Genomic DNA, 70480 nt, shown 5'->3' with positions numbered 1-70480 from the left:
GACCACTCTGAATATATAGATAACACAATGATAGAGCACCAGACTAAGACAGAAGAAGGTTACTTGTGTTGTGGCCGAAACGTCGTGAGAATTTTATATTAAAGTTTTATTTTATTATTTCCCTTTTACGTGGATGACTTTACCGAAAGAACCCAGAAGACAGACTAAGACACTTCTAAGGTAAACAAGGTAAACAAAAAAGTCGGTGATTTCCTGCTCAAATGAGCACTGAAGCGGTGCTAAACTCCTGTTTACAGCCCTGAACCAGTGGTGGAAATTCCACATTCTTATAGGACAACCAGTTGACTTGCCCAACAAAGTGGTAATAATTTTATATTAACCCCAGAGGGAAAATGGGCTGAGTCAACCTCCAATCAGGATTTGAATTTCACAACCTTGAGATTGTGAGCTGATCTCTCTACCGCTGAAGCCTACCTGGTTGGTTCTTACTTCGTTTCAAGAGCAACACAGCTGAAGGAAGTCCACTCATTAATTTCATATACGTTTTGTTGAATGTTCACAAATGAACATAGTAAAAATAGCACAAAAATATCAAGCATGCAATACTCCTCTGTCACATACCTGTCCCTGCACATAATATAAAAAAACAAGGCGATGTATTACACATCCGAGCGGCCACACGTCTTTCTCGGAGTGAATAATTTCAGCAGCGTTGATGCAACAACAAAAAAGCAAAGTCTAGTCCGGTTGAAGCTCAATTCTGGTGAGTGAAATACCAATCTTACAGGCAAGGGCCCTCACTTGATATGATCGATTATTTTTTTGTTTTAAAGAGGCAATCTCAAAAAGGATACGAATTTCAGAAACTGATCGCATTTCACTGATACTAAAGTCTTCTGAGTTTTCTGGGGAAAAAAAGAGATATGTTTTCAGTTTCAAGGACAATGCATATATTATCATAGTATGTTTTTTGTTTGCATTTTGACTGCAATTATTGTGGTTAATGCAGTAACGTGAATCCTTGTTAACAAGGTTTCAGTTTTGTTGCCAGAAAAAAGGGGAAAACCCCTATTATTACATAATTATACAATTAAAGAGAAATCTGAAAAGTCCCTTCGGAATATTAGGAAGAAGGTTGCAATGTACAGTTAACACAAACGTATAATGAGCACGATTGTGGAGAATACTATAGGTAACTACATAAATAAGCAGCTATGACCCCTTCCCATATATGCGCCTCCACGTAAAAAAATATAAAAGTATTATTTGCACATCCCATCAGCAGCATTGGTACAACACAGGCAAGCTCTGTATTGGTTTCGGCATTGAGTATCTTCAAGCTTGTTTGTACCAATGCTGGTGAAGCGACTGATGCTTTACACAACGATCAAACGAAACCATTTGAGACTACCCATCACATGTACTCATACACCAAGTCTCATTATCTCACCTCCAACGTTCTCTTTGGCTTCTCTACTTTCTGAGGAATCGCCGCATTTGAGATTTCCTTGAAAGTCATTGGTATACGTACCAGAATACTGGCCAAAGCCATCCATCGACTCCACGCCTTTGTGAACACTGTAACGACAACAACAAACATCACATTATTCTCGCATTATTCTTGCAAAACAAGAATTTCGTTTCTGTGTTAGGGAACTCATACATATAGCAACGCGCATGTTGTAAACTCTTCTTATCCACACCGATATGCGGGGTATTGTTGGTGGATCCAAATATCAATGCTTATCTCCGTCCACTTATCCTCGTGTAGAAGTGTGGACACACACGTACGCGTGTTCCGCGCCGTACGTAGCCAACCGTGCTAATCGGAGGTGCGGGTATTACGGTGTGTTTGATACTGGCAACATTGTATATCGAATGTGGAGATGTGGCTCCACGTGAATATGATGTTTAACATCAAATAGAGCATCGTCTGAAAAGGTCTGGGCCACCTCACCATGCAACACACCAGCGATTCGTTTTCTGCGTATAGATGAGGGCACTACAGTGGATCGTCATCAGCCATGGTCGATCCACTGCTGGATAAAGGCCTCCGCAATAAGCCGCCGCTTTCTCTCACGGCCCTGCAAGCTAGCAGACCATCATTGCTACCACAATACGTATGTTGCAACAAATGTTTGTTGTCATGGCAATGGGAAATACGATAAAAAATGTACTCTAGTCAACCTTCATGAAGTACATTATTGTAGTAGCCATCATTACTACTGCTATGTATTTTGTACATATTCATATTACGCAACTGTGTTTTTCATTAATAATTAAATGTAAAACGTAGATTAATAATATAGAGTAAACATCCCCACCGCGTTGTTTGAGATGAGGTGCTATAAATAAGCCACATTAATCCAAATGCATTGCATAGAGCACCCAACTCCACAACTATGGGACAATGACGTTCAAGGGCTACAATCCATCTTCAAATCAGGTGCTAAAATGTAAAAAACATGTTTTGACCTATCAAAGGGCAAATGTTGTCCTCGAAATGTAGTACACTTAAGGCATGCCATGCAAATATAAAAATGCTAACACTGTACGCAGTCATTTGCACATAGCGACGCGTGATTTCACTTTGTTTTTTTTGTCGTATTTAGATGTTTTTAGACAGTGAAATACATGATACAAACATTAGTTGAAGGCATATGTCGATAGTTGTGAAAGATTATAAATGTATTCATATTGCACACACACTGTAACAAATGATCTGAGCGTCAGCTTCATTTTAGCCTAAGGGACCCCCTCATGACAGCTTGTCCTTGTGCAGCACAAGGTAAACACAACCCTGAGCCAATGGAAATTCCACGTGCCTATGACAGAGGCGAGTTCATCCATAGAACAACCTAAACAGGTATCTGCCGGCAGGGGGCGATGTTGCCTTTGGTTATAGGACCCATATCTGATAGGGTCCTTGCCTGTGTTCTATGGTTATTTCAGTAAAATCTAGATTTGAAGCTTTCGTGACTGCAGGAATCCATACTCTATATAAAATGTATACCTACGTGACTTTACCGAAATAACCAAAGAGTATCTTTTAATTAAGCCACGTAGATCGAAAAAAAAAGTTATTAAAAACATCACGACGTTTCGAACCCGGAGAAAAACCCGCCTTGTATACGACGAGGGGATGATGCTGCAACAACAACAACAAAACTCAACGCCACACAGGTGGATTCAATCCACTTGCACTCTACATCTGCAGAACGTGAAAACTACTGCAAATTTTCTTGCCGTGGTTTCCACACCTGACGATGTTTGCTTCTGTTGCGGTCGAAACGTCGTGAGAATTTTATTGTTTTATATTTTTACTATTTTATTGTTACCCTTCTGCGTGACTGTTCATGATTATTAATGAGGGGGGCTGGTCGACGTGGAGTGACGTCACGAGCGTTACGGGCAGACATGATTATTGTAGGTAGAGGCATCCACTGCTATTTACATCACTCAATTCACCCCCCTCTGATATTCGCACCTGATAGGCTCAGTGACGACATCACCTCTACGCCTCCATTTAAGACCAAAACAGCAGGAGGAATCCTCCGCAATTCTGGCTATCGCCTGACGATGGTGGCTGTTGTTGTTGTAATTACTGGCGAAACGTCACGCTGCTCGAATTGTAAATGTTGCTGTGGGTTTACTCTCGAACACACCCGGTGCGCTGAACTAGCGACGAATTGTCAGGTTCTGTTTACGCGACAAAGCTTGCTGATTGTCCGTGGTCGGGTGGGGGTGGTGACGGGCTTAACGACACGTAATCTAACCCAACAAAAAACAACGTCTTATGGACTTTTGACTCGTATGCGCGGTGCGTGTGCGGTGTCACAGGTGAACTTCGTGTTCCTGCTGATGACTCTGTACAAGATGGTGCAGCATTCGGCGCCACTCAAGCCCGAGAGCATTAAGTGAGTGAGGTGGCCGGGTGTGGGGGGGGGTTGGGGTTAGGGGGGAGAGGGGCGAGGTAGGGGTTCATCACTTAAAGCGACCGCATTTTCCGTGAGGTTCAGCCGGGACACACGGTGGGTGAAGCTGGCTGTTCCCGCGCCAGCCCACTCTTCACATTAGGGCCCTCCCTTGCCTTTTCATTTGACCAACTGGGCCCCAGCCACCCGTGATTGCACCTGGAGTGTTCCGGTGTCGCGAGCGAATGTTGGTGGTTCTCAGCCGCGGTCGCCAATGACCCCTGCGCAAAAATGGAACCGTCGTTTAAAATTCGGGTTTCGCTTTTAACGAGCTCCGTCCAGCTCTCGGGGGACCATCGGTTCGCTTTGACCCACCGTGTAACGATCGCCCTTTGCAAGGGATTTCTAATCACGCGCCTGCTTGCATTAGTTTAAACCTTTCCCGTTCCGGTGACGTACGTAGGTGTAACGTCATCCGGTTTTTCTTCCGATTCCGTTCCCATGACCTAGGTGTGTGTCGTCAAAACGAAACCGGAAGAAAAACTAAAATAAAATAACTTTATCGAGACCGTTGCTCCCACAAGGCCATTCATCCCTTTGTCCTTCCAATCAGTCTGACTCGTCATCCAACCCGTCTCGTGTAGCAAATGAGCTTTCCTGCACAGCGACAGAACTCCACGCAGTGGCGATGTCGGAGTGGGCCCTCGGTGCCCACAGATGATGCCCTCTCAAAAGTGCTCGCGTTCGGTGACACCGACTGACAGCGCTGGCATTCCCGCTGGCGGTGTGACTCACGTGTCCGTGGGGCAGACGGTTTAATCGCTCCGTATGCGTTTCGTCTCTCCAGCCATGCATCTGTCCGTTTGTCTGCTCGTTCATCCAGCGATCCGTCCATTTAACGGTCAGTCTGATCCACCTCCCGAAACGTCAATCTGTCTGTCCATCCATCGTGGTGGCTAGGAGATGTTAACTCCCTCGGCTGGTATACAGGAGGTCATGGGTTCGAACCCGACCCTGACATTGCCTGCTGCTGCTGTATATTTGGAGCTTGAATGTTCTACCTCTGTCTCATCATCATCATCATCACGGTGGCTAGGAGATGTTAACTCTCTCGGCTGGTATACAGGAGGTCATGGGTTCGAACCCGACCCTGACACTGCCTGCTGCTGTATATTTGGAGCTTGAATGTTCTCCCCGTGGTTGCGTGAATTTTTTCTCGGGGTCCTACGTGTCTTTTCCCTTCATGTTAAGAAGCGTGTGCTTAGAGCGTTTGGCCGCTATAAATGTCCACGTTTTGCTCACGTGACAAACCTTACCAATTGGCTTGTCTTACTCATGGGCTTTTAAATTTTGATTCTAATCTCACTTCTTCAGAACTGCATTTTTGTGTTTTTAGTTAGTTAGTTAGTCCTTCCCCCGCACCTCCGATGAGCACTGTTGGCTACGTACGGCGCGAAAGAAGTTCAACGTTCAGAGCGAAACCTTGGATTGCGAGTAACTTGGTCTGCGAGTGTTTTGCAAGACGAGCAACACATTGTTTAAATATAAATATTCACTTGATGAACGTGCGAGGGTCTTAGCAATACGAGCGGCAGCACGTGTAGACGCTTCGTGCTGCCGAGCGTCACGTGATCACAACTGACGTACGAGTGCTTTGGATTACAAACACGTTTCCGGAACGAATTGTGCTCGCAATCCCAAGGTTTTACTGTACGTCGATACGCACGTAACGTGTCGCGTGGGTCGGTAAGTTCACGACGACGACGATAATAACGACGATGACGACAACGCTACGCGATGGCAAATATTCACCACGGCGCTCGCTTTTTTGCCGGCCGTTGTTATCGTTCGTTTTTGTTCTTCCTTGCCCACAGGTCCTGTGCGCTGGGCGGCGTGGCGCTGCTGTGCCTCCTCGGCCTCACCTGGGCGTTCGGGTTCCTCTTCATCGACAAGGCCACTCTGGTCATGGCCTACCTCTTCATCATCTTCAACTCCTTCCAGGGCACGTTCATCTTCATCTTCCACTGCGCTCTGCAGATGAAGGTGCCCAACCCCCTCTTCGACGTGGAAGTGCGCCCAGAAATCTTGACAACTCGTGAGGCCCACTGAGCACTGTGGCTCTTTTTCAGAATCTTAAACAATTTTAAACTGGAGGCGGAAGCCAAAGAGCCATTAAGCTCTTTCTCGCAGATGTACAGTCAGGGCACGGGGTCAGAGCATGACAACGCAAACTGTAAATATGCGGCGGCAGCAGGCGTCGTCAAGGTCGAGATCGAACTCTCGACCTTCTGTAGACCAGGCGAGGTAGTTAACATCTCATAGCCACCGTGATGATGATGAGAGAGACACAAAAAAACTCCAAATATACAGCAGCAGCAGGCATCGTCAGGATCTGGATCAAACCCACGACCTCCTGCGGACCAGGCGAGGTAGTTAACATCTCATAGCCACCGTGATGATGATGAGAGAGAGACGCAGACTCCAAATATACAGCAGCAGCAGCAGAAGCGTCGTCAAGATCTGGATCGAACCCTGACCGTAACCCCCGACTCTAAACGCAAACTTCAACACCGTATAACCATAACTCTAGGCCTGACTTGAACTCTGACCCCCAACCCCTCGCCTCTTACCCGTGCAAGGTGTGCAAGGAGTACAGAAAGTGCTTGGGGCACGCCGAGTGCTGCCGATCCTGGGGCAACCACTTCTCTTACGACTCGTGGCTCTCCAGCAGCAAACGCTGCTCTTCCAACGCGCAGGTACGCATGCACGCTGCACGCACTACACACCATACACACACTACGCACACTGCAGCAACAACAACAACCGCCGTTCGCCACTAGGTGGCGGTGACGTCACCACGGTGCTTGTGCCAGGCTTTGTGCACCTTGAGGCCACGTGAAGTGTCAAACGCCCGCCGGCAGGAGGTCACGGGGTAGACCCAGGTTCCACAGGTCGACTGACTGAGATGAGTGGCTGATGCACCACCAGCTGTACCCCCCTACTGTGCCATCTTGCTGTGCTTTAGCCACCCGGCGCTCCGCTCGTTGTTGTGAGCATCGCTCCTCCCCCCTTCGTTGTTGTTGGAGGGCGACTGCCTCCAACTGCGAATAGCGGTTGTTGTTGTTTTGGCTCTGTTTGTTTTGGTTCATGTGTTGTATGTACAGTGCGTTGAAGTTTTTTCGCACCGTATGTATCCAACCGTGCTAATCGGAGGTGCGGGGGAAGGACAACAAACTAACACAACGTGTCCGTTTGTGTGTCAGTTGGATGTCGGTTCGTGTATCAATCTCCCTAACCCTCAATTCCTCGATCCCTCTATGCACACCGGCCTACGAACCCAGTGACCTGAGTTTGATTCCTGGTCTCGGCCAACATCAGTAGCGAGTGACATCTGGGCCTCCTTTTAGCTCGACTCGGCCTCAGGCGAGTATTTGTCGCGGTGTCGTCTAAACATCGCCGCTGGGGAGACGAAGGCGCCGGGCGTGATGCGGGCCACCCCACCCCCATGCCGGCCTTCAAAGGTGCTCGCTAACATGATAAATAGTTCACAATTCGTGGCAACCCACCGTCGTTGTTGTTGTGAAGCCGATTCACTGCTGGCAACTGCCCGACAGCGCCGGTTGCGCGCAGCTACCCGCGGCACGTCTGCTGCCCGTTTTTATTTGGCGTCTTGCGTGGATCGCTCGCCAACGGCGACGAGATCACCGGCGGTGCTGCCGAGGCAGCGATAAATTGGCGGCGTTTGTTCACCACGAGAGAGAGGTTTTGTTAAATTGGCTGTCGTTCCGAGTGGAGGGAGGGTGCATGGCGCAACGCGTTACACGTGCGGCGATCCGACCCCCTTGAAAAATCAATCACGGCGGCTTTGCGATGATATTCTGCCCACTGTTTTTTGTCGAAACTTGTTATCAACGGTGTGATTGTTGTTGTTATTATTGTGAGCATTACTATGATGATATACCGTGGACTGAGTGGTTCCGGCTTGACGCATCCCACACCGATCCCGTGCGCCTACTCAAGATGGCGCTCGCACACTTTCCCCCTCCCGCCGTTGTTGATATTACGTGAAATTGTGATTCTTGTTTAAACCTGTATTTCCTATAAACAAAAAGATAAAATTAAGCGCGCTGTCGTCGTGAATTCCCACGTGCGGTCAAGGGAGCGACGGAGAAAGATCAAGAGCTTTCCTTTGATATTAACTCCGTAATTGTAGATAACGCGTGTACAACGGAGAGTGAGGCACACATTATAAATGTGGATTACATTCCCAACAGCATATGCGAGCGTATTATACAGTGACGTGGCAGCGATTTTGTTGGTTGTTGCAGATGTCCGGGTATATTGCTAAGTCTAACAAAAGGGTCAGAGACAGGGTCAGAGTTCAAGTCAGGGCTAGAGTTTAGGGTTGTGGTGTTATGGTTGGCGTTTAGGGTTAGGGTTCGAGTTGTAGTTGGTTATGGTTAAAGTAACGGTTCGTGTTGGGGTTAGAGTTAGTATCCGACTGGAGTTAGGTTAGGGTTAATGTTAGAAACTAAACTAAATTATTTTAAATTTTGATTTAAAGCTTTCGTGACTGCAGTGATTCATATTCTTGGTTCTTTCGGTAAAGTCACGTTGAAGGGAAATAACAAAATAATAAAATACAAACAGTCATCATCAGGTGACTGATGATGACTGTTTGTGTTACAGTCGAAACGTCGTGAGAATTTTATTGTTTTATATATATTTTATTATTTTGTTGTTTCCCTTCAACGTGATTTTACTGAAAGAACCAAGAACGTAATTTATTTTATTTTACCAGGTAAGGCCCACTGAGCCGTTTCAGCTCTTTCGCAGAAGAAGCCTGTCCATCACAAACGATGGTTCAACTAAGCTGCTTATCGCCTATCACGTGGACGTTTATAGCGGCAGCTAAATACCCCGTTACTTTTATTTTTTTATCTCCCCCGCAGATCGTCTGGCGACGGGCCCGAGAGACGCCGGCGCCCTGCCGATCGCGCCGCACGACGGCGACAAGCGCCGGCGGCGAGCCGTCGCCCGCAGCAGCGGCGGCGGCCACTTCCACCTGAGCGGCCGCGACTTCGCGGCGCCGGGCAGCGACGCCAAGCCGGGGAGGAGGAGGACGACGAGGAGGAGGCGTCGGAGGAGGAAGGGATGCCGAAGCCGAGGGGGTGAAAGCAAACGAGCCGACGAGGGTCGACGTCGACATCGGCGGCCGTGGCGGCGGCCGTGTTGGCAGCCCGATCCGGATCCCGCTGCGAGGTCGCTCGCCGGCGGAGCGCCCCGGGTTGGGCGCTCCGCCGCCGCCGTGACGGACGGACGGACGCGCTCGCTGGCGCGGGCTTCCCCTCCGCCCCCGCCTCCGCCCTCGGCGATCGTCGCCAGGGAGGACGTCCGCCCTCCTCCTCCTCCACCTCCTACTTCCCCCTGCTCGCACCGCGCCAGGCGGCCGAGCTCTACGCTAGGCGGAGGGCGGCGGCAGGGGACGCGTAAATGTCTCGCGCTGATGATTCACCGGTGACGTTACGAAAACGACGCATTTACTAATGCAGACGTGTGTGCGTCGTTACAGGACACGTTGTACGTGATTGTACGTGAAGAATATTCAGAACGTTGGGAATAATGTCTTCTATTTATATATAATCGTTTATGTATATAATGTGCACTACCTCACTGCATTATGTCGTGTGTCCTGCATTGCGCAGTTAATATTGGTAATTGCGTACAAATGCACATTTTGCATTAACCAAGCAAGGGGTGGTAACTATTGCAAATAATGCGTAATTACGTTTAAAAATTCACGTTTACAAATTCAATAAAGTACCAAATGACAGTTAGCAAATATTTGATTGATATTGATTGACTTTCAAATTCTTGAATAGACACTCATTGCATATGGCCTCATCAATATCAGAAATAAGATTACACTGATTGCATTGTCCAACATATTGCACGCTGATCAGATGATGCACAACTACTACGCCTTGCAATAAATCACGACCGAGGAACGGTCCGTTTGCGGCACTTCGCTACGAACCTCGCGGCCTGAGTTCGAGTCCAGGTCACGGCTAACATCGGTGGCGAGGGATATCTGAACTGGCCCTGGGCTCCCACCTTCACCGACCTGCAACGTCACTCATGGGAAAATATGAATACAGTGTAATTTTAGTCTGGGCAGGCTATCGGCCATTCCGAAACTTTCATCAACCAGCAGTGTGTTTGTTTTTAAGGTCTCGGCTCTTCTGGGGCTGATCAGAAGCGTCACGCTCGCTCAACACGTGCTGCTGGCTTTGTGGTTCGCATTGTCGTGATGCGCTCCCTCAAATAAAATGATGAGGCCCTGTCAGCACAAAACAACCAGACGATGTTTTGTCACGATTTATGACCCAGAGTTCCCCCGCAACAGCACAATAAATGTTTAACCATATCAACCAGAATGGTTGGACGGTGCATGAGGGTAAATTTTATATTTTTACAAAATGTTTTGCTAAAAACGTGAAACAATAATTCACTGTTTAACGAAAAAAGATATTTTTTTGGTTCCTGGGTGATGTGTTATTTTACAATTGCTTACGCCTCAAAAGTATATAAAATGGCTATTATTATTATTCCCCACAAACTTTGCTTTTGTGACCAGGACACAAAAGCAAAGTTAATAATCCACTCCCATTAATAACACTGTTTAACAAATTTATTATGTTCTTGGTCCTGGGTAATAAGTGTTATTTCCTAGTTGCTTATACCTCAAAAGTACAGAAAATTGCTATTATTTCACACAAACTTTGCTTTTGTGAACAGGACATTGATATTTTGAAATGTATCTACTTTCAATGGGAAAACGTGGTGTGCATTTGTGTCATTCCTTCACGTCAAGTCCTGGTCACAAAAGCAATGTTTGTTGGGCAAAGAGGCCAGCAAAGCACTCAAGTTGGTGGCACAGAGGATGCCATTCTTCATACTGACGCACTGCCTCGGCGACTCATTTAACACTGAGTCGACCTAGGAGAGGTCCCAATCAGGTTCAGAAACCGAATACCGCCGGTGCCACGGTGGCTAGGAGATGTTGACTACCTCACCTGGCATACAGGAGGTCGTGAGTTAGACCCTGACGCCTGCTGCTGCTGCTGTATATTTGGAGTGTACATGTCTCTCTCTCATCATCATAATCACGGTGGCTAGGAGATGTTGACTACCTCACCTGGTATACAGGAGGTCGTGGGTTAGACCCTGAAGCCTGCTGATGCTGTATATTTGGAGTGTACATGTCTCTCTCATCATCATCATCATCACGGTGGATAGGAGATGTTGACTACCTCACCTGGTATACAGGAGGTCGTGGGTTAGACCCTGACGCCTGCTGCTGCTGTATATTTAGAGTCGGCGTGTCTCTCTCTCATCATCACGGTGGCTAGGAGATGTTGACTACCTCACCTGGTATACAGGAGGTCGTGAGTTAGACCCTGACGCCTGCTGCTGTATATTTGGAGTGTACATGTCTCTGTCTCGTCATCACGGTGGCTATGAGATGTGAATTACCTCCCCTGGTATACAGGAGGTTGTGGGTTAGACCCTGACGCCTGCTGCTGCTGCTGTATATTTAGAGTGTACATGTCTCTTTTTCATCATCATCATCACGGTGGCTAGGAGATGTTGACTACCTCACCTGGTGTACAGGAGGTCGTGGGTTAGACCCTGACGCCTGCTGCTGCTGCTGCTGTATATTTGGAGTCTGCGTCTCTCTCTTATCATCATCATCATGGTGGCTATGAGATGTGAATTACCTCGCCTGGTATACAGGAGGTTGTGGGTTAGACCCTGACGCCTGCTGCTGCTGCTGTATATTTAGAGTGTACATGTCTCTCTTTCATCATCATCATCACGGTGGCTAGGAGATGTTGACTACCTCACCTGGTATACAGGAGGTCATGAGTTAGACCCTGACGCCTGCTGCTGCTGTATATTTGGAGTGTACATGTCTCCCTCCCCGTAGTCGCAGTGGATTTTTCTCCAGGTCTTCCGTTTTTTCCCTCCACATTGGAAATCAACGTGCGTTTAGGGTACTGTATTTGGCTGTGATACATTACCTCATTAAAATGCAAATCAACGTATACAATTTTTGACGTGCGTTTTTACTGGATTTTCTTGTTGTCATTCTGTCTCTCACCGTTCAAATAAACCTACCATTAAAATTATAGACTGATCATTTCTTTGTCAGTGGGCACACGTACAAAATCAGCAGGGGATCAAATACTTTCGGGTGAAAGAATCAAGGAGTGAAGTTCACGATAACAAGTAACCACGGTAAGTAGCGATAGGAGGGCGATGAGGAGGTTGATCATCGGTAAGCGAGTTCCAGGAGCAACAGTGGAGAATCATGAATCACGATGATTGCTTCACACAAATAAAAACACTCAACACGCGTCACTAACCGCTGTGCGCCCTTCAAAGGAAAATATCCCGCATGAAGTCGAGGATGTCCTTTCTTGACAGCACAGAACGACTGTGACCAGTCACAAGCTAATCACTCAGCTATTTCAATGCTAAATTCTCCTGTTTGATTTGTACTAGGTGCCTCTGTGGATGTGTAGGCTTTTACTTTAACATAGCTATTTCTATGACCAGTCACAAGCTAATCACTCAGCTATTTCAATGCTAAATTCTCCTGTTTGATATGTAAACCCCTTTGTCAAGGTGCCTCACTTCTCTAAACCAGCTTAAAAAGACGCTACGAATCTTAACAGCGTTCATTGAAGCTCTGTCGTCCCGACAGGTTTGTTCCTTTCACCTGAAGAAGGCCACTTGTGTTGTGGCCGAAACGTCGTGAGAATTTTATTGTGTTATTTTATTTTATTAATTTATTATTTTATTCTCATTCTACGTGGTGACTTTACCGAAAGAACCAAAGAAGATGCTTTACAAGTGCCGCGAGGTAGGAACTAGCTGACCCAGCGCCATGGCCGTGGCCACGGAGTCGAGATTTGGGGGGGCACCAAATCTTAAGAGGTCTCCCACCCCCCCAGAAAAAAATCAATCTAAATTTGAAAACTAATTTCTTGCCTTAAATATGAAAAAAATTTCACGAACACATGGGACGGACGTTTTTATTTGTTTATTATAATAATGTCTAATAGTGGTGTTGTGTTATTACATTGCTCTGTTTTTCTTATTTATGACCTTTGCTTGTTTCATCGTATGTAATGGCAGAGATTAGGGATTTAAAAAGTACAACCATAACCACAATCACGTGAACTGAAATCTATGCATTGTTACATGAAGACAAGTCCAGATATTGTGGCCAAGGTTTAGCAAGTTGTAGTTTTTATTGACATTGCATAGCAATTATAATTTTTTTAAAAATATATTGTTTATAGCAATATATTATAATTAGTACGGCCTTGCCCTGCACACATCATCAGTGGGTCACTGCTCACAGTCCAGGCACGTGGTGTCCTACGGGCGCTGTGGGCACTGATTGGCGCCGCAGGTCACGACGTCATCCTCATTAACATAACGAGCGCCGCGTGCGCTTTTGGCGGGAAACTGCAGCGCGAGCGGGGGGGGGCGTCACGTGACGGTCGGTGGCCGTTGGCGGGAGACGCCGTTGCCAGGGCAACGCCCCCAGTCGGTAGTCGTCATGGAGTCATCGGCGCCTCAGTGAGACTCGTTAGAGATTAACTTAGTAAGAGATTAACTTAGTAAGTTATTAACTTAGAGATTAACTTAGTAAGAGATTAACTTAGTAAGAGATTATCTTAGTAAATATTAACTTAGTAAGATATTAACTTAGTAAGATATTAACTTAGTAAGAGATTAACTTAGTAAGATATTAACTTAGTTAGAGATTAACTTAGTTAGATATTAACTTAGTAAGAGATTAACTTAGTTAGAGATTAACTTAGTTAGATATTAACTTAGTAAGACATTAACTTAGTTAGAGATTAACTTAGTAAGAGATTAACTTAGTAAGATATTAACTTAGTAAGAGATTAACTTAGTAAGATATTAACTTAGTTAGATATTAACTTAGTTAGAGAATAACTTAGTAAGATATTAACTTAGTAAGTTATTAACTTAGTTAGAGATTAACTTAGTAAGATATTAACTTAGAGATTAACTTAGTAAGTTATTAACTTAGTTAGAGATTAACTTAGTTAGAGATTAACTTAGTTAGATATTAACTTAGTAAGATATTAACTTAGTTAGATATTAACTTAGTAAGCTATTAACTTAGTAATATATTAACTTAGTTAGATATTAACTTAGTAAGAGATTATCTTAGTAAGATATTAACTTAGTTAGATATTAACTTAGTTAGAGATTAACTTAGTAAGAGATTAACTTAGTAAGAGATTAACTTAGTAAGATATTAACTTAGTTATTAACTTAGTAAGATATTAACTTAGTAAGATATTAACTTAGTTAGAGATTAACTTAGTAAGAGATTAATTTAGCAAGATATTAACTTAGCAAGATATTAACTTAGTAAGATATTAACTTAGTAAGCTATTAACTTAGTAAGATATTAACTTAGTTAGATTTTAACTTAGTAAGATATTAACTTAGTAAGATATTAACTTAGTAAGAGATTAACTTAGTTAGAGATTAACTTAGTTAGAGATTAACTTAGTAAGATATTAACTTAGTAAGATATTAACTTAGTTAGATATTAACTTAGTAAGATATTAACTTAGTTAGATATTAACTTAGTTAGATAATAACTTAGTAAAAGATAAACTTAGTAAGATATTAACTTAGTAAGATATAAACTTAGTAAGATATTAACTTAGTTAGATATTAACTTTGTAAGATATTAACTTAGTAAGATATTAACTTAGTAAGAGATTAACTTAGTAAGAGATTAACTTAGTAAGATATTAACTTAGTTATTAACTTAGTAAGATATTAACTTAGTAAGATATTAACTTAGTTAGAGATTAACTTAGTTAGAGATTAACTTAGTAAGATATTAACTTAGTAAGATATTAACTTAGTTAGATATTAACTTAGTAAGATATTAACTTAGTTAGATATTAACTTAGTTAGATATTAACTTAGTAAGAGATTAACTTAGTAAGATATTAACTTAGTAAGATATAAACTTAGTAAGATATTAACTTAGTTAGATATTAACTTTGTAAGAGATTAACTTAGTAAGATATTAACTTAGTAAGATATTAACTTAGTAAGAGATTAACTTAGTAAGATATTAACTTAGTTAGAGATTAACTTAGTTAGAGATTAACTTAGTTAGAGATTAACTTAGTAAGATATTAACTTAGTAAGATATTAACTTAGTTAGATATTAACTTAGTAAGATATTAACTTAGTTAGATATTAACTTAGTTAGATATTAACTTAGTAAAAGATTAACTTAGTAAGATATTAACTTAGTAAGATATAAACTTAGTAAGATATTAACTTAGTTAGATATTAACTTTGTAAGAGATTAACTTAGTAAGATATTAACTTAGTAAGATATTAACTTAGTAAGAGATTAACTTAGTAAGAGATTAACTTAGTAAGATATTAACTTAGTTATTAACTTAGTAAGATATTAACTTAGTAAGATATTAACTTAGTTAGAGATTAACTTAGTTAGAGATTAACTTAGTAAGATATTAACTTAGTAAGATATTAACTTAGTTAGATATTAACTTAGTAAGATATTAACTTAGTTAGATATTAACTTAGTTAGATATTAACTTAGTAAGAGATTAACTTAGTAAGATATTAACTTAGTAAGATATAAACTTAGTAAGATATTAACTTAGTTAGATATTAACTTTGTAAGAGATTAACTTAGTAAGATATTAACTTAGTAAGATATTAACTTAGTAAGAGATTAACTTAGTAAGATATTAACTTAGTTAGATATTAACTTAGTAAGAGATTAACTTAGTAAGATATTAACTTAGTAAGATATTAACTTAGTTAGATATTAACTTAGTAAGAGATTAACTTAGTAAGAGATTAACTTAGTAAGAGATAAACTTAGTAAGAGATTAACTTAGTAAGAGATTAACTTAGTTATTAACTTAGTAAGATATTAACTTAGTTAGATATTAACTTAGTAAGATATTAACTTAGTAAGATATTAACTTAGTTAGATATTAACTTAGTAAGAGATTAACTTAGTAAGAGATAAACTTAGTAATATATTAACTTAGTAAGAGATTAACTTAGTTATTAACTTAGTAAGATATTAACTTAGTTAGATATTAACTTAGTAAGATATTAACTTAGTAAGATATTAACTTAGTTAGATATTAACTTAGTAAGAGCTTAACTTAGTAAGATATTAACTTAGTAAGATATTAACTTAGTAAGAGATTAACTTAGTAAGATATTAACTTAGTTAGATATTAACTTAGTAAGAGATTAACTTAGTAAGATATTAACTTAGTAAGATATTAACTTAGTTAGATATTAACTTAGTAAGAGATTAACTTAGTAAGAGATTAACTTAGTAAGAGATAAACTTAGTAATATATTAACTTAGTAAGAGATTAACTTAGTTATTAACTTAGTAAGATATTAACTTAGTTAGATATTAACTTAGTAAGATATTAACTTAGTAAGATATTAACTTAGTTAGATATTAACTTAGTAAGATATTAACTTAGTTAGATATTAACTTAGTAAGAGATTAACTTAGTTAGAGATTAACTTAGTAAGATATTAACTTAGTTAGATATTAACTTAGTAAGAGATTAACTTAGTAAGAGATTAACTTAGTAAGATATTAACTTAGTTAGATATTAACTTAGTAAGATATTAACTTAGTAAGATATTAACTTAGTTAGATATTAACTTAGTAAGAGATTAACTTAGTAAGAGATTAACTTAGTTAGAGATTAACTTAGTAAGATATTAACTTAGTTAGAGATTAACTTAGTAAGAGATTAACTTAGTTATTAACTTAGTAAGATATTAACTTAGTTATATAATAACTTAGTAAGATATTAACTTAGTAAGATATTAACTTAGTAAGATATTAACTTTGTAAGATATTAACTTAGTAAGAGATTAACTTAGTAAGATATTAACTTAGTTAGATATTAACTTAGTAAGAGATTAACTTAGTAAGATATTAACTTAGTAAGATATTAACTTAGTAAGAGATTAACTTAGTTAGAGATTAACTTAGTAAGATATTAACTTAGTTAGATATTAACTTAGTAAGAGATTAACTTAGTAAGAGATTAACTTAGTAAGATATTAACTTAGTTAGATATTAACTTAGTAAGATATTAACTTAGTAAGATATTAACTTAGTTAGATATTAACTTAGTAAGAGATTAACTTAGTAAGAGATTAACTTAGTTATATAATAACTTAGTAAGAGATTAAATTAGTAAGATATTAACTTAGTAAGAGATTAACTTAGTAAGATATTAAGTTAGTAAGATATTAACTTAGTTAGAGAATAACTTAGTAAGATATTAACTTAGAAAGAGATTAACTTAGTAAATATTAACTTAGTAAGATATTAACTTAGTTAGATATTAACTTAGTAAGAGATTAACTTAGTTAGAGATTAACTTAGTAAGAGATTAACTTAGTTATATAATAACTTAGTAAGATATTAACTTAGTAAGATATTAACTTAGTAAGATATTAACTTTGTAAGATATTAACTTAGTAAGAGATTAACTTAGTAAGATATTAACTTAGTTAGATATTAACTTAGTAAGAGATTAACTTAGTAAGATATTAACTTAGTAAGATATTAACTTAGTAAGAGATTAACTTAGTAAGAGATAAACTTAGTCATATATTAACTTAGTAAGAGATTAACTTAGTTATTAACTTAGTAAGATATTAACTTAGTTAGATATTAACTTAGTAAGATATTAACTTAGTAAGATATTAACTTAGTAAGAGATTAACTTAGTTAGAGATTAACTTAGTTAGAGATTAACTGAGTAAGATATTAACTTAGTAAGATATTAACTTAGTTAGATATTAACTTAGTAAGATATTAACTTAGTAAGATATTAACTTAGTTAGATATTAACTTAGTAAGAGATTAACTTAGTAAGATATTAACTTAGTAAGATATTAACTTAGTAAGAGATTAACTTAGTAAGATATTAACTTAGTTAGATATTAACTTAGTAAGAGATTAACTTAGTAAGATATTAACTTAGTTAGATATTAACTTAGTAAGAGATTAACTTAGTTAGAGATTAACTTAGTTAGATATTAACTTAGTTAGAGATTAACTTAGTAAGAGATTAACTTAGTTATATAATAGCTTAGTAAGAGATTAAATTAGTAAGATATTAACTTAGTTAGATATTAACTTAGTTAGATATTAACTTAGTAAATATTAACTTAGTAAGATATTAACTTAGTTAGATATTAACTTAGTAAGAGATTAACTTAGTTAGAGATTAACTTAGTAAGAGATTAACTTAGTTATATAATAACTTAGTAAGATATTAACTTAGTAAGATATTAACTTAGTAAGATATTAACTTTGTAAGATATTAACTTAGTAAGAGATTAACTTAGTTAGATATTAACTTAGTAAGAGATTAACTTAGTTAGAGATTAACTTAGTAAGATATTAACTTAGTTAGAGATTAACTTAGTAAGAGATTAACTTAGTTATTAACTTAGTAAGATATTAACTTAGTTAGATATTAACTTAGTAAGATATTAACTTAGTAAGATATTAACTTAGTTAGATATTAACTTAGTAAGAGATTAACTTAGTTAGAGATTAACTTAGTAAGATATTAACTTAGTTAGATATTAACTTAGTAAGAGATTAACTTAGTAAGAGATTAACTTAGTAAGATATTAACTTAGTTAGATATTAACTTAGTAAGATATTAACTTAGTAAGATATTAACTTAGTTAGATATTAACTTAGTAAGAGATTAACTTAGTTAGAGATTAACTTAGTTAGATATTAACTTAGTAAGACATTAACTTAGTTAGAGATTAACTTAGTAAGAGATTAACTTAGTAAGATATTAACTTAGTAAGAGATTAACTTAGTAAGATATTAACTTAGTTAGATATTAACTTAGTTAGAGAATAACTTAGTAAGATATTAACTTAGTAAGTTATTAACTTAGTTAGAGATTAACTTAGTAAGATATTAACTTAGAGATTAACTTAGTAAGTTATTAACTTAGTTAGAGATTAACTTAGTTAGAGATTAACTTAGTTAGATATTAACTTAGTAAGATATTAACTTAGTTAGATATTAACTTAGTTATTAACTTAGTAAGATATTAACTTAGTAAGATATTAACTTAGTTAGAGATTAACTTAGTAAGAGATTAATTTAGCAAGATATTAACTTAGCAAGATATTAACTTAGTAAGATATTAACTTAGTAAGCTATTAACTTAGTAAGATATTAACTTAGTTAGAGATTAACTTAGTAAGAGATTAACTTAGTAAGAGATTAACTTAGTAAGATATTAACTTAGTTATTAACTTAGTAAGATATTAACTTAGTAAGATATTAACTTAGTTAGAGATTAACTTAGTAAGAGATTAATTTAGCAAGATATTAACTTAGCAAGATATTAACTTAGTAAGATATTAACTTAGTAAGCTATTAACTTAGTAAGATATTAACTTAGTTAGATTTTAACTTAGTAAGATATTAACTTAGTAAGATATTAACTTAGTAAGAGATTAACTTAGTTAGAGATTAACTTAGTTAGAGATTAACTTAGTAAGATATTAACTTAGTAAGATATTAACTTAGTTAGATATTAACTTAGTAAGATATTAACTTAGTTAGATATTAACTTAGTTAGATAATAACTTAGTAAAAGATTAACTTAGTAAGATATTAACTTAGTAAGATATAAACTTAGTAAGATATTAACTTAGTTAGATATTAACTTTGTAAGAGATTAACTTAGTAAGATATTAACTTAGTAAGATATTAACTTAGTAAGAGATTAACTTAGTAAGAGATTAACTTAGTAAGATATTAACTTAGTTATTAACTTAGTAAGATATTAACTTAGTAAGATAGTAACTTAGTTAGAGATTAACTTAGTTAGAGATTAACTTAGTAAGATATAAACTTAGTAAGATATTAACTTAGTTAGATATTAACTTTGTAAGAGATTAACTTAGTAAGATATTAACTTAGTAAGATATTAACTTAGTAAGAGATTAACTTAGTAAGATATTAACTTAGTTAGAGATTAACTTAGTTAGAGATTAACTTAGTTAGAGATTAACTTAGTAAGATATTAACTTAGTAAGATATTAACTTAGTTAGATATTAACTTAGTAAGATATTAACTTAGTTAGATATTAACTTAGTTAGATATTAACTTAGTAAAAGATTAACTTAGTAAGATATTAACTTAGTAAGATATAAACTTAGTAAGATATTAACATAGTTAGATATTAACTTTGTAAGAGATTAACTTAGTAAGATATTAACTTAGTAAGATATTAACTTAGTAAGAGATTAACTTAGTAAGAGATTAACTTAGTAAGATATTAACTTAGTTATTAACTTAGTAAGATATTAACTTAGTAAGATATTAACTTAGTTAGAGATTAACTTAGTTAGAGATTAACTTAGTAAGATATTAACTTAGTAAGATATTAACTTAGTTAGATATTAACTTAGTAAGATATTAACTTAGTTAGATATTAACTTAGTTAGATATTAACTTAGTAAGAGATTAACTTAGTAAGATATTAACTTAGTAAGATATAAACTTAGTAAGATATTAACTTAGTTAGATATTAACTTTGTAAGAGATTAACTTAGTAAGATATTAACTTAGTAAGATATTAACTTAGTAAGAGATTAACTTAGTAAGATATTAACTTAGTTAGATATTAACTTAGTAAGAGATTAACTTAGTAAGATATTAACTTAGTAAGATATTAACTTAGTTAGATATTAACTTAGTAAGAGATTAACTTAGTAAGAGATTAACTTAGTAAGAGATAAACTTAGTAAGAGATTAACTTAGTAAGAGATTAACTTAGTTATTAACTTAGTAAGATATTAACTTAGTTAGATATTAACTTAGTAAGATATTAACTTAGTAAGATATTAACTTAGTTAGATATTAACTTAGTAAGAGATTAACTTAGTAAGAGATAAACTTAGTAATATATTAACTTAGTAAGAGATTAACTTAGTTATTAACTTAGTAAGATATTAACTTAGTTAGATATTAACTTAGTAAGATATTAACTTAGTAAGATATTAACTTAGTTAGATATTAACTTAGTAAGAGCTTAACTTAGTAAGATATTAACTTAGTAAGATATTAACTTAGTAAGAGATTAACTTAGTAAGATATTAACTTAGTTAGATATTAACTTAGTAAGAGATTAACTTAGTAAGATATTAACTTAGTAAGATATTAACTTAGTTAGATATTAACTTAGTAAGAGATTAACTTAGTAAGAGATTAACTTAGTAAGAGATAAACTTAGTAATATATTAACTTAGTAAGAGATTAACTTAGTTATTAACTTAGTAAGATATTAACTTAGTTAGATATTAACTTAGTAAGATATTAACTTAGTAAGATATTAACTTAGTTAGATATTAACTTAGTAAGATATTAACTTAGTTAGATATTAACTTAGTAAGAGATTAACTTAGTTAGAGATTAACTTAGTAAGATATTAACTTAGTTAGATATTAACTTAGTAAGAGATTAACTTAGTAAGAGATTAACTTAGTAAGATATTAACTTAGTTAGATATTAACTTAGTAAGATATTAACTTAGTAAGATATTAACTTAGTTAGATATTAACTTAGTAAGAGATTAACTTAGTAAGAGATTAACTTAGTTAGAGATTAACTTAGTAAGATATTAACTTAGTTAGAGATTAACTTAGTAAGAGATTAACTTAGTTATTAACTTAGTAAGATATTAACTTAGTTAGATATTAACTTAGTAAGATATTAACTTAGTAAGATATTAACTTAGTTAGATATTAACTTAGTAAGAGATTAACTTAGTTAGAGATTAACTTAGTAAGATATTAACTTAGTTAGATATTAACTTAGTAAGAGATTAACTTAGTAAGAGATTAACTTAGTAAGATATTAACTTAGTTAGATATTAACTTAGTAAGATATTAACTTAGTAAGATATTAACTTAGTTAGATATTAACTTAGTAAGAGATTAACTTAGTAAGAGATTAACTTAGTTATATAATAACTTAGTAAGAGATTAAATTAGTAAGATATTAACTTAGTAAGAGATTAACTTAGTAAGATATTAAGTTAGTAAGATATTAACTTAGTTAGAGAATAACTTAGTAAGATATTAACTTAGTAAGAGATTAACTTAGTAAATATTAACTTAGTAAGATATTAACTTAGTTAGATATTAACTTAGTAAGAGATTAACTTAGTTAGAGATTAACTTAGTAAGAGATTAACTTAGTTATATAATAACTTAGTAAGATATTAACTTAGTAAGATATTAACTTAGTAAGATATTAACTTTGTAAGATATTAACTTAGTAAGAGATTAACTTAGTAAGATATTAACTTAGAGATTAACTTAGTAAGATATTAACTTAGTTAGATATTAACTTAGTAAGAGATTAACTTAGTAAGATATTAACTTAGTAAGATATTAACTTAGTAAGATATTAACTTAGTTAGATATTAACTTAGTAAGAGATTAACTTAGTAAGATATTAACTTAGTAAGATATTAACTTAGTAAGAGATTAACTTAGTAAGAGATAAACTTAGTCATATATTAACTTAGTAAGAGATTAACTTAGTTATTAACTTAGTAAGATATTAACTTAGTTAGATATTAACTTAGTAAGATATTAACTTAGTAAGATATTAACTTAGTAAGAGATTAACTTAGTTAGAGATTAACTTAGTTAGAGATTAACTGAGTAAGATATTAACTTAGTAAGATATTAACTTAGTTAGATATTAACTTAGTAAGATATTAACTTAGTAAGATATTAACTTAGTTAGATATTAACTTAGTAAGAGATTAACTTAGTAAGATATTAACTTAGTAAGATATTAACTTAGTAAGAGATTAACTTAGTAAGATATTAACTTAGTTAGATATTAACTTAGTAAGAGATTAACTTAGTAAGATATTAACTTAGTTAGATATTAACTTAGTAAGAGATTAACTTAGTTAGAGATTAACTTAGTTAGATATTAACTTAGTTAGAGATTAACTTAGTAAGAGATTAACTTAGTTATATAATAGCTTAGTAAGAGATTAAATTAGTAAGATATTAACTTAGTTAGATATTAACTTAGTTAGATATTAACTTAGTAAATATTAACTTAGTAAGATATTAACTTAGTTAGATATTAACTTAGTAAGAGATTAACTTAGTTAGAGATTAACTTAGTAAGAGATTAACTTAGTTATATAATAACTTAGTAAGATATTAACTTAGTAAGATATTAACTTAGTAAGATATTAACTTTGTAAGATATTAACTTAGTAAGAGATTAACTTAGTTAGATATTAACTTAGTAAGAGATTAACTTAGTTAGAGATTAACTTAGTAAGATATTAACTTAGTTAGAGATTAACTTAGTAAGAGATTAACTTAGTTATTAACTTAGTAAGATATTAACTTAGTTAGATATTAACTTAGTAAGATATTAACTTAGTAAGATATTAACTTAGTTAGATATTAACTTAGTAAGAGATTAACTTAGTTAGAGATTAACTTAGTAAGATATTAACTTAGTTAGATATTAACTTAGTAAGAGATTAACTTAGTAAGAGATTAACTTAGTAAGATATTAACTTAGTTAGATATTAACTTAGTAAGATATTAACTTAGTAAGATATTAACTTAGTTAGATATTAACTTAGTAAGAGATTAACTTAGTTAGAGATTAACTTAGTAAGATATTAACTTAGTTAGAGATTAACTTAGTAAGAGATTAACTTAGTTACATAATAACTTAGTAAGAGATTAAATTAGTAAGATATTAACTTAGTAAGATATTAACTTTTTTAGAGAATAACTTAGTAAGATATTAACTTAGTAAGAGATTAACTTAGTAAATATTAACTTACTAAGATATTAACTTAGTTAGATATTAACTTAGTAAGAGATTAACTTAGTTAGAGATTAACTTAGTAAGAGATTAACTTAGTTATATAATAACTTAGTAAGATATTAACTTAGTAAGATATTAACTTAGTAAGATATTAACTTTGTAAGATATTAACTTAGTAAGAGATTAACTTAGTAAGATATTAACTTAGAGATTAACTTAGTAAGATATTAACTTAGTTAGATATTAACTTAGTAAGAGATTAACTTAGTAAGATATTAACTTAGTAAGATATTAACTTAGTAAGATATTAACTTAGTTAGATATTAACTTAGTAAGAGATTAACTTAGTAAGATATTAACTTAGTAAGATATTAACTTAGTAAGAGATTAACTTAGTAAGAGATAAACTTAGTAATGTATTAACTTAGTAAGATATTAACTTAGTAAGATATTAACTTAGTTAGATATTAACTTAGTAAGATATTAACTTAGTAAGATATTAACTTAGTTAGATATTAACTTAGTAAGAGATTAACTTAGTAAGATATTTACTTAGTAAGATATTAACTTAGTAAGAGATTAACTTAGTAAGATATTAACTTAGTTAGATATTAACTTAGTAAGAGATTAACTTAGTAAGATATTAACTTAGTAAGATATTAACTTAGTAAGAGATTAACTTAGTTAGAGATTAACTTAGTTAGAGATTAACTGAGTAAGATATTAACTTAGTAAGATATTAACTTAGTTAGATATTAACTTAGTAAGATATTAACTTAGTAAGATATTAACTTAGTTAGATATTAACTTAGTAAGAGATTAACTTAGTAAGATATTAACTTAGTAAGATATTAACTTAGTAAGAGATTAACTTAGTAAGATATTAACTTAGTTAGATATTAACTTAGTAAGAGATTAACTTAGTAAGATATTAACTTAGTTAGATATTAACTTAGTAAGAGATTAACTTAGTTAGAGATTAACTTAGTAAGATATTAACTTAGTTAGAGATTAACTTAGTAAGAGATTAACTTAGTTATATAATAGCTTAGTAAGAGATTAAATTAGTAAGATATTAACTTAGTAAGAGATTAACTTAGTAAGATATTAACTTAGTAAGATATTAACTTAGTTAGAGAATAACTTAGTAAGATATTAACTTAGTAAGAGATTAACTTAGTAAATATTAACTTAGTAAGATATTAACTTAGTTAGATATTAACTTAGTAAGAGATTAACTTAGTTAGAGATTAACTTAGTAAGAGATTAACTTAGTTATATAATAACTTAGTAAGATATTAACTTAGTAAGATATTAACTTAGTAAGATATTAACTTTGTAAGATATTAACTTAGTAAGAGATTAACTTAGTAAGATATTAACTTAGAGATTAACTTAGTAAGATATTAACTTAGTTAGAGATTAACTTATTAAGATATTAACTTAGTAAGAGATTAACTTAGTTAGAGATTAACTTAGTAAGATATTAACTTAGTTAGATATTAACTCAGTAAGAGATTAACTTAGTAAGAGATTAACTTAGTTAGATATTAACTTAGTTAGATATTAACTTAGTAAGATATTAACTTAGTTAGATATTAACTTAGTAAGATAATAACTTAGTAAGAGATTAGCTTAGTAAGATATTAACTTAGTAAGAGATTAACTTAGTAAGATATTAACTTAGTTATTAACTTAGTAAGATATTAACTTAGTTATTAACTTAGTAAGAGATTAACTTAGTAAGATATTAACTTAGTTAGAGACCAACTTAGTTAGAGATTAACTTAGTAAGATATTAACTTAGTAAGAGATTAACTTAGTAAGATATTAACTTAGTAAGAGATTATATTAGTAAGATATTAACTTAGTAAGATATTAATTAGTTAGAGAATAACTTAGTAAAATGTTAACTTAGTAAGAGATTAACTTAGTAAATATTAACTTAGTAAGATATTAACTTAGAGATTAACTTAGTAAGATATTAACTTAGTTAGAGATTAACTTAGTAAGATATTAACTTTGTAAGAGATTAACTTAGTTAGAGATTAACTTAGTTAGATATTAACTTAGTAAGAGATTAACTTAGTAAGAGATGATCTTAGTAAGAGATTAACTTAGTTATAGATTAACTTAGTAAGAGATAAACTTAGTAAGAGATTAACTTAGTTAGATATTAACTTAGTAAGATATTAACTTAGTAAGAGATTAACTTAGTTAAATATTAACTTAGTTAGAGATTAACTTAGTAAGATATTAACTTAGTAAGAGATTAGCTTAGTATGAGATTAACTTAGTTAGATATTAACTTAGTTAGAGATTAACTTAGTAAGATATTAACTTTGTAAGATATTAACTTAGTAAGATATTAACTTTGTAAGATATTAACTTAGAGATTAACTTAGTAAGATATTAACTTAGTAAGATATTAACTTAGTAAGATATTAACTTAGTTAGATATTAACTTAGTAAGAGATTAACTTAGTAAGCTATTAACTTAGTAAGATATTAACTTAGTAAGAGATTAACTTAGTAAGATATTAACTTAGTTAGATATTAACTTAGTAAGAGATTAACTTAGTAAGCTATTAACTTAGTAAGATATTAACTTAGTTAGATATTAACTTAGTAAGAGATTAACTTAGTAAGAGATTAACTTAGTTAGAGATAAACTTAGTAATATATTAACTTAGTAAGAGATTAACTTAGTAAGATATTAACTTAGTTATTAACTTAGTAAGACATTAACTTAGTAAGATATTAACTTAGTTATTAACTTAGTAAGAGATTAACTTAGTAAGATATTAACTTAGTTAGAGACCAACTTAGTTAGAGATTAACTTAGTAAGATATTAACTTAGTAAGAGATTAACTTAGTAAGATATTAACTTAGTAAGAGATTATATTAGTAAGATATTAACTTAGTAAGATATTAACTTAGTTAGAGAATAACTTAGTAAAATGTTAACTTAGTAAGAGATTAACTTAGTAAATATTAACTTAGTAAGATATTAACTTAGAGATTAACTTAGTAAGATATTAACTTAGTTAGAGATTAACTTAGTAAGATATTAACTTTGTAAGAGATTAACTTAGTTAGAGATTAACTTAGTTAGATATTAACTTAGTAAGAGATTAACTTAGTAAGAGATGATCTTAGTAAGAGATTAACTTAGTTATAGATTAACTTAGTAAGAGATTAACTTAGTAAGAGATTAACTTAGTTAGATATTAACTTAGTAAGATATTAACTTAGTAGGAGATTAACTTAGTTAAATATTAACTTAGTTAGAGATTAACTTAGTAAGATATTAACTTAGTAAGAGATTAACTTAGTATGAGATTAACTTAGTTAGATATTAACTTAGTTAGAGATTAACTTAGTAAGATATTAACTTTGTAAGATATTAACTTAGTAAGATATTAACTTTGTAAGATATTAACTTAGTAAGAGATTAACTTAGTAAGATATTAACTTAGAGATTAACTTAGTAAGATATTAACTTAGTAAGATATTAACTTAGTAAGATATTAACTTAGTTAGATATTAACTTAGTAAGAGATTAACTTAGTAAGCTATTAACTTAGTAAGATATTAACTTAGTTAGATATTAACTTAGTAAGAGATTAACTTAGTAAGAGATTAACTTAGTTAGAGATAAACTTAGTAATATATTAACTTAGTAAGAGATTAACTTAGTTATTAACTTAGTAAGATATTAACTTAGTTAGATATTAACTTAGTAAGATATTAACTTAGTAAGATATTAACTTAGTAAGATATTAACTTAGATATTAACTTAGTAAGATATTGACTTAGATATTAACTTATTAAGATATTAACTTAGTAAGAGATTAACTTAGTAAGAGATTAACTTAGAGATTAACCTCATTAGAGATTCACCTCGTTAGAGATTCACCTAGTCAGGGATAACTTAGTAACAGTTATTTCAAAGTAAATAAACAGCAATGGTTTAACACAAAGCAACATTCTGCACACGTTCAACATTCACCAGTCTGGCTCGCTTCAACCAATGCTGGTGAACTGCAAGATGGATCATTACAGGTGAAGGACATTTTTATTTAAACTTTCGTGACTGCAGCGGTCCGTATTCTAACGGTTCTTTCGGTAAAACAAAGTTAACGTACATAGAAAAAAATAATAATCCTTGTGTTGCAACCTTTCGGTTGCAACACAAGCGTATGACGGACCGCTTTGTGTTTGCGTATCGAAACGTCGTGATGTTTTTAATAACTTTTTTTTCGATCTACGTGGCTTAATTAAAAGATAATCTTTGGTTCTTTCGGTAAAGTCACGTAGGTATACATTTTATATAGAGTATGGATTCCTGCAGTCACGAAAGCTTCAAATCTAGATTTTACTGAAAGAACCATAGAACACAGGCAAGGACCCTATCAGATATGGGTCCTATAACCAAAGGCAACATCGCCCCCTGCCGGCAAATAGCTGTTTAGGTTGTTCTATGGATGAACTCGCCTCTGTCATAGGCACGTGGAATTTCCATTAGCTCAAGGTTGTGTTTACCTTGTGCTGCACAAGGACAAGCTGTCATGAGGGGGTCCCTTAGGCTAAAATGAAGCTGACGCTCAGATCATTTGTTACAGTGTGTGTGCAATATGAATACATTTATAATCTTTCACAACTATCGACATATGCCTTCAGCTAATGTTTGTATCATGTATTTCACTGTCTAAAAACATCTAAATACGACAAAAAAACAAAGTGAAATCACGCGTCGCTATGTGCAAATGACTGCGTACAGTGTTAGCATTTTTATATTTGCATGGCACGCCTTAAGTGTACTACATTTCGAGGACAACATTTGCCCTTTGATAGGTCAAAACATGTTTTTTACATTTTAGCACCCGATTTGAAGATGGATTGTAGCCCTTGAACGTCATTGTCCCATAGTTGTGGAGTTGGGTGCTCTATGCAATGCATTTGGATTAATGTGGCTTATTTATAGCACCTCATCTCAAACAACGCGGTGGGAATGTTTACTCTATATTATTAATCTACGTTTTACATTTAATTATTAATGAAAAACACAGTTGCGTAATATGAATATGTACAAAATACATAGCAGTAGTAATGATGGCTACTACAATAATGTACTTCATGAAGGTTGACTAGAGTACATTTTTTATCGTATTTCCCATTGCCATGACAACAAACATTTGTTGCAACATACGTATTGTGGTAGCAATGATGGTCTGCTAGCTTGCAGGGCCATGAGAGAAAGCGGCGGCTTATTGCGGAGGCCTTTATCCAGCAGTGGATCGACCATGGCTGATGACGATCCACTGTAGTACCCTCATCTATACGCAGAAAACGAATCGCTGGTGTGTTGCATGGTGAGGTGGCCCAGACCCTTTCACACGATGCTCTATTTGAAGTTAAACATCATATTCACGTGGAGCCACATCTCCACATTCGATATACAATGTTGCCAGTATCAAACACACCGTAATACCTGCACCTCCGATTAGCACGGTTGGCTACGTACGGCGCGGAACACGCGCACGTGTGTGTCCACACTTCTACACGAGGATAAGTGGACGGAGATAAGCATTGATATTTGGATCCACCAACAACACCCCGCATATCGGTGTGGATAAGAAGAGTTTACAACATGCGCGTTGCTATATGTATGAGTTCCCTAACACAGAAACGGAATTCTTGTTTTGCAAGAATAATGCGAGAATAATGTGATGTTTGTTGTTGTCGTTACAGTGTTCACAAAGGCGTGGAGTCGATGGATGGCTTTGGCCAGTATTCTGGTACGTATACCAATGACTTTCAAGGAAATCTCAAATGCGGCAATTCCTCAGAAAGTAGAGAAGCCAAAGAGAACGTTGGAGGTGAGATAATGAGACTTGGTGTATGAGTACATGTGATGGGTAGTCTCAAATGGTTTCGTTTTATCGTTGCGTAAAGCATCAGTCGCTTCACCAGCATTGGTGCAAGCAAGCTTGAAGATACTCATTGTCGAAACCAATACAGAGCTTGCCTGTGTTGTACCAATGCTGCTGATGGGATGTGCAAATAATACTTTTATATTTTTTTACGTGGAGGCGCATATATGGGAAGGGGTCATAGCTGCTTATTTATGTAGTTACCTATAGTATTCTCCACAATCGTGCTCATTATACGTTTGTGTTAACTGTACATTGCAACCTTCTTCCTAATATTCCGAAGGGACTTTTCAGATTTCTTTTTAATTGTATAATTATGTAATAATAGGGGTTTTCCCCTTTTTTCTGGCAACAAAACTGAAACCTTTTTAACAAGGATTCACGTTACTGCATTAACCACAATAATTACAGTCAAAATGCAAACAAAAAACATACTATGATAATATATGCATTGTCCTTGAAACTGAAAACATATCTCTTTTTTTCGCCAGAAAACTCAGAAGACTTTAGTATCAGTGAAATGCGATCAGTTTCTGAAATTCGTATCCTTTTTGAGATTGCCTCTTTAAAACAAAAAAAAATAATCGATCATATCAAGTGAGGGCCCTTGCCTGTAAGATTGGTATTTCACTCACCAGAATTGAGCTTCAACCGGACTAGACTTTGCTTTTTTGTTGTTGCATCAACGCTGCTGAAATTATTCACTCCGAGAAAGACGTGTGGCCGCTCGGATGTGTAATACATCGCCTTATTTTTTTTATATTATGTGCAGGGACAGATATGTGACAGAGGAGTATTGCATGGTTGATATTTTTGTGCTATTTTTACTATGTTCATTTGTGAACATTCAACAAAATGTATATGAAATTAATGAGTGGACTTCCTTCAGCTGTGTTGCTCTTGAAACGAAGTAAGAACCAACCAGGTAGGTTTCAGCGGTAGAGGGATCAGCTCACAATCTCAAGGTTGTGAAATTCAAATCCTGATTGGAGGTTGACTCAGCCCATTTTCCCTCTGGGGTTAATATAAAATTATTACCACTTTGTTGGGGAAGTCAACTGGTTGTCCTATAAGAATGTGGAATTTCCACCACTGGTTCAGGGCTGTAAACAGGAGTTTAGCACCGCCTCAGTGCTCATTTGAGCAGGAAATCACCGACTTTTTTGTTTACCTTGTTTACCTTAGAAGTGTCTTAGTCTGTCTTCTGGGTTCTTTCGGTAAAGTCACCCACGTAAAAGGGAAATAATAAAATAAAACAATAATATTAAATTCTCACGACGTTTCGGCCACAACACAAGTAACCTTCCTCTGTCTTAGTCTGGTGCTCTATCATTGTGTCATCTATATATTCAGAGTGGTCCAGATGTTTTGTGACCCCCCCCCCCCCATTTAATTCACAAAATCTTCATATTTTTAAAGTAAAGTTTCTTCAAAACAGAAATGAATACACAAAGGGGGAAAATGTTACGAGTCAATTAATTGGAGGTCACAAAACATCTGGAGCACCCTTCAGAATATAAATAAGAAACAATAACGTCAATGAAACCACAATAATTAAAATACTTGCTGGATTGTGTGACATTGTGTGTTTTTATGAGCAAAAATGTAGTTATGCTTTCTGAAAAAGGTGTTGAGACTCAGTGAGACTCTCATTGATAAATAAGCGTAACAACGACAATAACCCCAAACAATGCGAATGTACAATTTCCTCATAATAAATGTTAGCACATGTTTGTCTTTGAATAAAGTAACAAAAGTCTCCTTTTTCAGTTATTCTCCATGGGAATTCATAATCCTAAACATATGTTATCCTAAACTTACCTTCAGCATTGCCTTACAGACATATTTTCAAGGAGTTTCCTTTTTTTAACTCAGTTCAGTCTCGCGTCATGGATGACGTAAGTATATGGCATTTCACACTTAAACAAACGTGTAACTTACGGTTTGATTTCTATGCAGTGATACCAGTTTTGTTTTGCTCGGTACTATACATCTTCATTACTGATGGTAACTATGTCTGTGGAATGTACCAAGAGGGTTGATATTAATGGTCATTACTAAGTGAAACAATCATAAGGTTACAACGTTTAAGATTTCTAGAGGTAATCATACAGGCATATTTAACACGTAGGCTTTCGCGACCAATATTATTCACCATTCTGGCGAATTGCCCGATGATGCTGGATGTAATTTCCAGCGAAACGTCGTACTCAAACTGTAAATGTTGTGGATTCACTCTTCAACACACCGGTGGGCTATAGTAGTGAACTATTTGTCTTTTGTCAACGTGACACTTTTTTGCTGATTGGCCGTGTCAGGTGGTGGAGGGTTACGACACATTTATAAATAACGCGATCTAACCCAAAAACCTTTATTATGAATACATGCATATCATGCAAGCATATGCATGCTACGATGAGGTGACTGAACAGCAGAGTGAGCAGCTCACAATCTGAAATGTGTGATTTCAAATCTAGGTTGGGGGTTAACTCACCCCATCATCCTATCAGGGTTGATATAATTGGTACCACTTTGTGGATGAGTCAGCAGTGATTACCCAATGGAGAGACAGACTCATCCCCAACTTAACACCGCCTCAATGCTTAATTGTGACTAACTCTGCCGAATTGATAACACTTGCACAACTTCCAAGAGGCAATGACAGTACCTCATATGAATGCTGGAGATGACTTTACACGATGTTTAACAAACTTTGTCTTACATTTTTTTAAAATTAAGATTCTGTACACAAACAGACCTGTAGTGGTTTGTGCTCCGACTGGTTCTGGGAAGACTGTTATTTTTGAGCTAGCCATAATTCGACTCTTAATAGAATGCCAAGGGCCCTCCTACAATGCAAAAGTTATTTATAGTAAGTACATCTCTTAATTGTTGCATTATACATTGTTGCAATTGCCCACACGGTATTGTATTCGTACAACAGCAAGCACGCTTGATGTAGACCTGTGTGAGCATGAATGTGACGCGCACCCCCTAGTGGCCCCCATCAAGGCACTGTGTCAGGAGAAATTCGAAGACTGGCAGAACAAGTTTGGAGCACTCGGCATTCAGTGCAAAGAGCTTACAGGAGACACGGACGTCGATGACTATTTTGAGACACAAGATGCCCAAATAATATTGACAACACCGGTAAGTGTTGAAAAAATAAATAAGGTGACAATACGCCTCCTTCACGTAGCTGTCCTTCCACATTAAAATTAAGGGTATATTTTTTAGACATCCCATCAGCCACCACACGACCTTCTGGGATCATAATAATTTCAGCAGTATTGGTTCAACACAAGCAATACTCTGGACTGGTTTTGCTTATCACTGTCTCATCAGCAGAGTCAGGCTTTCTTAAGCGTATTTTTCTGAATTGCTCGATGTGTATAGGTGAGGACCCGCTCTGTTAGATATGGGTCCTAGTTTGATGCTAACCTACATAATACGGAACACAACGTAATGTCTCACCTGTGCTCAGGTTTCTCATTGGCTCCCTGTTCACACCCGCATTGAGTTTAACGTTCTCCTACTCGTGTTCGAGGCCTTTAATGGGCTTGCTGCACCTCACATCCAGGAAATTATTCAACCGTACGCTCCGCAAAGTTGATTCAGCCGTACACTCCACCGGGATCTCTCATATCCACCGATAATTCCATACTCGGGTGTGGCACGCTCCCAGAGTATGAACCTGGGGTGACGGGGATCTCTTGTTTGTACATTGTAATGTTTGTATCTCTACTGGGCTCACTGACCTAATTTGTTTGCAGGAAAAATGGGATAGCACAACAAGACAGTGGCACGACAGGTCTCTCGTGCAGGTCGTGAGGCTGTTTCTGATTGATGAGGTAGAGTACATAACTGTATTGTTCTTGGTTTTCCTCGGCATACTTTTGTAAATACAGCGTAAATTGCTTCGATTGACGTCGTTTGGATATTCGTTGTCGCACCTTTCAGGAACGCATCCGCCACGACGTAAACCGGGTTATTCCTTTTTGATTTAAAGCTTTCGTGACTGCAGTAATTCATATTCTTAGCTCTTTCGGTAAAAGTCACCATGTTGAAGGGAAACAATAAAATAATAAAATATATATGGTCGACCATGGTCGAAACGTCGTGAGAATTTTTATTGTTTTATATATATTTTATTATTTTATTGTTTCCCTTCAACGTGAGTTTACCGAAAGAGCTAAGAATACGGGTTATTCCTGCGCACAGTATTGAATTTATAGGAAGCGGCCACAGTGGTGTGATGGTTAGCGCGCTCTGGATTTGCAATCCAATAAAGTGACATAGTTATACAGGGACTCCTTGACTTATGAGATAGACGTGTGCCTGGAAAGGTGCGCGTATCTCAAAATCGCGTATGTTCAATAGCAATTTTCCCAGAAGAAATAATGGTACAGGAGGTGGTTCGAGGATTTCACTCGCACTCGCGGACGTAATCGCTTTTATTATCCTAGCCTATATCAATACAATACATGTACCCACAATATAATACTTTACATTAAAAAGAAAATCACGTAAACTCTCATTTACTTCCTATAAAATAAAGAAATACGGTATTGCTTGTTAAGACGCCGGAGTTGCGGAGGGGATGGATGGAGGCGAGGAGGGAGACAGACTTAGAGTTAATGAATGCTGTACAAGTATAGCACACGAGTTATCGTACCGCACTGGCTGCTGGCAACGCCGTTGGGTCGCGGTGCCAGGCTAGGGTAGCGCATCTCGAGTTGCGGATGACGATATTCCGAAAATTGCCTAGCGTATGTCAATATAAAGTCTAAATACAACGCGCCCGTTATTCCAAAATGACGTACCACAAAAGCAGGTAAACCGAGGATTGCATGCATACGGTTACAGTACCTAATTTGAATATTTGGTCATCGAATTGAGGTGGGAGTACCATGTGTTAATTTTTCGATCATAAAGTTGGACCCATTCAAACAACTTATAAAGAAGTTGTTGGCATTTGTGCCCAGGTGTCTGAGATGTTGGGAATTTCATGGCAAGACAGAACACTGTAAGCAATGCAGAAGTCTGGAAGAGTACACGACAGCTCAGTACTTCAGGGTGGTTCATGCGTGCAGGATGGGGAAGGGCCGATTGCCGATACAGGCATTGTAATGGTCTCCACGAGTTTGGACAACTCAAGGAAAAGACCGCTGAGGCAAGATCGTGGGATACTTCGATTAAAAAAAATCATGGAAGTTGCGTCGTGTTATGCTGTGGGTCACGGTGTAGGTACACACGGTAGGGGATGAGTCACGTGGTGCCACCTTGGAGGCTGTGGTCAGCAGAATGAAGACGCTTTATAACCTTGTCCCTCCAACCTCCACAAAGGATGCGCTTCAACCGCTGCATACCTGTGCGGGAGTACGGATCATCGCCCTGTCAGCCACCATTCCCAATATAGAAGATGTGAGTTGGCATACTTATTAAACATTGTTTAAACATATACTGTATCGCTACAATCTTGATTTGAAGCTTTCGTGACTGCAGAAATCCATACACTTGGGTTCTTTCGGTGAAGTCACGTATATATAATTTGTATTTATTTTATACCTACGTGACTTGAGCGAAATAACCAAAGAGTATATATTGCTATAACATTGATTAATAGCCAGGTGGCTCAGTGGTAGAGCGAGCGGCTCGCAATCAGAAGGCTGCGAGTTAAAGTCCTCGTTGGGGGTGCTAACTCGTTCCATGGTCATTCGGGGGTCATTAAAATCAGTATCACTTTGTGGGGGAGTCAATATTGGTTCTACGGATAGATTCTCCCCCGTTATAAGAATGTAGAATGTCCACCGCTGGCTCAGGGCTGTAAACAGGATATGAGCACCGCCTCAATGCTCATTTGAGTATAAAAATAACCTTCATGTCTACTATAAACTAGTTGCATTTAATTTGTAACATCCACTGTTAAAAGGAATTTGTGTCATCTTAATCAAGTTGCACGTGGGCAAATGCCCAGACATTCTTTTTGACTTATATACATAAAATATGGAGAGGTATGAATACCTCTCAATGCATTTAAATTAATATTTGTATATCCTCTACAAATATTGCTGAGGCATCCACCTTTCTCTTTCTAGGTTGCCGAGTGGTTGTCTGATATGGATGGAACGGCAATCTTCGTAAAATTGGATGAAAAGCATCGGCCTGTGAAACTCCGCAAAATCGTGTTGGGATTTCCTTTCTATCGTCTACAGACTGCCTTTAAATTTGACTTGATGCTCAACTACAAGCTCGCAAAAATTATACAAACATATTCTGAGCAAAAGCCAACGCTCATTGTGAGTACATGTCCTATTTGTTGTTCCAAGTCAAAATGGCATGATTAGTTTAATTGCATATTTTTTTAAATTTAAATATTTTGCATGCATAGCCCTTAAATATGGAATATGTCAAGGTGTATATGGCCTCCATTGACACATACATAGCAAACAGGAAATGCCATGTGGACAAAAATCTCATGTGTAGCCTTAACAGACTTTTGGGGGAAGTGCTGGTGGAAGTGCTGGTAAGCGAGCACTTATGAAGACCATCATGAGCACACGAGGGGGTGGGTGGGCAGCACCACGCCGGACCGCCTTTGTTTCCCCAATGCTGATGTTTCAGTATCACAGCAGGTACTCATTTGAGGCTGAGTAGACCTAAGGAAGCCCCAGAATTGGTTGAAATATTCACCGTCGCTTTTGATCATGAGCGGGAATCGAACTCGGGTAACAGGGTTTGTAGCACGGTTCACTAACCACCACTCCCCACTTGCATATCTATAACCATGCATATACAATCACACAACGGCAATATCCCCTGTTTAGTCTTTACAAGACTCAGTTTCAGTTTTCTCAGTTTCATTCATTTGGTGTAGAGCCCTGTGAGCCATCCGGCTCTTGAATCGGGTGCAACCGCAACAAACAAAAACATGAACAAGAAAAACATGATTATTCTTAGCTCTTTCGGTAAAGTCACGTTGAAGGGAAACAATAAAATAATAAAATATATAAAAAACAATTAAAAAATTCTCACGACGTTTCGACCATAACATAAACGGTCGTCATCAGGTGTGAAAAGCAACGGCAAGAAACATTTGAAAGAAGTGTCGGTTCGCATTAATTAATTTATTTTTGAACGGTGTTTTTATTTATAAAAACGTCAGCGCCACGTGCAGCGATTTGGCAGTTTATTTAGAAGGACGAGTCCATCTATGTTCTGAAAAGAGGAGGGGGGAGACGAAAAATTAATGTATGCTGTTTGAAAGCCACTGTAAGCGTGAACAATCAATTAAGACCTGAAATGGTTTATAAAATCCTTCCAATGATTGCTAAGCCAGAATTGTGTGCTCCATTTAGAAACTGTTTCTTTCGTGGACGGTTTGGTAACGCTGGCGCGCAAGCCGTTTAGAAGAGGTGGGTGGCTCTGAAGAGAGCCTTTGGGTTGGTTGAGTGCGCGAGAGATGAAGCCGTAGAGAGTGCGGCCCTGGCGCTTGAGGGCGTAGACCACGTCCGTGGCGGTGACGGCCTCGCGCTGTCTGGGCAAGAAGCATTTAGCGAACACCTGTAGAGGCCATACACATATACGTTTGCGCACACAAAACGTTATAAAAGTATGCATTTATACAATGAATATCACACCTAGTCAAGCGCACATATATAAATATTAAAATGGTTTAGGCCTTAGATATTTCACGTGTATTCCTTTGGAAGCAGGCATACTTTTTAATAGCGTGCATTGAAGGCACCTTGTGGTTATTCTTTTACAGTTCTGTGCGACGAGAAGAAGTGTTCAGCTGGCTGCAGCCACACTGGCTAAAGATGCTAAATTCATGATTGATTTCCAGCACAGGCAGAGGTAGGCGTGGGAATTGGGCTCTACACATTCGTGTTTCGCAAATGTTCTGTGATTAAGATATTGGTGTAAAAGTAACGGTCAAGGTGCTGTCCTCAAGTTCCTTGTTCGAGCCACTGCTGGTGTTAACCTCCGCTTGAGAGAAAAAATATGTTGAATGACTCCAATATCCACGATGATGTTGGTCGCGAAAGCCTACGTGTTAAACTGACTTCATAATTTATTTTGCAATATGAAATACGTACCGAGGCCCCTCATAAGTTTAATCTGGGCCTGATCATAATGCATCTAAGGCCCAGGGAACAAGGTGATCAAGGGGAGATTGACACATGTGATTGTGAAAATTCCACACTTACACTATGGCACCAAGTCCGTCCGTAGTAATATATCACTTGAGAGAGAGATGAGCGTGCAGGCACATCATCATCAGCCATGATCAATCCTCTGCTGGATGAAATGCCAACTGATATTTTTTGTTCAGTGTGCTGTGAAGATTTGTGCCGTGGAATAAAAATGCTGAGAAGCACTACTCTAGAGGGATATTGGTCTACTCTTTCACATTGACCAGACGTGTTGGAAGAGGCAGGCGTACCTACACTTTACCCCACTACGCGCGACCTACCAATTTATGTATTTATACACTGCTCGGTGGACAGGGGCAGTGTGGGGGGGGGGGGGGGGGGTTAAAAGATCGTGCTCGAAGGTGGAATTGATTACAAGTCTAGCGTGCTCACCACTACACCATATATACTGGTCATTTATTGTAATTTCAGACTGCAGAAGCATGCTTCTTGCCTAAAGGATATCAAGTTGAGAGGTAAGCTTGTAAAGCCCTCACTGTTTTTAACGATGATTTAAAATAATTGCATCAAAATATCAAATTCACATTCGCGTAATTTGTTTTATTATTGTTGTAGATTTGCTGATGAAAGGAATTGCATACCATCATGCAGGGATGGAAACGTCTGATAGAGGAAACATTGAAGATGCTTTCTTGCAAGGAGAACTGCCAGTACTGTGTACGTAAAATATGAGCATATTATTTATTCATGGAGAGATTGTAAATTGATATATGTGTCCATGCATCAGGTTTGCATGTGGCTTTGTGAAATTAGTAGGGGCTGTTATGTGTGCATATTTCAAGATTACAAACCCATACTGATATCTAACAGAGTATCCTTGCCTGTAAGCATCTGGCAGTTCACCATCAATGGTTCAAGCAAACCTGACTGGTGCTGAGACACTGAACGTTGAAACTGATCCAGAGTTCTGCTTGTGTGTTACACCAATGCCGCTGAAATTGTGGTTACTAACAACTGCCTTGTGACCAACCGCATGTCATACATTTGCTGCCAGATACATGATGACAGTATTTTGTAGAGTTCAATATTTTTATGATGACTTATTAACTTCACCGAGTTACTTACGCTATGTTTTGTGCATTGGGGCGGCAGCGCGCTTGACGCTCGTTACAGAGGTTACACAGGTTCGCATTTGGAATATGGCAATCCGTTATGGTTAATACTGCAAGTATATGAATCATAGCATACTTTGTGCCATCTGCTTAAGAGTGGACATTAATTATCCCGTGGCATGATTTGAAGAGAGTAGGCTGTTGTGTGCTGGTGTCGAGGTCCAGATTTGTAAATGTTCCCACAAAATATCCAATCAGGAAGCATATAGCAATATGGCTGTCGCCTGATGAAACTGGTTGTGATTACTGGTGAAACGTCATACTCAGTTTGTAAATGCTGTGGCTTGGCTCTCCAACACACAACCGGTGTGCTGTACTAGTACACTACACTATACACTACATTATACACTACACTACTATACACTACACTATACACTACATTATACACTACACTACTATACACTACACTACATTATACACTACTATACACTACACTACACACTACACTACACGTTACACTAGTGCTGTACTAGTGACGAATTGGCCACGTTCTGTTTACGTGACAACCCTTACAAGTTGGCTGTGGTGGGTGGTGGCGGGTTTTAACGACACATTTATATATATCTAACCCAAAAACGTATATTATGGAGCATATAGCAACATTGCCCCTACTGCGAAACTTCTGCAGAATATGTGCACACACAGCGCCTTTTTTCGTGATTGCCTTGTGTTAAAAGAATGGTGCAAATACCGAATGTTTTTATTTGATTTGTCTGCAGTCTCTACAAGTACACTGGCTATGGGTGTAAACCTTCCTGCACACCTGGTCATCGTCAAATCTACCATGCACTACACTGGGGGAGGCATGGTGCAGGAATATGGGGAAACAGATATTCTACAGATGATTGGCAGGGCAGGAAGACCACAGGTAGATGCACATATTCTAACTATATTGGTTCATATATCCTTACTTTTCGGAACTAAATATCCGTTTTCAAAACTTAAATGCATTGTGCACAAATGTATTTTAGTTTATTGGATCCCATCTCTTGAAACCCATCATGTGGACAATATAGCATTTATTTTGAAGAGGTAAAGATTTCTTGCTTATTTGTGCATTGATGTTGGTGCCCATCTACTATATACAGCCCTAAGCCAGGGGTGGACCTCCTTAATTCCAATGGAATGGGAGAGTCTTTCCAAAGGACAACCAATGTTGACTTTTTCACAAAGTGATATTTATTTTATCGACCAAAAGAGGGATGATGGGCTGAGCCGACCTCTAACCGTGAGTTGAACTCACAACCTTCCCATTGCAAGATGGCCGCTCTACCTCTGAGCCACCTGGCTGCTGCTGTTGCTGCAGAGGTAGAGCGGCCTTCCGATTGCAAGATGGCCGCTCACAACCTTCCCATTGCAAGATGGCCGCTCTACCTCTGAGCCACCTGGCTGCTGCTGCTGCTGCTGCAGGATGAAGTGAACTGTTGCACTATTCTTGCTCAATTATGAATGTGTCATAGCATGTTCACCATTTGTTAAAACATATACATGTGCTTTTATTTAGCAAAATAGCAAAGCGTCAATTCCAATAGGCTAACAAGCACAAGTAATAGATCATAGACGCGTGTCGCCATGCTGGAAGTGGGGAGCGGTAGTGTAGCGGTGAGCGCACTGCGTTATAAAGCCCGAGTGACGATTATCTTAACCGGACCTGGTGCTGGCCACCCACCCCCTCGTGTGCCGTGCTTGCCTTCATAGGTGTTCGCTAACGGCACTCGCCCCAACAGCCAGTTAAGGCTCTATGGGGGATCTTTGTATGTTGTAGTAGTATATACCTGTGGTAGCAAGGGTTTGTGGATTTTATTTTTTTATTTAAAGCTTTCGTGACTGCAGTAATTCATATTCTTAGCTCTTTCGGTAAAGTCACGTTGAAGGGAGACAATATATATTGTAAAGTCACGTTGAAGGGAAACAATATATATTGTTTCCTTTCAACGTGACTTTACCGAAAGGTTTGTGGATTGTGCATATTTGTGTGTCATACCCACTAGAGATGGCAGTACAGAAAGTTGGTTATGAACCCATATGTGTGAACCTGCGTGTTTCCCCCAGGAAGTTTCGTTTCCTCCTAAACACAAAACATATCCAAATAAATCAGGCAAATATTTCAATGCAGGATCCATCTGCATTTCCTGAGACTCATTAAAGTTTTTCCTGCATTTAGCTCATTATTAGTATGGCTATTTATCTATTTTTGATGTGAAGTAACATACGTGATATCGTTTACAGTTTGATGTTTCAGCCACTGCGGTGATATTGACAAGAAATGAATTGAAAGAAAAATATGAACAAATGCTAAGTGGGACCCAGAAACTAGAAAGCAGGTAGGACAATAACGGCAGTTTTGTTATTATATGTATATATTGGGCATGAACATGTACATATTTGTGAACGTTATGTATAAAGTCAGCATCGGCATACACTGCCCGCTGAAGGCCTTCTTAGCCGTAAACATCCTTCACAGTCCAGTGATACAACAATCCACGTGTTCCATTACCTTGGCTACCACTCCATCGTTAGTTTTGAGCACTGGCCATCATTCCTACTCGTGACATGTCCTGCCCAAGCTTACTTATTTTTCTTCATAGCTTTGATGCCTCTAACTTGCATGTCTGGTATGTCATCAAAAACAGACGCTGCTTCTTCTTGTTCATGCTTTCTCCCTCTCTTCCCTCCCCTCTCATTACCCCGATATCTTGGCTCCAGTGACTCCTCCGCCTTAAGTCTTTGATGCATAAAAATGCTGTGACAAAACAGAGGTTATGCTTCTCGGCTCCGTGCACTCAACTTCAGCTCATCACCCACAGTAACAGACACAACGTTGGTGGCTTCTGTGACCTTGCTCCGAAGTTTGAGACCTATTTGAAAAGTGAAAAGTGAAATTCAGAAGTGATTTTTTTCACCTTCAAAGTATTGTCAGCACGACATCATGCTTGTCAAACTATTATGCAGATAATTTGGATAATGCGTCTCTTCTCTCTTGTCGATTATTGCCATGCCACCTTGTTCGTCGGCATGCCTCCTGCAAGAGTTCTCAATAGGCTAAAATTCTAGATTTGAAGCTTTCGTGATTGCAAGGATCCATACTCTTTGGTTCTATTCGGTAAAGTCACGTAGGTAAAAAATAAAACAACAAAAATCACGACGTTTCGGCCACAACACAAGCGGCCTTCATCAGGTGAAGGGATCAGGCTGTCTCGAGGACAGCGCTGAAGTGGAACACAGCCACGCTTAAAGGTCGCGGTCTGAGCGTGGCTGTGTTTCACTCCAGCGCTGTCCTCGAGACAGCCTGATCCCTTCACCTGATGAAGGACGCTTGTGTTGTGGCCGAAACGTCGTGATTTTTTTGTTGTTTTATTTTTTACCTACGTGACTTTTACCGAATAGAACCAAAGAGTATAATCGGCTGAAATGTTTCCACAACGCAGCTTGCCTGACTCCTGCCTCTAACCGCTTCATCCGAATATATCACACATGTTCTGGAATGTCTACTTTGGCTCTTGGTGAATCTCAGAGTCGACTCTGAGATCGTGTTACTGGCCTATAAAGCACCCACCTACCTTTGGGACTTTTTGAATCCCAGTATTCTATCTCACAATCTACATTTCATGGATTCCAGTCCTCTCTGCATCCCAAAGATGAGACAGCACTCCAAGGGCGATTGGGCCTTCTGCTGTATGGTTCCCCATCTGTGGAATGCCCCCCCCCCCCCCCAGCCATATTTGTGATTTTGGGCATTGTCGATGTTATTAAGTCACGATTGAAAACTGACGCCCATACTATTTCTTTGGAACACTAGACCAATTACTTAGTGCAAAGTATTAAATGTTGACATTTTCACATGTAACAGCACTTTGGTTCTTTTGAGGAGAAGTACCACATCAAAATAAACATTTATTTTGTATTATACTGTCTTGTTCAGGATCTTCACATTTTCACGCTGTAATGAAAACTTTCTCAATTGATTTCAAGATACGTTCAGAATGATGTGTTTTTTTTCCCACATTTTGTGAATTTCCATCAATCAGCTTCCCCTCTGCAACTTCCATGTTCCCATTCCTATAAAGTAGCTACCGTGAATTTGTAAACACCTTCGGTCTCCTGCAGTTTGCACATGAATTTAACAGAGCACCTCAATGCGGAGATTGTACTGCACACGATCACAGATGTCAACGTGGCATTGGATTGGATCCGATCCACATTCCTGTACATTCGGGCACTCAAAAACCCAAAGTATTACAGTAAGAAATGCATTTACAATTCAAAATTAAAACATACAATATTCGCGTGATTATACTATCGCAATGTGTGCAATAGTATAATCACCAGGTTCCAATTATGTATATAAAAATAATAACAATAAACACGAGTAGGTGTATTGGAAAAGGTTGAGTTACCTATTCGTGCATTTATTTCAGAAAATTATCAAGAACATACATGTGTTCTTGAGTAGTATAGGTATTTTGGAAGGATGTATATACATGTGTATCCTATTAATTTTCAAAATGTATTTGAGTGAACGACACTTATTCGAATGAAACACAAAATAACGTGATGTATATTATGCAGGTTTGTGTAGAGCGAAGACCAATATAAAACAGAGAGGGCCCTTGCCTGTAAACACCTGGCAGTTCGTTTAACACGTAGGCTTTCGGGACCAATATAATCCATAATAGTTTTTTTAATACTGTATATAAATGTGTCGATAAACCCACCACCACCCTGATGAAGCTAGCTGTAATTACTGGTGAAAAGTCGTACTCAGTTTGTAAATGTTGTGGCTCTGCAACACATCGGTGTGCTGTACTAGTACACTACACTATACACTACATTATACACTACACTATACACTACACTATACACTACACTATACACTACTATACACTACACTATACACTACACACTAGTGCTGTACTAGTGATGAATTGGCACGTTCTGTTTACGTGGCAACCCTTATTAGTTGGCTGTATCGGGTGGTGGCGGGTTTTAACGACACACATTTCTATATTTACGCGATCTCACCCAAAAAAACTATATTATGGATCTGGCAGTTCACCTGCATTGGCTCACACAATCCTGACTTGACACTGAATTGCAAAACCGGTCCACAGTTGTGCTTGTGTTGAACCAATGCACTAAAACATTGTGTGAAACCATCTTTGGGTATTTTGAGCCATTATGCCTTTGCATAGATCAGCTATTGTAATATAAAACAGTAATTTTAGCTGTAATTACATTTCACGTTTGGGGCTTTCAAAAATATTATGAGCTGACTGGAGGAAATAACACGTTTGAATGTTCTTAAGTACAAAGGACACAATTACGGTATGTTTGTAAGGAGTGAATGTTAAACATTCTGACAATTTAGAGTTCCTTCATTGACATCAAATGTTTACATAGTTTTGACTTTGACTATGACAAGATATTCAACTGTTAAAGCCATTTTAAGTACATCTCAAGCAATGCATAAAAAGGCAGCATACTGAAAAATAAATGTACTCTGTACGAATCACTGATACAGAATTTGACACTGGTCTGAACAAAGAGGACATTGAGAAGCAACTTCTGCAAGGTATAGTGATATTAACATAATCGAACATCAAACTGTAATTTTACTGGAATAATAGACAATTTGAAACTGAGAGAAATAAAACTGCTTGCTTGTGTTTTTCGTACGTTACTGTCTTCAGCCACCACGCGACAGGTCAAGACACTTCTGTCTTTGATTCTTCCCCTGGTACTGATGCTTTACAGTCCTTGTGAATTCCCTCCCACGGTCTCACTTCTCAAGCTCTTACAACCTTGCTCAATTCAAGAAACCTGTCTACTTGTTAGAAGATGAAACACTGAGAATAAAACCCATATACGCAGCCTCTGAAAGAGCCAGTTGGTCAATTCAAGTTGTTCCTTGTGTTTCCACTACAAGCAGCATGATTTTCAATGATTTAAAATTGAGACAAATTGAACGTTGATTTGAAGCTTTCGTGACTGCAGGAATCCAGACTCAGTAGACAAAATAAAATAAAACAAAACATCATAAATATCACGACGTTTCGATCGCAACACAACAAGCGGTCGTCCTCGGGCGGAAAAAATAATAATTCAGCAGTGTGAACAGCTGAACCAGTGAGAGAGCTTTCGTGACTCAGGAAGGCTACTTGTGTTGTGGCCGAAACGTCGCGAGAATTTTATTGTATTATGTTTTATTTTTGTTATTGTATTTCCATTCTACGTGGTGACTTTGCCGAAAGAACCAAGCAGATGAGCTCTCTCGCAGCTCTCTCGCTGGTTCAGCTGTTTCACTGATGGAGGATTTTTTTCCGCCTGAGGGCGACCGCTTGTTGTGTTGCGATCGAAACTTCGTGATTTATTATTTGTCAGTTTAATTAAATTTTTCTACCTACGTGACTTCACCGAAAGAACCAATGAGTATGAGACGCATTGATTTTTCTTTAATTGTATTTATTTAACGATCGTTATGTCAAAATAATTAAGCTGACAATATGCCTTCTTCCCATATATGTCTCTCCGCATAAAAAGTAGAATCATTGTTTTTAACATATCCAATCAGCCACACGGCCTTCTGGGATTGAATATTTTCAGCAGCAACAAACAATCTGGACTGGTTTCGACATTCAATGTATAAGCAGTCAGGCTTGTTTGAAGCAATACTTGTGACCTGCCAGACATGAATAGGCAATTATCTACTCTGTTAGCTATGAATGTTTCAAGCAGATTTTAGATTTTAGTGGAGAGACAAATATGGGAAGGCATAATACCTGCTTAGTTAATTTGTTGTCTTGTCCACAACGACGTTAATGTTTCGTTTACATTATTTATTTCAGAACTATGCTTAGAGAGTTTGAACTCGCTGGCAGCTTACAAGCTAATTTGTATGCAGAATGGGGATATTAAGCCAACAGGTAAATAATCCTTCTGCTGAAACAGCATATCATGACGTGTTTGTTCGCTTTATTTGTGACGAAAAAACACGTCATTTCACATTTTCATGTTGTGTATAGCGTCCAGTCGTCAATGCAAATCGGCATCTCAGAACGTGCTGTAGAATTTGTCACGTGCACAGGTTCCTAACGGAGGCACGGGGGGGGGGGACCCCCAGACAAGAATGGGGGGCAGTGAGAACCTTCGCCAACTATTGCCCGAGCCCTGGTGCTGCTTATGTTGGGATGTGTCGCCAACTCCATTAATTGATGAGTGTCTGTGCATGGAAAAACCCCACGTGTGCAAGGGGTGGTAACTCAATATCTGTGCGTATGGATATAATGAATTTGCTCTCCCGCCATACCCCTGGCAAGCCAAGGATATGGCGATCTTGGCGACCTTGGGAAGGGAGTTTTACCAATTTGTGTTTGATCCAACAACCCTGCATTACAGGCACGATGTATAGCCGCCACCAGCACCCTGGCATTTAATTACAGTTTATTTTAACATATCATGGGACCTCCTTTGCCTTTGTTTTCATGTGTTTTGCTATTTTAACAAAACATGGTTTGATATTGTCCAGATGTTGGTAGATTGATGGCTTACTACTACGTGGCATTTGATACCATCAAGCTGTTTGGCACAATACAGGGCTCGGAAGCCGTGCAAGACCTGGTAAGTGAGGTCACAGGGTTGGTTTCTCATTGTTCCACATCACCATCGACTTACGTTAACAAGGCTTGCTGCGGCAATGTCCCCTTACTTAGCAGACGATCGAGACCCCTGAAAGGGTTCGTGACAACGCATTGCAGGTGGTGACTGTAATGATGTTAACAGACAAGGATATGTGTGTGTATGTGACACATAGCAAACAACCACAACGACTCACAGCAGTGGATTTGACAAGCGGCTGTAAATTATCATTTTGGATGTTTGACAATAGGCCGTGAATTATTTTGTAAGAAACAAATTAATAAGCGGACTTACAATTGTGCAGATAATTGAGCAGTTTTTAGCCATGTTTGGCGATCATCATCGTTTGTATCTATACAGTGCACCTTATTGGAGTAAGGATACCGTCTCATTTTAGTTTTACTTACAAAGACAGACTTTTAGTTTATTACTGCATACATCGTTGCTGACAATTCTATCAATCGGTGTGCGTCTGGCACAAGGTTCAACTAACACCTACGTTTTAAGACATAATCAATGCATCGTACAGCGGCATTCAGAACCAAGTCAAAGTGATTTCCTGCTCAAATGAGCACTGAGGTTATCCATCTACCGTTGACAGCCCTGAGGCTATCGTGGAGAATCCACAATCCTATGACAGGGGTCTCTCTGCAGCGCAACCACCGTTGACTTACTAACAGAGTGCTGCTCATGTTATCAAACTCGGAGGGAAGGTGGGTTGAGTCAACTCATCAGCAGTATTTGAACTTGGAGCCTGCCGTCTGTGAGCCACTCACTTACACTAGTTGAGCCACCAGGTCATAACTCCCGCGTGTATTTTACAAGAGAGTATTTTTGCGATTAGCAATTAGCTGAATTGATACATTTTGCTCCTGATCTCTTTGGACACATTTTCGGTTCAGGACACCTTGTATTGTAAATGTTTTGGAGGTTTGTAATTGCCGTTAAATACCGATTTGTTCCCGTAATGGATGTGGGTTTAGTGTCAGGGCAGATTTGGGAGCTCACCGTGTGTCTATTGTGCAGCAGCTGTGGGATTCTGACGGAGGGTGGAATTCTTTTTCAATTCTGTGTAGTAGTAGCATCAATGATTTTGGCCATGATGATGACATCTTGATCTTTGACCTTCTTTACAGGTGACTCTTATCTCAAGCTGTCGAGAGTATAAAGACATCACGCTCCGTGTTAATGAGAAGAAAACCCTGAACACATTGAACTTGGCCAAAAAGCACACGATACGGTAACAATCAGTGACACGTCACCAAATAACCATTAGCATCGTCGTAAAGAATGGAAGAAGAAAAAAATAATAAGCGTACAATATGCCTCCTTCACATATCTGTCCATCCACATAAAATAATACATATATTTTACACATCCTATCAACCACGTGGAATTATGGGAGTGCATCATTTCAGCAGACTTGGTATCACACAACCAAACTCTGGACTGGTTTTGTCATTCCGTATCTCATCAGAAGTCACTTTTGTTTAAACCAATGTAGGTGAATTGCCATATGTAAATATACAATTATGCATACTGTGTATTGGTAAAGTTACATTACAATAAATTGCAATTTTTATATGGTATATTTGGCCAGTTTGAAGAATGTTAGGTATTTGTTTTAAGATCCTGTGTTAATGTCATTACATTTTTTGGAATAAAAATCCAGAACCTACACTGGAATAATCTTGAAAGTTTCATATCAAATGTTTTTTCTTCTTTGGTTCTTTCGGTAAAGTCACGTAGAATTATAATAAAATAATAAATTGATAAAATAAAATAACACAATAATATTCTCACGACGTTTCGGCCACAACACAAGCGGCCTTCATCAGGTGAAGGGGGCGAGACTGTCTGGTAAGACAGCGCTGGAGTGAAAGAGCCACGTTCAGATACGGCCTTTAAGCTGTGTGAGAGGAACAAAGCGCCTTGACAAAGGAATTAGCATATAATTTAGCATTGAAATGGCTGAATGATTAGCTTGTGACTGGTCACAGAAATAGCTATGTTAAAAGTTAAAGCATACACACCCGCAGAGGCACCCATTGTTAAAGGGATTAGCATAGAATTTAGCATTGAAATAGCTAAGTTAAGGAATACACATCTTGACAATGGAATTAGCATAGAATTTAGCATTGAGATAGCTGAGTGGTTAGCTTGTACCTGCTGCAGAAATAGAGCTTGTACCTGCTGCAGAAATAGCTACGTTAAAGTCAGAGCATACACATTCACCGAGGCCCTTAGTACAAATCAAACAGGAGAATTTAGCATTGAAATAACTAGGCGAATCCAGCATTGAAACAACTGAGTGATTAGCTAGTGACTGGTTACAGAAATGACTACACATCTGAGCTATTCACAGTACTATATAGTGAACCAATAAAAACTAAAATATAAATTACCTTCATGTTATCAATAAACTCTATATTCTCCAATCAGCTAAGCTACCAACAATAAGTCGTTATATATCACAATGCTATAAGCGGGAAAATGGGTGGATTCTTACCCTCAAATTTCAGCACCACGGATAGCTACGGGTCCCGTTCAGACGGACGAGTTCGTCCATGGTCGGAACAGAGGAGGGGGAGAGAGACAGCTGCGAGGCCCTAGTATGCTCCATATTGTAAAACTATACCATTAACCGTGGTGTGAGAGGTATTAAGAGGCAATGCTGGCGAAAGAGCTGTGGCCGAAACGTCGTGAGAATATTGTGTTATTTTATTTTATCAATTTATTATTTTATTATCATTCTACGTGACTTTACCGAAAGAACCAAAGAAGATTAATCATTGCAGTCACGAAAGCTTTAAATCGAAATCAAATGTTTTATCGGTCTAAATTTTTTTTTCTAATTGTTTAATTTAAAAGGTTTCTCGGATAGTGAAGCATCAAGTGTGAAAACATTTACATATTTGAGACAATAGTAGTTGTGAATGTATTACGTATTTCAAAATATTGTATGGATAAGCGAATGGGGTTTAAGTCTGTATTCGCACATTTTAAGTGTATATTGTATATTCAGTGTGTATTAGTTATTTGGACAAACCATTATGAGTGAATCTGAATGCTTCTGTCATTTCAGATTTCCAATGTCCGGTAAAATAAAAACCAGTGAAATGAAAATAAACTGGTAAGTACAGCTATGATTTCAATGCTCCTGTTAAGATAACATATACGTACATTTGGAGTTGGTTATGAACTTTCTTTATACTTAGCAACGCAACTTCGTGTTTAGGGTTTTAATATTCTACACATTTGCAGATTATTATCCATTTGATATCACCATACAGATCACACCTTCCAATTGGAGAGCCTTCAAGATGTATTGACACTTATTTTAACACTCGAAACTGCATCTATATTGCAAAAACAGTTTGTTCAAGTGGAGAATTAAGCTTTTGCTACACAATTGAAATGATTTTGATTTAAAGCTTTCGTGACTGCAGTAATTCATATTCTTAGCTCTTTAGGTAAAGTCACGTTGAAGGGAAACAATAAAATAATAAAATGTATATAAAACAATACAAATTCTCACGACGTTTCGACCATAACACAAACGGTCGTCATCAGGTGTGTCGGTTTGTATTGACACTCATTTGCAAACCGACACACCTGATGACGACCGTTTGTGTTATGGTCGAAACGTCGTGAGAATTTTTATTGTTTTATATGTATTTTATTGTTTTATTGTTTCCCTTCAACGTGACTTTACCAAAGAGCTAAGAATATAAAAATTGTTTTATATATATTATTTTATTGTTCCCCTTCAACGTGACTTTACCGAAAGAGCTAAGAATATAAAACAATGCTTTATATATTATCATTTAATTGTTCCCCTTCAACGTGACTTTACCGAAAGAGCTAAGATTATAAAACATTGTTTTATATATATTATTATTTTATTGTTCCCCTTCAACGTGACTTTACCGAAAGAGCTAAGAATATAAAACATTGTTTTATATATATTATTATTTTATTGTTCCCCTTCAACGTGACTTTACCGAAAGAGCTAAGAATATAAAACATTGTTATATATATTATTATTATTTTATTGTTCCCCTTCAACGTGACTTTACCGAAAGAGCTAAGAATATAAACATTGTTTTATATATATTATTATTTTATTGTTTCCCTTCAACGTGACTTTACCGAAAGAGCTAAGATTATAATTGAAATGACGCGTTGTTTGTAGTCTCATTCAAGCTCAGCTGGGATGTGTACTGGTGCAAGATTTTGCATTGATGCAGGACACTGCCAAAATCTTCAGGACTGGAATCCGACTTACAAAATGTAAGTTTAAACTGCACTATTTAAACGAATGTACATTGTTTCTGAAGTTAACGTTTAAACGCATGACAGTATTTACATCTGTTATATCTCCGTTTTGTGGTTGTAGGTCTTGCCGAATTTTTGCAGCAAAAGGATAAGCAGAATAATTTCCAGGCTGTGCTGAATGCTGTCCACCTCGCTAAATGTTTTCGTGCAAAGCTTTGGGAAAATTCACCTTTCGTTTTGAAACAACTTGAAAAAATCGGTAATTATAATCCCTTTTACGAATAAGAGCAACACATAGAAATTATTTACAACCACGCATTCTTTTCAGAAGACCCTTCAATTAAACATTACTTAACCTCAGTGTTTCTGCTGTAGGCTTCTCAATGTCCAGCGCACTGGTCAACGCTGGATTGACATCTTTTGAGAAAATTGCAAACACTCATGGACGGGAAATTGAGTTGGTGAGATAATGGGTGTAGTGTTAATCTCCACAACATGTATCTATGTTTGTGCTGGTGTTTAGCGCACTTCCCAGTACAATTATACGGTAGCTACACCATTAATGCCATTGGCCCAGTGGCAGCGCTTGTTCCAGAAGCCGCAGTTCGAATCTGGCAGACCGCTCTGGTTAATTATACTGCGGATTTATTCACCGTAAAATGCTCGACGCCATCTTCTTCAAAATGGACGTCACAGACCCCCATGATGTCATGCCAAGAAGACCGTTGTGTACCGGCGTGATTGTCCAAATTAGCAAAATGTTAAAAGTAACTTGCAAATTACTCAATTGGGAAACACATTACAATCGTCACCCTTCCTTAATAATAGTAACACCCACCAATGATGAGCGTATTTCTTGTTTGTAAACAACATTGCAACAAAACCGAATGACGTTTTGCTGGCGGTGCATTCCTGCGTTGTGCAGATAGTGAACAGACACCCTCCGTTTGGGAACCAGATCAAAGAAGCCGTGCAGCATCTGCCCAAGTACCAAGTCAGAGTGGAGCAGGTGCATGAGACGGAACCCCGACTCCAATCAAATATTTCACATTGCTAAAAACAACTAATGCACATGCTCTTTGGTTCTATTTGGTAAAGTCACGTAGGTAAAAAATAAAACAACAAAAATCACGACGTTTCGGCCACAACACAAGCGGCCTTTTTTTTTCTTCACTCCAGCGCAGTCTTCGAGACAGGCTGGTCCCTTCACCTGATGAAGGCCGCTTGTGTTGTGGCCGAAACGTCGTGATTTTTGCTGTTTTATTTTTTTACCTACGTGACTTTACCGAATAGAACCAAAGAGTATGGATCCTTGCAGTCGCGAAAACTTCAAATCTAGAACTAATGCACAGTCACAAGGCTCGGGTGCAAATCATTTTCCCTTTCAGTGCGTTGCTACTTTCAATGTACTCAAAGCAGCAGGCTTTCAAAGGCAAACGTCAATTAGGACTTTGCCAAATACCTGTGAAACCATCCATCCATGTGGCTCAATTTCCCCGCATATAGCCCGCATACGCATATAACCCGCAGACGCATGTACTCCGGTTAAACAAAGTGCGCCCACTTGAAACATTGTCGTTTCATTGTGCAAGCAATTCGAGTAATTTCAAACGTGTTAATGCGTGCAATTTTAGTGCGAGTGATTTATTCAGCAGTGCTTTAGTCAAAGGTACTGGAAGTGTTGCGCAGTGAAAAAATTAAACGAGTTATGACATGTCACACGTGTAAAATATTTTAGGGATAGCCTGCACCTGCATATACCCCACAGGGTCTTGTTTTGTTTTGTAAAAAGTGGTATAACCCGCGGGTTATATGCGGGAAAATACGGAACTCGAAACATCATGAGTCTGAAGACAAACATTAATTCGTCTTTTGATAATACTGCACCTGTGAAACTATCCATGTGGCTCAGCAGGAGAGTGAGCGACCCGCCATCAGAATGTTTGCGAGTTCAAGTCGTAGCTGGGAGTTGACTCACTCCATCATCCCTCCGTGGTAGATAAAATAGGCACCGATTTGTGGGGAAGTCAACAGCGATTGTTTGATGGGTTATATAGAGACGCATTGTTTCCACCACTGTCTCAGGGGTTGTAAATGGGAGATGGTCACCACCTCAATGCTCATTTGAGAAAGAAATCACTCTGAGTACTTGTAATGCCACCCAGTATCTTGGTACAGACGTGGTGACTACAGTGGGGCAAGTGGCCGTTGCTGTCATTTGTTAAATGTTTTTTCACTAGGTTTTAAATGAAGGAATAGACTAATTAACGTTTATCTTCACCTTAGTAATATTCAATTTAATTTAATGGCTTGGTAAACTTTGCATACCATCAATTCAGAATGGCACTGGTTGCTTTTTTTTCCAGGGTAACCGGTACTACAAAGGTGTGGCTGTGGTGATAATTACAGTGATATTAAAGAACTGTGCAGACCTACAGTCTCACCGCACAGCTCCAAGCAACCACTGCTGCACGCTACTACTGGGCAACGCCGACAACAACCTCGTCCATCGGCAAATCATCACGTGCGCTTGAATTCCACACCGCAGTAATTGTGACAAGGCCACGTGTTTTTTTTATGTTGAATCGAACAAAATAATCGTTTTGCCTGATAATTAGAGACCCAAACATCGCACCTCCTTGCTTTGACATTCCTCAAAGACACCGGTGAACCATCGACCACATCACAACATCAAACAGGCCAATGTGCACGTCTCCTGCTGTGCGATCCGTGGCTATGCAACCCAAACTATGGACCAGAGAGTAAACCACTGTGGTCTCTGCTCTCCTTCAACGGAGCAGTACAAAAACGACACAAACTCGCTCCTGAAGCTCTCGTGGTTTATCAGATCTCGACATTGCCATTCAGCCCCTGAACATACAGCAATATAAGGAATAGAGCATGACAATCAGCATCATATAGAAGTAAATGTAACAAAATAAATAAGCAGACATTACGCCTCCTTCCTATATGTAAACAACATTGTTCCTAAAAACAAATGTAACAACATTTTAAATGCACTTGTTACTGGCAAAAAATTAATAATAATCACCTGTCATTGATAGGGCCTTTTACTCTGGGGTGTCTATGAGCGCTTGACGCGCAATAAGCGACTTACACCACGTCTCAGACACATTTAAATGGGCACCCCCAGTGACAACTGTCCCTGTGGACACAAGGAGATTTAGCACCTGGCCTGCAATTGGGCATGAGGTTGCCAGTAGGGGGCGATGGTTGCTGTGTGTAATTCCAATTTAGTAATTTTTTACGTATTTCTGTATTCGTATTTGTCAATGAGTTGAACTGGTCTACTCGTTTTGAATGTCAGAAATCTTTAACGTCAGTGCAACATAGCGCACATATTTCATTATTAAAACACCTGCAGTAATAGTAAGTTGTGGAAACTTCATATATAACCGATATGACCTTCACAGAGATTACATGCTGCTGAAAACAGGGAGTTTCATGAAGAAAGTTGAAGTTGTTCGGCCGGAAAAGAGTGACGAGCTCAACGTTTACCTCCTCAGCTCTACATATGGTAAGTCTCAGGCTTGCCACCTTGTCCACAGACTACACCAGGACATATTTCTCAGTCAGCCTTGGTCAGGAGTCAGCTTCGGAGCCACGTTCAGCTTTATACAGACTGCTTCATGACGTAATGCATGAACGTACAGTATTCACAAGTATGGCAGCTGTTGAAATATCAAGTTTTGTACCGAATTCGAAAAAAAGGCTCTTATTGTTATTTTGGTTGCCGACCCACAGCAAGATGATGATTGCTTGTGTTGCAGTCTAAACGTCGTGAGAATTTTATTGTTTTATATTTTTATTAATTTATTGTTTCCCTTCTACGTGACTTTACCGAATAGAACCAAGAATATGAATCCCTGCAGTCACGAAAGCTTTGAATCAGAAGGCATATTTTCAAAAAAATATTTTTAGAGAGGCAGTCGGTCATAGGCAGAGGAAAAAGGAAGCTCTTGATGCTGCATTTATACAAGGAGAAAGGCGTCGACAGAACTTATGACTGGGAGGAGGGAGGTCCAGATTATGGGGGCAGCAAACGAGAGTTAGCAACTTCCCAGTGAACCGAGGTTTACAGGGGGAATTTGACAGAAAACCTTGGTTGCTGGAGTGAAGAATATTTGGAGGGGAGTAGAGTGAGATGAGAGGAGAGATTTAGGCATGGGCGAGTCAATGGAGTATCTTTAGGACGGTGAGTGCTATTTTTAAATTGATCTGGGATTACATTGAGAGCCAGTGGAGAGATCTGAGTATTATGGTGATGTTTTGTTTACGGATGTGGACGAGAAGCCTGTCAGGGGCATCTTGGATCATCTGGAGTTTGAGGATGTGAGTAGATGTGAAGGTGTGGATGGCAGCTGGGGTAAGGAAATGGTGGACGTGGGAAATGTGCAGGTGGAGGTATGAGGTCCTCCAGAGTTGACAGTAGAGAGACAACTCGTGCTCAAGATCAATTACAACTGAAAGGTTTCTCACACTCTCTGCGTATGTGACAGAAAAAAAATGTGGTGAAGATGATTAAAGCTATCGTGGTAAAAATGTGGTTTTAATGCTTTTCCCAGTTGGTATGGACATCCATCAGAACTTCACACCATTCTACTCTAGCCCTCGCACCTCTGGGCTCTACGGGAATGGGAGGCATCAGCAGGCCCAATCCCTGCATGCTACTACCTGTGAGAAACCAAAGGCGTTTGCCTCAGCAGCGGCACAAGCAGCCGGCAATGGTTTGTGTCGCCTCATTTCTACATGCATTTTAGATAAATTGGTTTATTTAGACTGTATGCATTTGATCCCATGGAAGCAATTTAGAATGCAGCATCTTCATATCTACAACACTGATATAATCCTTACATTGTGAAATTGTTCCCACCAACCCATGCTGTGACAAGTATGTGGCAATATACATAGGGGACGTTAGGTGTGGTGCATTATATTTTGTTGTGAAGTTGACCTGTACATATACAACTTTACTGCAAAGGTCATCTCTCTTGTGCTCAAGAGTTCCAAACTGACACAGGGGTGATCGACCAACCCCCCCCCTCCCCTCTTCCTTGAGACCCCAAAAATTAATATTTTATTCTCAGAGAAAATGCATAAATAATATATATTTTATACGACTTTCGGGATATATATTCTTGGTTCTTGCGGTAAAGTCACGTTGAAGGGAAACAATAAAATAAAATATATAAAACAATAAAATTCTCACGACGTTTCGACTGCAACACAAGCAGTCATCACACCTGAAACAATAAAATAATAATATATATAAAAACAATAAAATTCTCACGACGTTTCGACTGCAACACAAAGCAGTCACCACACCTGATGATGGCTGCTTGTCTTGCAGTCGAAACGTCGTGAGAATTTTATTGTTTTATATTTATCTTATTATTTTATAGTTTCCCTTCAACGTGACTTTACCGAAAGCACCAAGAATATGAATCACTGCAGTCACGAAAGCTTTAAATCACGACTTTAGGGATCTAATTAAATCTTCAGGACTGTCCCCCCCATCCTCCTTGGAACGTTTTAAGACATGCTTCTGCACACTAGAGTGGCTTACACATCTCGACTCTTCGCTCGACCTACAATATGCTGAAAGTAATGTTCATAAACATTCAGCGTTTGATTGTATTCGTCACGTGATGTGTGATGTGTCGTTATAAAACACGCTTACAGTGAAAAAGACTTCTCCACAGAGCTCTCGTTTGTTTCTGAAGGTTACTCTGCTGGCTTGGAAGATTCCAAGAGAAGCTGTCTTCACAACTGTAAAAATAAACAAATGTGTGGACACGAGTGCTGTGAGTACCTTCATCGTGATTCAACGTATTTACAAAGTTATTACTACGAGCAATTGTGATTATTTTGGGTTGGGTATCATATCGTATTTCATCAAACGAAGACCGATACACTTCTGGCCATTCACCAGCGTTGATCCAAGCAAATCTGACATTGCTGATGAGACACTGAATACCAAAACGGGTGCGGCGTTTTATTGTATTAAACACATTTTGCTGCAATTATGCACTCCCAGAATGGAGGTTTGACAGATGGGATGTATACAATTACTTTAATGTTCATGTGGAGGGACAGACGTGGAATGCGTGCTGTGCACGTATTTATTTTGTTTGTAGGCTGGTAATGGAATGTGTAAAATAATGTGATTTGACACGATTCCATTCAAGACTGCATTATTTTTTGTTATCAAGCTTCTTCTGTCTCATTCGTATGGTCTGCCTCGTAGATTCTGTCTTGTGCGGTCTCATTTTGAACGTTAGCCAAAATGATACATTTGCATATAATTTTCATCAGTCATCGATCATTCTCATGCACAATTGGTTGCACGCATCATAGGCCTGCTAAATAAATAACTCGTATAGTCTTTGTTTTGCCGCTCAAATGAGCATTTGGCGATATTCATTTCCTGATGACAGCCATAGTCCAGTGGTGTAATTCTGCATTCCTGTGGTGGGGTGAGTGAATCACAGGAGTTTGATTCTGTTGTCTTCCCCACAATATGATACAAATTTTACTGACCCTGGAGAATGTAGGCTGAGCCAACCCCCCCACTAGGATCTGAACCCGCAAGGCGAAAGCACCTGATGAATGCAGTGTTGTCACTCAGGTCTAAGCGCCTGCGTTGTTGTTTTAACTTGTAGGCAAAGGGAATATGGCCAGGTCAACGCCGCTAACACCCAGCACCCCGAGCGCTGACGTGCGTAGCTTCCTGAGTGAACTAAAAAGCAAGACCGTAAGTGTAACAGGCTTTCCGAGTCACAAAAGGCTCAAGGTATGAGTGAAAATGTCACGGTTAAACATCGCACATTTTGACAGCCCTCATATCTGTCACTGCACCTGTGTTCATAATGTACCTCGTTTTGTTTTGTGTAAATTGGCACGCGCGTAGCGAACACGCACGCAAACATTTAGAACGGATAGAGTGTTGTACAATGAGTACCGCACCCTGTTAACGTACAAATGAATACACAATGCAGTGGTGCACACCGCTCCATTGTGTGGACTGCACCCGAGATGCTGTAAGAGTTGTGTACATTGTCTCATGTTGAAGTGGCTCTGGGAGCGAGAGTGCTCTAGAGGAGTCGCACAACCAAAGCTGCCACTGCTCCCCTGTGGCCTGAATTCAAAAATGTAGCTTTAGATGACCGACGTATGAACTGATTATGTATGTTGATTATAGTGCGCTGCTACTGCTATTGTTAATCCGGCTGTTATGACTTACGCAGCTAGCGAAGGACGCTAGGTTTAGTGATGCGTGTTGTGTGTGTTGTGTGTGTGTCGCTATTGTAACCTTTTAATCACATTTGTTGGGAGAACTGTTACGTTGTTTAGGTAGCATTGTTTCAGTAAGTTTTAGAGGGGCTTGGTTTGGCCCGATTTTTTTTATTTAGTATCGATTTATACTTAAATTTGTTTTGATCTGTATTGTATAATGATTGTTATTGGGATCAAGCATCGAAACGGAATTTTTTTGCACTTTTTGTACGGAGCATGAACGGGTGGTGCTTTTTCTGGAGGATTTTATTGATTATGTACGTGGTGATGTTTATATATGTGTACAATTAATTTTAGGTGTAGCTTGTAATTTTATTGTTTGTTGCGGCGGTTGCACCCAAACCAATAGCCGATTGGCTCACAGGGTCAATCCTCATAAATTAAACTGAAACTTTGTGCCCGTTGCGGTTTTCTCTCCAGGGATGGTGACGGATTACCACAGCCCCTTGTCTGAATGCGTTTCTTTGTAGCCTTTGCTACATTTTTAAAAATATAAGCACCCATGTATCAATAAGCACCCATGCTTTGTGAAATATTCTGAGATGCATTTGTATGTATGTATTATGTAGAGGTTCTTTCACACCGTACAGCGAGGGAAAAAAAAAGTATTTGATCCCCTGCTGATTTTGTACGTTTGCCCACTGACAAAGAAATGATCAGTCTATAATTTTAATGGTAGGTTTATTTGAACAGTGAGAGATAGAATAACAACAACAGAATCCAGAAAAACGCATGTCAAAATTGTATTAATTGATTTGCATTTTAATGACGGAAATAAGTATTTGACCCCTCTGCAAAACATGACTTAGTACTTGGTGGCAAAACCCTTGTTGGCAATCACAGAGGTCAGACGTTTCTTGTAGTTGGCCACCAGGTTTGCACACATCTCAGGAGGGATTTTGTCCCACTCCTTTTTGCAGATCTTCTCCAAGTCATTAAGGTTTCGAGGCTGACGTTTGGCAACTCGAACCTTCAGCTCCTTCCACAGATTTTCTATGGGATTAAGGTCTGGAGACTGGCTATGCCACTCCAGGACCTTAATGTGCTTCTTCTTGAGCCACTCCTTTGTTGCCTTGGCCGTGTGTTTTGGGTCATTGTCATGCTGGAATACCCATCAACGACCCATTTTCAATGCCCTGGCTGAGGGAAGGAGGTTCTCACCCAAGATTTGACGGTACATGGCCCCGACCATCGTCCCTTTGATGCGGTGAAGTTGTCCGGTCCCCTTATCAGAAAAACACCCCCAAAGAATAATGTTTCCACCTCCATGTTTGACGGTGGGGATGGTGTTCTTGGGGTCATAGGCAGCATTCCTCCTCAAAACACGGCGAGTTGAGTTGATGCCAAAGAGCTCCATTTTGGTCTCATCTGACGACAACACTTTCACCCAGTTGTCCTCTGAATCATTCAGATGTTCATTGGCAAACTTCAGACGGGCATGTATATGTGCTTTCTTGAGCAGGGGGACTTTGCGGGCGCTGCAGGATTTCAGTCCTTCACGGCGTAGTGTGTTACCCCTCCCGTTCTCATGATCATTGCAACTCCACGAGGTGAGATCTTGCATGGAGCCCCAGGCCGAGGGAGTTTGACAGTTCTTTTGTGTTTCTTCCATTTGCGAATAATCGCACCAACTGTTGTCACCTTCTCACCAAGCTGCTTGGCAATGGTCTTGTAGCCCATTCCAGCCTTGTGTAGGTCTACAATCTTGTCCCTGACATCCTTGGAGAGCTCTTTGGTCTTGGCCATGGTGGAGAGTTTAGAATCTGATTGATTGATTGCTTCTATGGACAGGTGTGCTCCTAATCTCAGCTCGTTACCTGTATAAAAGACACCTGGGAGCCAGAAATCTTTCTGATTGAGAGGGGGTCAAATTCTTATTTCCCTCATTAAAATGCAAATCAATTTATAACATTTTTGACATGCGTTTTTCTGGATTTTTCTTGTTGTTATTCTTTCTCTCACTGTTCAAGCAAACCTACCATTAAAATTATAGACTGATCAATTCTTTGTTAGTGGGCAAACGTACAAAATCAGCAGGGGATCAAATACTTTTTTCCCTCACTGTACGTAGCCAACCGTGCCATATCGGAGGTGCGGGGAAGGACAACAAACTAAACACGAAAATCAGTTTAAAAAATAATTAGTTTTCAATTTAGATTTAAAAGTGCATCAGGATTAAACGTGGCATTATTGACTTGTTTTCATTAGTAACCTGTCATTGTTATAATAATTGTCATGTTATACAAAACAAAACGTTTCAGATTGTATTTGCGTTCAGCATGATAATTGTCAACCCTCGATATACCTTAAGCATGTTGTGAGCATCCTGTCGTGTCTTGTGTTGAGTACATTCATCATAGGTTTGCTCTGTAAAGGGGGGAATCGCAGTGAATTTATCCAAGTTTGCTCACGTCCCTAAGCCTCAGTGTGGACTGCATGATGACAGGTACGTTTGACGGTAAATTAAGTGTGCTGAAAATTAAAAATGCAACAGTGATGAATACTTTTGATTTAAAGCTTTCGTGACTGCAGGGATTCATATTTTTGGTTATTTCGGTAAAGTAATTTGATTGTTTTATATTTTTACTATTTTATTGCTTCCCTATTGTTTCACGACGTTTCGACTGCAACACAAGCAATCATCATCAGGTGTGAAAGCCACAGCAATCATCATCAGGTGTGAAAAACACAGATTTGTGGTTTTCACACCTGATGATGATTGCTTGTGTTGCAGTCGAAACGTCGTGAGAATTTTATTGTTTTATATTTTTATTATTTAATTGTTCCCCTTCTACGTGGTGACTTTACCGAAAGAACCAAGAATATGGTGATTAATACATTAATTATGCTGAGTCATACAGTGTTAAGGTGTGTTGTACTTGTATAGCCATGGCAAAGCTTGATATTTTAAACGTGTTTGTCTTATTGCAGATGCAGTGGCCCTTCTGAGCTCCTGTCCCCACAAGGCCAGTTGGGTAATTTGGTTATGTCTGTATATAATAGCTATATGCTCAACTTAAAATGCTACACTTGTCATTTTGATAACTCTGTGTCGTCTGAGCTCTTAACCTCCTAATCCAATGACTACAATTAACTGCAACGTTTTATTGTTAAAATAAGCGATGCAGGAGAGACTATGTGTCTCTTTGCCCATCTCTTTCTAGGCCCTTTGGTCGAGTGTCTGTCCCACGAGACATATTTCATCATGCCCTGCATGTCTTATCTATCTCTCTGTCCCTTCCGCTTCCAAAGTGTAAAATCTTGGAGTATCAAAGGCCACCCTGATTTTCTTGTAATCATGGCATCTTTTTTCACCTTGCGATACAGAACAATAATAAGGCACTGTTGTATTTATATGTTTATAACCCTACATTTTAATTGTGCAAACCTGGAAGCAAATTAAAGGAGATAAGAAAAGATGGAGGCTTAAAATGCCGTCGTCAAAAAAGTCAGAATAATTGTCTTGCTCAAATGAGCATTGTTGCACACTGCTGTTTATAGCCCTGATCCAGCGGTGGGATTTCACCTTTCCGACGGCAGGGGGAGACCCTATGCATAGAACAACAACCGATGAATTGTTCTCACACACACTGGTACTTACAGACCACGCAGGATTGATGGGCAGAGTCAATCCTAAATGAGGATTTAAATTTGTAATCTTCCAATTTGCAAGCATTCCATCTCGTGCTGAGCCACAATGTCGGATAGCTTTAAAATGCGGCCATAGACTCTAAAAAGAGCTCAACATAATTCGCTTGGGAATGTATTATAATAGATGATAAAATCAATTAAAATGGAATTTCTTGATTTCTTTTGCAGATAAAAAATGTCAAAAGTACAAGGCCAAGCATATAAAGCTGTTTCCGACATACGGGGTAGCCCAAAAGTTAGAGTAATTTCATTTAATGTAACACTGGCATTAAAAAAATGTGTTTATTCTTTAAGGTAATATTTTATCTATTATTATTAATACCTATTTTCTTCTGCCCCTGGGGTCACCTCGACAAAGAACCCGAAATTAATTGAGACAAAATAATTGATGAATGTTCAAAGATTACACCTGCAGTCAAAAGAGTCCTTAATTAATTTCAAAAGAGACTTCAAGCACCCATTAATGTCAATGGGAGTCAGTTTGAACGTTTGTTAAAATAAATCAAATAACCCGATGTGGTTTGTAAAAAAATAAGTATAATAACTCTTTGTGCCCTTACTTTTGGGCTGCTACTGTATATTTATGCACTCTGGATAAGGATAAACATTTAACATGGCACAATATACATCAAGAAGCTTTGTAATACCGCTCTCTATGAAACGTGGTGTGTGCAGCTGTGTTTGCTGGTGACAAGAGTGTGGATCGCACGTCGGGGTCAACAGAGTCACCAAGTGGAGTGGCCAAACTCCGATCTCCCGTGAGCGTCACTGATGTTCCAGTTCCAGCATTTCGAAATCAAGACGACAGTGGGTCTGTCTTTCAGATCACCTTTCACACAACACACATTCAACATGCAAACGTTATTCAGCGAAATCATCCAAAATGCACCAGGTCTTACTAGTCCAAAGCTAATCAGGTTTAAGTCTGGTTCAGCATTCAATGGGTGGTCATCGGGACTTGCCAGATGTTGATAGCTTGGACTATGATCTGGGTTGTCTCCGAGTTTTCCAGTTTTCTACAACATGCTAACTTTCTCATGAATGGAAATGGCCAAACATCCCAAACCAAGATCTTCTGGAAACACAGTCTTAGGAGTCAGTGAGGTTTTCTTGGAAAATTAAATAGCTTGATCTTTAAGAGAGTGATGCAAGTTATGGGTCGAAATAAGCAACAGCCAATCAGAATATTCCGGTTGATACTGGTTTACTAGTATCAAGTCGATACCAGTTGACAGGTATGGACTAGAATACCTATTTAAACAGTTCACAGAATTAGCCTGACTTCATCCTGATTACAGTGTGGAATTCAGGCAAGATGGGAGGGCCCATTGGGTGTGACCGGCCTGGTGGAATCGCAAATGAAATGTTGAATTTTAGCCTCCTTGACGATCACAGAGATGCCGATGCCTATGGAGTACATTTCAATGGCATTACTGGCCAGCTGGTATCATGGTCTACGGCAGGGGTGGGGAACCTTTTTTCTGCCAAGGGCCATTTGGATATTAATATAACATCATTCGTGTTATATAAACAAATTAATTGGTGATAGTTAATAGTACAAAGGTAGATTGCCAATACTACTAAATAGGCCACATTCTGGTTGTGCAGAGTCGACAAGAGGCATGGCAACCATAGGAAGAGACCTTATGACAGATGCTCAGGACTGGATGGGCAGTGGAGTCGCCAGGAGCAGCGTGATCAAGCTGTTCCCCCGTGTGTCACACAAGCCAATCAACCTTTGCCAACACATCCTGAGCAGGTAAAATTGCATCACAGACAGAACATGAAAATGTAAATACTACATTTAATATGCACGTTTGGTAAGAATATGATAAACCACGATCGCACGCGCGGTTTAAGGTTTAGTTCCAAAGAAAGCATTGCAATTATGATTATTCATAGAATTTAACAACAGTTACCTCCTTATCACTGTTCTTTATCTACTGTGACTACTCTTCGCTTGAACCTCACCCATTGAACTCTACACATATAATAATATGGTTTCCCCCCTTTTTTCTGGCAACAAAACTGAAACCTTTTTACAAGGATTCATGTCTGCATTAACCACAATACTTGCAGTCAAAATGCAAACAAAACACATACTATGATAATATGATGCATTGTCCTTGAAACTGATTGGTCCACACCAAAGGACGGCTTTCTTTTGAGCCTCGACCCAATTGGTGCTCGACCAGATGACATCAAAAGGCTCAAAAGAAAGCCGTCCCTTGGTGTGGACCAATCAGTTTCAAGGACAATGCATATATTATCATAGCATGTTTTTTATATTCTTAGTTTTTTCGGTAAAGTCACGTTGAAGAGAAACAACAAAATAACAAAATATATATAAAACAATAAAAAATTCTCATGACGTTTCGACCATAACTCAAACGGTCATCATCAGGTGTGTCGGTTTGCATAAATTTATTTTGAAAACGGCATATTTATTTATATATATATATATAAAAAAAAATAACGTTTGCATCACGCGCAACGATTGGCAGTTTGCCCAGGACTAGTCCATCTATTTTTTGAAAAGAGGAGGGGGGAGACGAAATTTGTTTTTATGTATGCTGTCTGAAAGCCACTGTAAGCGTGAACAATCAATCAAGAACTGAAATGATTTATCAAATCTTTCCAATGATTGCTAAGATAGAATCCATCTTCTCGGTTGAAATTGTCTCTGTGCTTGTATATGTGGATAGCCTCATGAACGAATCTCTCATGGAAGCCAGATGGCTTACAAAGAACCTCCGTCTTGGAAAAGTCAATGGCATGTGAGCCTACTGAATTAGAACAATGATCTGCTACGGCCGAGGTGTTGGTCCTACCGTGTTTAAGGTCTGCTTTATGTTCACGAATGCGGTCCGAGATATGGCGTTTGGTTTCTCCAATGTAACTACTACCACAGAGGCAACTTAGTTTGTAGACACCAGGGTATTGTATGTCCGGAATCACATCTTTTACAGACGGAACCAGATCACGGATTTTATGTAATGTGTTGAAACGGACCTGGTGTCTACAAACTAAGTTGCCTCTGTGGTAGTAGTTACATTGGAGAAACCAAACGCCATATCTCGGACCGCATTCGTGAACATAAAGCAGACCTTAAACACGGTAGGACCAACACCTCGGCCGTAGCAGATCATTGTTCTAATTCAGTAGGCTCACATGCCATTGACTTTTCCAAGACGGAGGTTCTTTGTAAGCCATCTGGCTTCCATGAGAGATTCGTTCATGAGGCTATCCACATATACAAGCACAGAGACAATTTCAACCGAGAAGATGGATTCTATCTTAGCAATCATTGGAAAGATTTGATAAATCATTTCAGTTCTTGATTGATTGTTCACGCTTACAGTGGCTTTCAGACAGCATACATAAAAACAAATTTCGTCTCCCCCCTCCTCTTTTCAAAAAATAGATGGACTAGTCCTGGGCAAACTGCCAATCGTTGCGCGTGACGCAAACGTTATATTTTTTATATAAATAAATAAATATGCCTTCTCTGAATAAATTTATGCAAACCGACACACCTGATGATGACCGTTTGAGTTATGGTCGAAACGTCGTGAGAATTTTTTATTGTTTTATATATATTTTGTTATTTTGTTGTTTCTCTTCAACGTGACTTTACCGAAAAAACTAAGAATATGAATTACTGCAGTCACGAAAGCTTTAAATCAAAAGTATGTTTTTTGTTTGCATTTTGACTGCAGGTGTTGTGGTTAATGCAGACATGAATCCTTGTAAAAGGGTTTCAGTTTTGTTGCCAGAAAAAAGGGGGAAAACCCTATTATTACATTTTGGTACTGGCAAAGGAGGTCTAAGAATGTAGATGCTCTACACACATGTTGAGCACTCGGTTTACCGGACTGTTTCATCTCATCCACGCTCTGCATGCGCTAACCACAACAACTCCCTCTTTGCTTCTTTCTTCTTCCCTCGCTTGGAGAAGTCTGGTGGTATCAACGGCTGTCGCCACAATGACATCTTGTGTTTTGACACGATTGTGATTGGAGGGCGATGTTTAAGTGCTTACTCTTTTTTGACATCTCAGGTGGCATGCGGTGAGAAATCCTACGGTGATTCCAAAAGTCGCATGTTTTTTTCTCCAAGCTCCACTAGGTGAGACAAACCAGTGCTTTAAACAACGGGCCCAAACACCGGTGCAGTATTATCGTATTGAACGTTCTTATACAGTGCCTGCCCCAGCGGTAGTGGGTTTTTTCCCCCGCTTGTTGTAAAGGTCCCGGGGTTAGAATCTAGCAGACTGTCCTGGATATTACTGCCAGGCAATGAACTGCTAAGTACGACACGCCGTCTGCTTCGAAGAGGATGCAAAAAAGAGCCCGTAGCATTGTTTTAAGATGAGTTGGCCATTGCGTGCCGGAGTCAAATTTGCAAATGACAGTCCTGCACTATTGTACGCCGTATATTGAAAGGTTGAATTTCCCGTTGGGGTAAGAAGTGAAACGCTTAGTGACGGTGCTGTTGTTACGAGTGTGTAACAGGGAGTTCATTGAATCTTCAGACAGTGATTGTACTCGGTTGTCAAGAAATTGCCATCCGCCACAGTCGGTTCGTGACCTTGTGCAATGTGTCAATAGTGAGGAAGGGAATCAAGGCATTGTTTATACATTCCAAATGTTAGGATTTATTGTATTCTAGATTGGGTTACCGTCCTTCTGTCTGTTGTCGTGAAGCATGTTTAAAGAATCCGTCCGCGTTGGTGCCCTATAAAAAAAATATTGAGGGAATTGCACGTGAGAGAAAATGAATCAGAACAACCCACCCTCCCATATTAAACATGAGCAACCCTCACAAGTCCAGTCATGAAGCTGGGTGTAATTACCAGCGAAGCGTCACAGTACGCAATTTGTAAATGTTGTGCATTTATCAATGGTGTGGGTTTCTTGGGTTAGATCGCAAAAATGTAAATGTGTCGTTAAACCCGCCACCACCCGACACAGCCAACTAGTAAGGTTTGTCACGTAAACAGAACGTGCCAATTCGTTACTAGTACAGCACGCCGGTGTGTTGCAGAGCAAATCCACAACATTAACAATCTGAGTACGACGTTTCGCCAGTGTTCGCGACCAGCATCATCAGGCGACAGCCAGATTTGTTCTGTCCTCCTGTCTCCACAAATCTGGCTATCGCCTGATGATGCTGGTTGTAATTACTGGCGAAACGTCGTACTCAGTTTGTAAATGTTGTGGGTTTACTCCACGACACACCCGGTGTGCTGTGCAGGTAACGAGTTGGCATGTTCTGTTCAGATGTCATAGTTTTCATAGTTTCATAATTTCATTATTTGGTATAGCCCTGTGAGCCATTCGGCTCTTGAATCAGGTGCAACCGCAACAAACAAAAAACATGAACAAGAAAACATCTTGAAGTGATTTTGTGCATGTGCAAACAGAAAATCCAGGAAAAAACATCAAAATATTCCTGAAATAGCACTGCACACCAACGCTGTGTGCAAAAATCCCAGTGGGATGCAAGTCAAACAAAAACAAGAAAACTTAGATTAGGGCATCAGTCTAACTCCGTACTACAATAAACAAAAACATTACCAAACCCAAAAACTTTTAGAAATCACCAAAATAAAGCCATAAATGCAATGTAACAGTGATCATAGGAACTGTGACCGAATTTTTAACAATAAACTACATAAATAACATGTAACACCAAACCCTAGAGCCACAGCTATGTCGGGTGGTGGCGGGTTTAACCACACATTTATATTTGCGCGATATAACCCCCCCTCGAAAAAAACCTTACTAGTACAGCACGTTGATGTAACGGAGAGCAAATCCACAACATTTTTAATCTGAGCACGACGTTTCGCCAGTGATTACAACCAGCATCATCAGGCGGACGGCCAGATCTGTGCATTTACTCTGCAACACACCGGTGGGCTTAAGTATGAACTAATTGGCACGTCTTGTTTACGTGACAAACCTTACTAATTGGCTGTGTTGGGTGGTGGTGGGATAACGACACATTTATGCGATCTAACCCAAACAAAAACCTTTCTACTGTATTCATAGCAATTGGCGCCCCCTATTGGAGTGATGTATTTTTTGACCGATGTTTTCCTGGGTTAATAAGTATAGTGACTATAGTCTATATGGTGAATAATATGGCCTACTGTGAGGGTTTTTTAAAATTGACGCACTAATTGTAATGCTGGTCGTTGTTGTTCGACATTTTAGCGTACAACAAACGGAGGACGCTGAGGATGCTATGAAGAACTTTCTGAAAATATTTAGAGGGATTTTCTGAGTTGGTAAATTGATTTTGAAACGTCTGACCGAGGTGTTCTAGCAAAATTGCGTCACTTATATTCTTTACGGATGGTCTTCATCATAACAGCAATTTCCTTGCCTGCAACACAACTTGTATAAGTTAATGTTTTTTTTTTATAATGTAGTTTATCTAATAAAAACATTTCACGGTTGGTGTTGCATATCTAATCCTCTGATCGTATTACCAGTTTCAGTAAATGGTCAAGAGATGTAATGTTCCACAGTTGTGAAAATAAAGTCAAAGTTTCAAAATACTTTTGAGTGCCGAACGACGCCTCTGAAAGGTTTTTAGCCAGCGGAAGGACAAAGAAAATCCTTCTGTGATAGCGGAGGCGGCGGGGAGGGGGGACTGTGGACACAGCTCCTGTATGGGATGGAGAGTTTCTCCAGCGACCTAGGGGAAGAGGAGACGAGGCCACATGGTGGGAGACTGTGACGCAGATCTGAGAGAGGTCGCTGTTGTACAGCAGCAGCAGCGGTAGCAGCTGCGGGGATTGACGGGAGGGTAGAACGCGTTGGAACCTGTGCCAGGCTAGGTGCAGGAGGTCACGGGACAGACCCAGCAGGTGACATTAGTTGACTCACCGAGATGACTGGCAGATGCACCACTGTGCCAGGCTAGGTGCAGGAGGTCACGGGACAGGGCCAGCAAGTCACATTAGTTGACTCACCGAGATGACTGGCAGATGCACCACTGTGCCAGGCTAGGTGCAGGAGGTCACGGGACAGGCCCAGCAGGTGGCATTAGTTGACTGACCGAGATGACTGGCAGATGCACCACTGTGCCAGGCTAGGTGCAGGAGGTCACGGGATAGACCCAGCAGGTGACATTAGTTGACTCACCGAGATGACTGGCAGATGCACCACTGTGCCAGACTAGGTGCAGGAGGTCACGGGACAGACCCAGCAGGTGACATTAGTTGATTCTTTAGCACCCATGCAGAACTGCCATAAAGTGGCGGTGACGTGACCACAGCGCTTGTGCCAGGTTAGGTGCACTTAAAGTGCACACTTTGAGGCCACGTGAAGTATCGAAGGCTCTCTGCGAGCCGGTCACGGGACAGACTAACCGAGATGACTGGCTGTTTCACCACCTGTGCTCCGCATTGTGCCAACTCGCTGTATTTTATCCGCCCAGTGCAACGCTCGTTGTTGTGAGCGTCGCTTCTCCAACCACTGCTGTTGTTGGGAGGGCGACTGCCTCTACTGCCCAGTAGCGTTCTTCAGGAAACTCCTCCACAGAGCCCAAGCTTGGCACCGCTGGTCGGCAAGTCCACTCAGCTCCAAATACTCCTGTGCCGCATCAGTCCATCCCTTCTCATAGTTTCATAGTTTCATTTATTTGGTATAGCCCTGTGAGCCATTCGGCTCTTGAATCGGGTGCAACGCAAACAAACAAAAAAACATGAACAAGAAAACATCTTAAAGTGACTTTGTGCATGTGCAAATAGAAAATCCAGGAAAAAAACATCAAAATATTCCTGAAATAGCACCGTACACCAACGCTGTGTGCAAAAATCCCATTGGGATGCAAGTCAAACAACAAGAAAACTAAGATTAAGGCCATCAGTCTAACTCCGTACTACAATAAACAAAAACATGGTCAAACCAAAAAACTTTTAGAAATCACCAAAATAAAGCCATAAATGCAATGTAACAGTGATCATAGGAACTGTGACCGAATTTTTAACAATAAACTACATAAACAACCATGTAACACCAAACCCTAGAGCCACAGCTGGCTGCATGAGTTACTCCACAAACAACAGGAGCATCGGTCGGAGTATCAAATTTTTCAATGCACCTTTAAGATCAGCACGCTAAATCACAAAACAGATAATACTTTGCAGCGGTCATCCGGAGCGAAACATTTTATTTTATTTTAGGCCACTGAATAGCAGTGGCAAGCTAGGGGTGTACAACTCCTCTAGAGCAGTTTTGAGTCAATATCTCATAGGTAGCGATTCAAGTTGCAGTTTATTGGCAATAGCATTCCAGACCCTGGGGGCATCAATAGCAAAGGCCCTTCCTCCGGGTTTTTGTACGGGCAATAGGGAATGTGAAGCCGGTAGATGAGCAAAGACCCGAGGTCAAAATTTGTTCAAATGTGTTCTT

General features: G+C 38.2%; 2 protein-coding genes and 1 long non-coding RNA gene across 4 annotated transcripts; all 3 read left to right on the top strand.

The window, feature by feature from the left end:
• Positions 1–2371: 2371 nt before the first annotated feature.
• LOC142913410 (adhesion G protein-coupled receptor L2-like) lies at positions 2372–8944 on the top strand. Its single transcript, XM_076060951.1, has 5 exons — positions 2372–2407; positions 3802–3878; positions 5750–5918; positions 6515–6631; positions 8828–8944. The coding sequence occupies exons 1-5, from the start codon at positions 2372–2374 to the stop codon at positions 8942–8944; spliced, it is 516 nt and encodes a 171-aa protein (XP_075917066.1).
• Positions 8945–13464: 4520 nt separating this feature from the next.
• Positions 13465–30419, top strand: LOC142913382 (uncharacterized). 2 transcript variants are annotated; one of them, XR_012934641.1, is made up of 4 exons: positions 13465–13529; positions 27922–27971; positions 29661–29788; positions 30334–30419. It is a non-coding gene; the product is annotated as an uncharacterized LOC142913382 (long non-coding RNA). The 2 variants fall into 2 exon arrangements; XR_012934640.1 differs by lacking the exon at positions 13465–13529 and having other exon boundaries at positions 27825–27971.
• Positions 30420–32696: 2277 nt separating this feature from the next.
• On the top strand, positions 32697–68619 carry LOC142913409 (putative ATP-dependent DNA helicase HFM1). The gene is made up of 31 exons (XM_076060950.1): positions 32697–32714; positions 32855–32992; positions 33616–33693; positions 35090–35266; positions 35941–36141; positions 37611–37699; positions 38470–38513; positions 38614–38715; positions 39890–40038; positions 41400–41494; positions 43278–43411; positions 44692–44742; positions 46016–46093; positions 46696–46787; positions 47942–48045; positions 49891–49938; positions 51001–51098; positions 51205–51342; positions 51459–51544; positions 52009–52092; positions 53450–53607; positions 54518–54621; positions 55670–55831; positions 56828–56908; positions 57767–57897; positions 60761–60846; positions 61332–61375; positions 62727–62862; positions 63660–63810; positions 66112–66179; positions 68273–68619. Exons 1-31 carry the CDS (start codon positions 32697–32699, stop codon positions 68340–68342), a joined length of 3195 nt encoding a protein of 1064 aa, XP_075917065.1. The 3' UTR covers positions 68343–68619.
• Positions 68620–70480: the final 1861 nt, after the last annotated feature.

The sequence above is a fragment of the Petromyzon marinus genome, unplaced genomic scaffold (assembly GCF_048934315.1).
Source record: "Petromyzon marinus isolate PM22_M1 ecotype Great Lakes invasive population unplaced genomic scaffold, UKy_Petmar_22M1.pri1.0 PM_G_Scaffold_25, whole genome shotgun sequence".
Classification (NCBI taxonomy): Eukaryota; Metazoa; Chordata; class Hyperoartia; order Petromyzontiformes; family Petromyzontidae; genus Petromyzon; species Petromyzon marinus.
Note: the sequence above shows the minus strand (reverse complement) of the source record. Positions and strands in the feature narration are given on the sequence as shown.

Bases quoted from the DNA above. Each gene is read 5' to 3' on its own strand.
- LOC142913409 (XM_076060950.1), top strand. The intron at 52,093-53,449 runs GTGCATGAGACG...TTTTTTTTCCAG, and splicing joins ACCAAGTCAGAGTGGAGCAG to GGTAACCGGTACTACAAAGG. The intron at 62,863-63,659 runs GTCTGTCTTTCA...CTGGTTGTGCAG, and splicing joins CGAAATCAAGACGACAGTGG to AGTCGACAAGAGGCATGGCA.
- LOC142913410 (XM_076060951.1), top strand. From the start codon at position 2,372: ATGACGTTCAAGGGCTACAATCCATCTTCAAATCAG. The intron at 2,408-3,801 runs GTGCTAAAATGT...GCGGTGTCACAG, and splicing joins ACAATCCATCTTCAAATCAG to GTGAACTTCGTGTTCCTGCT. The intron at 6,632-8,827 runs GTACGCATGCAC...TCTCCCCCGCAG, and splicing joins GCTGCTCTTCCAACGCGCAG to ATCGTCTGGCGACGGGCCCG.